Raw genomic sequence first — 67,209 nt, 5'->3', positions numbered from 1 at the left:
GACTCTGAAAACCTTGTAGTCTGCCGTAGGCTAACGGCTCCATGGAGACGCTCCCTGAGCAGAATTATCACAGTAAATACAGACGCTGAATTTTTATTGTCTCATTATGATGAGTCACCTCCTCGACTAAATAACGGACGATCCGTATAGTGTGAATGGGCAGTTTCAGGACCCGCTTTAATAATGCTACCGTCATTATGAAGCGAACGTTCTGCAGAGCATCAATTTTACTGAAAAACAGATACCCGAGGAAGTGAAATATCAGTTGCAAGGTGAGTAGCATTACACAATCTTTTTTGTTTTTAGCTCTATTGATCACACAGTATTTTTCTAGGTCATAAGCGGTGAGGGGTTCAGAAGGGCCTTGCTGGTTCTGGGATGTGTTTACCTCAAAGAAAATCAAAGGAATTGTTAATGGACACACTTGCAAACAGGACCGTTGCTGTCATCAAAGATAAGTGTTCATTTTTGCTTCAAAAAAAGGATTCTGGGTAGCAACAGAACGCCTAGGGACCCTTATTCATTTGTTAAGACAGATTTGAAGCAGCTGAATCTGTTGGCTTGTATGGGACGTGAGGAGAAAAGGTAAACACAGGTGAACAAAGAGCAGGGTCCTGTGAGGCCTCCGCAACCTTCATTTGCCGTCCATCTGGAGTAATAAAACTTTGCTGTGGTAGTTTGCAGCGAATATTGTTTAAAATGGGAAATAGAAAGCCTGCAAAGAGACTCATTGTTTGAGTTGTGTGTCATTTCTCAATAAATGTTTACCCACACCCACGCAGCATAAATATTGAGTTACTGCATGCATGTGGGGTATAAATAAACATATTTATACAAAGTTATTATAAATGGCGGCAGAAGCAGGAGGAAGAATGATGTTATATCTTAACACATGTGGTGGTTCTAAATTTGCCTCCATTTTGCCAGTTCGTTTGTTTTGTAGCATAAATATTTAACAGAAATGCATTCTAAGATAAATAAATACCTCAATTATTGCAATTAAAAGAAAAAGCTTTATTCTCACCTAAAATACTCCTGAAAATGTGAAATTTTATGCAAAAGGTGTTCATTTAAAACCAAGAGAACATTTACAGCAAGGTGTTAAACATTTAAATGGATATTCAAACTCATGGCACTTTGCAATTTAAACAGAGTGTTATACTGCAGCATGTTTGAGAACGAGAGAGAAGATGATGTGATAATAGAGAGGTTTTGAATGCTAAATCTCATCCTCTATGTTGTTCTGAGCATCATTTTTCAACTTGTGATCTTAACTCATATTGCCATGTCTAATTGTTCTGCATTAAATTGCTGATGTTCAAATGAACTGCCGATAACCAATCACTAGGACTGATGGGAAACATCCTTTTTTCCTGTCATTTCTCATTCACCCTCCTCCCAGTTATTTGACTGAGGCGATGCATGAAGGTGCACAAATACACACACGCAGACTTACAAAGCCCACCTCAGCACATTTTAGCTCCCAGTCAGATTACCTTTGATGCGGTTACAATTCTGAGATTTATACATGCTGAATTTCACTTTAGGGATCAATGAACTATGTCTCTCTCTATTTTTCTATCTGCCTGTCTATCTATCTGCATGCACTCTGCAGTCAGCCATGTGAAGAGCTTTGCTGTACAGGATACGAGTGCTAATTCATTTCCCTCAATGCTTCTGCTCTTGCCAGGTCGCACAGGGGCCACTGCCTCGTGAATGGCTGTTGTGGCACATCGATCGCCATTGCTGATCAGGGTCACTGTGGTCAGCAAATTTGTTAATTCTGCGCGAGACTAGAACGTGATGTGTGCTACATTACAATTGAGGAGAACGGCTAAAGTTTGACCCTTTAACTCTTTACTGCCAAACGTTGATCTTTGTGGGACGCTGTGACAAAATGAATCATTTTAATGGCCTTAAATAAGTCTATGACTATTAACAGTGTGTTTAATCAAGAATGACATAGTAGGTAAATCTTAATTTCAGGAAATTGAGAAGAGATTTCATGTTCTGTGGAGTTTATTCATTGCCTGAACAAGCACATGTCTACCTGGTGACATACAATCTTAATGTTCTGTTATTGGAGAGGATGTGTGTTAACACTAATTAGTATTAGATTTGATTTAAAGGGGACTATTATGCGAAATTAATTTTTACATGGTGTTTGAACACTGATGTGTGTCTACAGTGTGTGTAAACAACCAGCCTATATTGGTAAAAATCCACCCACTCCTTTTTTATACTGTAAAAATACTACGGTGAAAAACAGTTCATTGGTTTACAGAATGTTTCCATACTATATACGGTGAATAAGTGTAATGGATCTAACGGTACATTTAATGTAATTTTATAGTAAAATACTGTTAAATTTACAGTTTTTGGAAGTGAAAAATAACGTCATTGTATAATTTACAGTGAAAAATAACGTGGAAATAACTCTTGTTTCTTCTTAGTTTTTTCTAATCAGTTATGTACATTAGGGTTTTATGTTACATCTAATGTTGTTAAATGAATGTTTATTGCATTTTTAAAATTTCATGCGTGTTACCATGATGGTGTTTAGTGTTTGTGTGAATGACATTGTGTGCACCTTCTATATATTAGTATTGTCCTTCTCAGCTTTTGGAAAAGCTGCTTGTGATGAGCTTTGATTCATCATGTGACTCTCAACACCAAAGTGTTTGGTGGTTGTCGTGAAACCTAACATGTTGCTACCCTTTTACAGTGCAGATTTCCCTCTGTGATGTCGCAGTAGGGAAAAGCCCTGTCAATGACTGGTGACGATCTGCCCTATTAGCATAGATCCCGCTCTGAGAGAGCTGCACATTGTCTGCCATGTTTATATTTTCGCTATAGCACCTATTGATATAATGTCTGCACCACATAAACATTACAAATGTTCTGTTTTGGATGTACCAATGAATATAAGAGTCTCCATAGACTCCCGGCATCTGAGGACACAGTGGATGAATTTCATTTATGAAATCTTATATATTACTTATGTACTCTCATAGGCAGATTCTTATATGGACTGCTTCGCAAACGAGGGTCAGTTCAATGCTGGATTTGCATAGAAGTTGTTTCTGAAAGATTGGCCGATACCAATATCCTACTACAGTTCCCACATGAGCACCTACAACAATTTATAGATGATCATGGCGGAACATACTAATCGAAAATTTTAATAAGGTAAACTCCACAACTACATAAATTCATTAGCTGACCATTCAGAAACGTCCGGATGCATTCTAAAAGTTGTGAGTTCTTCCTGAATCTCTTCATCTGTGTCGACTCTGGTTCGAACACCGGCTGAACACAGTTACTGACAATTTATGACACGTTGGCTGCGTGAGATTCTCCAGTTTTGTTGTTGCTGGAGTATCCGAAGCACAAGCTGTAAAGGCTCCGCCCTCTTCTGGAAATGGGAAGGGGAGCAGCAGCTCATTTCCATTTGAAGGTACCAACACGAAAATGCTGTGTTTTTGCTCTCACCCAAATAGGAGCAAATTGGACATGCCATAATAAATAATCTGGGGGGTATTTTGAGCTGAAACTTCACAGACAAATTCTGCAGCCACCAGAGACTTATATTACATCTTGTAAAAAGGGGTATAAGAGGTCCCCTTTAAGGTTGACTTTTCCACCTCTTATGGTTTTAGTCTCTTGTTTTTCAATATGGCAACTGGCATCAAAGAGATATGGCTGGAAATAAGTGGCTCATTAAAGCCTAAATGTTCTCTCATTCTCTTATTTCTGGTTATTTCTACCTATATAGAGGCATATACACTATACACGGTAAAAACAGTAATATAGTGAAATATTACAACTGTTTTCTATATGATTTTTTAAAAAATGTAATTTATTCCTGTGGTGGCAAAGCTGAATTTTTTAGCAGCCATTCCTTTTCTTTTTTCTTTTTTTTGTGGAAACCTGTTTTTTAGGATTCTTTGATGAAGAGAATTTTCAAAATGATGTGATGTGTGTGTGTGTGTGTGTGTGTGTGTGTGTGTGTGTGTGTGCGCGCACATCTGTGTCTTTGAGGTTTGTTTACAATGTTTGTGTGTTGCTTGCGTATGATATGCACATATATCTTTGAGGTTTGTTTACACTGTTACACTACGTGCCTTTTTAGACTGTGGAAGACTGAGAAGCATTAGCTTGTCTCTCATTAGACTGAATAACTTTGTGGAATATCACCTGTCATCCTCCTCGACATCAAAGATTAACAGCTGTCTGCCTATAGGCTACAGTTCAGATTAATATAATGTCAGTTTTACTGACAATGAGAGACATAAACCATACCTTTTAATATCGACAGAATTGCTTTTTTATTAATATATGCATATTATATCAATAATGCCTTTCATAGAATGACCGCATTGATTTTGCTATTCAGCTAGCAGGGATCCCATAGATCTCCATGCGGTTGGTCTGCAGGGCAGCTTTCTATTTTTTAATGAACTGATAAGTAACTCAGCCAATGGTAATGACTGACTGGATGTGCATATTAATGCAATGTCAGGCATAGGAAAGTGAGGGCATCTGTAGAAATAATGCCATCTAGTGGTTAAAATGAGCCCCAGCGATATCAGACATACACCACACACACACACCTATGTCAGTCAAACATACTGGTGTCAGCACATATGCCAGCGTTTAATGGCACATACATAATGGATGACGAACAATAATGTTTGTCTCACGAGGTCTCAGGTCGTACAGCTGTGTGCTCAATTAAATGCTGATACACACATACATACATACATACATACATACATACATTATATGTGTTACTGCTTTCTAAGCACATAATCATATGGAAGAGACTTTCCTCATAGAAGTGATTTTAGGAATTGCTGCATGGTCATAGTGCTCAACATTTTTGCCTCTCACGTTGGCAAACACTATTACATTGTCAGAAAACAATTTGCTTTTATTAGTGCAACTTTGTATGATATCTACACATGAAATGTGCAAAGTAATATGTACAGAGTAGTAGTATGTACCTTAATGGTATTGGGAACCTTTTAAGGGTAAATGAGACACAAAGATGACCCTCTATTAACTAGTGACAAGCTAAAGGTAAATTTTTTGAGAGAGAAAGGGAGAGAGTGTACCTGGCAGTAATCACTACTATTACCAAATATAACTAGCTGTAATTTGTCAAAAGATAAATGAAGTTCTAATGTCCAACAATCTTGTGCACAAACTCATCATAGTGACAATTCTAATACAAGTTCTCATTAAATTAATGATCATAATGTTTATGTTCAGGAGCAGAGGTCAGAAATAAGTATGTAACCAAACAATTCATCCATCTGTTTATCTTAAAAGATCTTTAAACACATATGACCCCAAAAAGCTGGAATGGAAGACACCGCAACCTTTCTGGCTCAAGCGCTCTATATTAATATGCACACATATTAGACAAGAATTAATGAGCCAATTTAAAATGCCAAGTCTGCTCTTGTTCATTTGACAGAGAACAAAAATGGCTGTATTTAGTATAAATAAATGGATGCTCTAATGGATAAAGACTTTAACTTTCACTGTATAAAAACACCAACATTTTTTCTAAATAAATCATTTTGTGTTCCACAGAACAAAGAAAGTCCATTGATTGAGGTTGTCGTGCTTGGATATACACCTTGAAAGAGACACAAGTCAGTCACTGGCACTTCCAGACCATTAAACACACCAGCTCATGCCATTCTTGTAATTTGCCATGCTTTACTGGAAAGCTGGCTGGCTACCAAAAGTGTCATTTATACAGACAAAGCGCACAAAAGCACACATACGGCGGCACTCTGGCCAACAGCTGCACTGAAGAGCCACAGATGTTTTGGTGTTTTCATAATGCGTCATGGGAGGAAGCATTTGGTCATAAAATATGTTCCACCTGAGAGATACGAGGGGAGAATGAGAATGGTAAAATCTAGTGAAAACAAAAAGATGTCTTTGTGTAATTTTGTACTTTTCTAGGAAGCAAATAAGACTAAACCTATTTCAGTCTTTAAAAGACTCACAATCACCTACTGTTATTGCTGCTCCTAGATCACACACACAAACACACACACACACAGAGTGATAATGATAAGAGACTGTTGGCAGGCTTATCCTCAGGACTTGAAATGATGGAAGAAGGAGACAGGTGTATTTTTAGCGATAGAGACGTGAGAGATGAAGAGGAAGACATGAATTTACACTCTCAACTCCACCGCAAGCTAATCAGAAACTCACCTCAGTAATTATGTCAATTTACCAACCTGCTTGGTGACAAGAACTCTCGAGAGTGACATGACTTTGTATACGATGTGTGTGTTGTAACTTGGCACGTTTACCCAGATGCAAAAAAGGCAGAGCAAAAGATAGACGGAAAGGAGAAACAGGATGAATTATTCATTTAAAGTAATAAAAGTTTACTGTAGAATTGAATTACAATGCACAAAAGATTGCAAAATTAGGCAGATTAAGTCCGCTCAGTGTCCTTAGGGCTATTGCACACTGTTTTTTCAAACAAGTAAAGAAGTTACAGGATTATGCATGTATGTAAGAGTGACTAAAGAGAGTGAGAGTCTTTTAGAGAGAGGGAGATGGAAAGTGGCATAGTTTTTTTTTCTCTCTTTTTCTTTTTTCTTTATTTTAAGCTGAAAGTCAAGGCCAATATACGTATGTCAAAATGAGCTTTCAGAGTTGTTATTTTCTTCCTTGAACTACTTTAATAGGAGGGGAAATACTTTTTTTTTTTTTTTTTTGAGTTTGGAAATTCTTAGCTTACAAAATAACACCTCGCATTCAGTCATTTCCGTCTTTAAATGTCATTGCTATGCATTTAGTTTTGCATAATTTCAACACTTGTTAAGTTAATAGGAAAGTAAACCTGGTTATTGAGAAATTGCATGAAAAAGGTCAAGCTAAATTATGACTCCAAACTGTTTATCAGCTATTTCTTGGGTTATTGTAAGATTTAACATCTTTAAATCACTCTGAAATGTGTGCTATATATTCTGAGAAAGTATTTTTTGAAAACTTTATCATTTTTTACAATGTCTTGTGATAAATGGCTGTGTGTGTGTGTGTGTGTGTGTGTGTGTGTGTGTGTGTGTGTGTGTGTGTGTGTGTGTGTGCATTTTTGTGATTTAGGAGGACACCAATTTGTATAATGACATTGGTATTACACTGGTATTACGACATAAACATGAAATATGAGGACATTTCATATTTAAAAAGAGTCCTCATATTTAAAATAGCTTTAAAAACAATGTTTTATTAAAAATATAAAAATGCAGAATGTTTTCTGTGATGGGTAGGTTTAGGAGTAGGGGTAGTGTAGGGGGATAGAACGTACAGTTTGTACAGTATAAAAACCATTATGCCTATGGAATGTCCTCACTAAGATAGCAAAACAAACCTGTGTGTGTGTGTGTGTGTGTGTGTGTGTGTGTGTGTGCGTGTGTGTGTGTGTGTGTGTGTGTGTGTGTTAAATGGGGAAAATAATATGGTACCAGTAACAATGAATTAAATATCAACTGAACTGAATTATGACAAATTGTGACAACGTTTGATTTTGATTTTTATTATTAGGTGCAGCTGTGTTTCAGACATTTGATTTTTAAGTAACTATTTTTAGATAATACTTTATTTGAGCTATTTGTTCTCATCATTAACAACAACAACAACAACAAAAGTCATATGATACCACTGTGCCGCATTCGTGGAATATGCAGGAACACAGAGAATGCACGAGATATTGGGTGCCTGCTGTTCTGCTATCCCGCCTCTAGGGGGCTCTAGTTAGAACAATAAATATAATTTCTCCTTCAGTGATCACAAAATACTTCCTTTTGCTTAAGTTGCCTATTATTCACCTTAACTTTACATTTTTTTGTTTCTTACAATCGTAAATTGAGCACAAAAACAAGCATGTTTTTTTCTTTCACTTTTCTACCTCACATCTGTGCTCATTATTCGTACTACTTTCACCCTTTCAATCATTAATGAAATATACTGACTCTTTCGGTCAGTAGGGGGCGCTCATAACGAGTGCAGAGTAGATGAGAGTGACTAAAAATGGCCTTTTTCCCTGCAAGGCTGCTCTCCAGATCTGTCTGTGAAGAGGAGGAACACAACGGCACACTCCCATTTTACTGGATATTTTGGGGAACATAAAAACTAAATGGAGTAGCACATTATGCAGTTTACTGGAAAACTTTTTTTTATGCCCACAAATATACAAATTTGTACAAGAATACATCAATATAAACAGTGAAACTTAAAAAAAAAATAAATAAATAAATAAAAAAAAAGTCAAAACAGATATGAATGTTTGACATATCTTCATATCTCTTTATTTTGTCATTTGTTTAATGTAAAACAGAAGTTGGCACAAAGTATACACCATTATAAATACCACTCCCACCCCTAAAACATGCTTTCAGTACCTTTCCCACCCCACCAAATAACACATACTCAATAATATTCATGTACTTATATTATGCTCATATATAACAATACCACTGAAAAAAGAAAGAAAAGAAAACTTTTTTAATAAATACGAATATTTACACCAAGGCATGTTGATCTTGATTATTTTTTCAACATGCATATATAAAAATAGAAATCTGATAGCTTTTATATACATTTTTTAACTTAGGTATATACACACATATAAATATAAAGACTACAAATTGTATTTTTAAAATACAAAGATAAATACACTCACATTGTGTACACTGTGGCCAAAAACCAGAAAATACAAACATTATTTGGATAATTAGCGTTCACAAAACACATTACATCCAGAAATGCAACTTTAACGACAATTGCAGGTCTCTGTGTTTTTCTTTTTTTTTTTTCTCATATAAAAAATGTTTTATTTTATTGTAGAGAGCGAGAGACAGAGTTTAGTCTTTAGCTTTGCCTCACATCTTGAAGGAGTTTGTTGATTTCGGCAACCAGCTCGCTGGCGTCCATAATTTCGCTGCGACTATCGCAGCGCTTTCCGTGCAAATGACCGAGCACAGACTCTAACTCGTCTTCCTCATGATTCTCAGGAATTTCTTCCATTGCAGGGAGCCATTTTGAAGAGGACGCTGATGTTGCCATGGGAGCTGGCAGAGGGGCGGGGAGCGGAGCCACCAGGGCTGTCATGTGACTAGTAGGGGCGTGGCCATGTCCAGGATTTTGGAAGTGTGTATTAGCGGCCCAAACAGCCACATTCTGCTGATAAGTGGCAGGGCTTGGCTTACCAGGTAAGTGGCCCTTCCTTCTTTCCAATGATCCTACCCCTGCAGCACAGGCTGTTGCCTTTTCAGTTTCATTAGTCTCTGTATAATTATCCAACGAGGAGGGGAGGAGCCTCTGGAACACGCTGTTCATTTCAGACAGCAGAGAAGTTGTTCCGCACAGGTCTTCCCCATCACCTGCCTCCCCCTCTCCCTCCTCGCTCTCCTTGCCGAATGTGGAGAAACTCTTTTTCCTCAGTGTTGACTCACCAGATTGTGGTGCTTCAGGGGTGGCTTTCTGCTGGGGATCTTCTCCAGGGATGTAGAGGTTGCTACGGTAATCAGAGGAGGCAGGGGAAGGCAATGGAGGCATCCAGCACTGGTCAGAGTGACCGAGGACACGACACTCTTCAGTGCACAGCTTCATCGCTACAGAAAGAAAACAAAAGCATTGATAGAAGAGGTTAGTTAATGATTGCTGTTTTCTGGCACAAGAAACATGCAAAACTGCCCACACCCTTAACTAGTCAAATACATCAATTGGAAGCCAAATGACTAACCAAATCTTTCCAGTTCCATCCAAACCAGCTTTGTTTTCTAGAGACTATGCAAAACAAATCAAATGTGCCAAATTATAGCACTTATTGAACATGTTTGGCATTACTCATTCATGTTCTAGGGGCTGATTATAGCGCCATTAATTTTGAAAGGCCATTTATAATACATCTTAGAGTTAATAAATGCCCAATCTGGTGCATTTGCAAAACAGGCCCTCATTTAGCCCACTCTCTCACTCATGCAGAGAATGAATGATTAAACATGCTGATTTACAGAAATCAATGGCCCATCCCCGTGCACAACCCAAATATTTTTCTAGTCACAATAATGATTGTATTATAGATCAAGTATGCATATTTTTCCATATATATATGTATATATATGGAAAGTATACTTAACTTTTTACGCGCATGCAAACTTCGTCATCAGAAGAGTACACGCACCACCGATTTTTCTAACCGTGTACTTTGTACGCGCAGGTCACACATGCGCACTTAATTTTTTTTGCAGTAATACGTTTATCCACAAGGTGGCAACCATGCCTTGGGGGCATCGATTCACAAGGTAGTTGAAGAAAAACCGCATAAACAGTACAGACCAGAACACATTCAAGCTACAGCGTAAATGGAGGCCTACCTAGATGAGAGATTGTGCGAAGAGGTTAGAAAGTACCCTCATTTGTACAACTCAACATGAAAGAATACAAAGATGTTTACATGGGTTGTAACTCGTAGCGAGAGATTGCTCAAAACTGCGCTTGCGTCGAACGCCTGTGTACGCGTATGAGTCAAATGAAGTATACTTTGCAAGGCTGTGCGTTCGACTATACTTTGGGCTTTAGTTTCATTTTGTGACTTTTAAAGCTATGTCCAAATGTTGTGAAATCAAGGCCTGGTATCTACAGCCTCATGTGGTCTAAAAAGGACTCCTCATCAGCATCTAATCTCTTGCTTACTTGGATGCAGTCTGTGGTGTCCATCAGGAGTGAAGAGCTCACTGAAGCCTTCTCCAAGTAGAGGAGACTCCCTCCCCATCTCACAATCACTGTCTCCTGCCTCACTATCCCCTCGTCCACTGTCCTTCAGGCTGAACTTATCCATCTCATTCAAAGCATACCTAGAGACAAAGAACAAACAATTAGCTATTACAATAGCTTTGACTTAGTTGCTGTATATCCATTATCATACATATTTTGTTTTACTTTTTAACTTATTGGTTGTGTAAAAAATGAAATGAGCCTCTTAAGAAGGGAGCAGTTTATGCATAAAGGGAAAAAAGGGCAGTTGACTTGATTAGGCTGTCATGTATCATCAGCATCTGTTACTTAAGTACTCCAGGGTGTCCAGACTCTCACGGACTAGAACTTTGAACCCCCTGTAGGATGGTCTGTAAAGGTGGCAACAGGCTGAAGTGTGATTGGTTACCTGTAGCTCCGGGTGTATTTGTTGCCACGGAAACTGGGTCTGGGTTGGTACTGGCCCTGATGAAGTATGGACAGAAGCTGTGAGACTTGCTATAGCCAAAAAGAAAAAGAAACAGGGCGGGGAACAAATAAAGAAAGAAAAAAATGGAAATAAAAATGAATAATGGCAGACCAGACAGCAAACCGACACAAATACAGACAAACCATGGTAATGATGGGGGTGGGGGGTTGGTGGGGTGAATGAGGGAATGATTTGGATGGATACTTAAGCATGATGAAACAATCTATGGATATGCAAATAAACATGCTATAAATGAAACAAACATATTGGATATTGTAACAGGTTTAGGGGGAATTAAATAGTCAGGAATAAAAAGTTCACAAATACTGAACACTTTTTTTTTTTACCTCGACAGGTGGTGTGGCATGAGCAAGCTCTAGGGCGAAATTCTCTGGCACGTGATTGGAGGAGATGGTGACCAGGCTGTTGAGTGATTGGCGGCTGTGGTGGCTCTGGCGACTCTCTGGAGCAGGTGAGGCTGATGGGGAGCGAGGATGGGCCCTCACAGGCAGGGTTCCATTAACCGTGGGGACCAATGTGATATCGCCCTTGTGGATCTGCCGGGCAGGTTTTTTGGGATGGTTTTGGTAGGTGGACTCAGCCACTCTGCAGTTATAAGAGTGTCTTGGGTCCTTCTGCTCTCTCGAGCACCTGGTTGCAAACATCACCATAACAATGAGAAGTACGCCACAGATGGCACCGAGGGAGATGATGATGATCATAGACACATCTAGGGTCGATTGGTTGTTTATGTCTGAAGGGTTCAGGGAGTAGCTTTCTGGATAGTCCCGCAGGCTAATGTGCAGAACTGCCCTTGCTGAGAGTCGAATTGATGCTCCTCTGTCTTGTACCAGGATTGTGAGATCAAATCCCTCATGCCCAGAGGCCTCTACGCTTCCGTTGGTTCGTAACTCACATCTGCGTGGGTCAATAACAAAGAGTCCTTCATCATTACCACCAACTATGGAGCAAGTCAACTCGCTGTTGGCCCCTGCATCACGATCTGTGGCCTTGATGATTGTCACCAGATGACCAGGCTCGGCGTGCCGCCATAATGGCACCTCAGCTGTGTGGTTGATTAGTAGTGGAGCAACAATGATGGGTGGGTTGTCGTTTTCATCTAGTACAGTGAGCAAAACAGTGGCATTGCTGCTCAGAGAAGCTGGGCCTCCGCCATCCCGCGCCTGCACGGTGAACGAAAGCCGGCCAACTTCTTCCCGATCAAAGCTTCGGAGCGCATACACGGCCCCGTTGGATGGGTCAATGGTCACATAGGTTGAAATAGAGCTACCTTGGACCTGGCTCTCTACAATTGAATAGGTCACCTGACCATTAGAGCCCAAATCTGGGTCAGTGGCCACCACCGATGTCAGGTATGCCCCGGGCGAATTGTTCTCAGACTTGAAGATTTCATACCGGCTCTTTTCGAAGCGAGGAGGGTTGTCGTTTTCATCCTGCACCTGCACTGTGAAGTGTTTGATGGTGGACAGGCTTGGCGAGCCACGGTCTTCCGCGATCACCGTCAGGCTATATTCAGAGCGCTTCTCACGGTCCAGAGTCACATTTGTGAGAATCATGTAGTTGTTCTCGTAAGTCTTCTGCAAGCGAAAATGCCCGTGGCCATGAAGACGGCACACAACCTCACCATTTAGACCTGAGTCGCTGTCATCTACGCGCACTAATGCGATGAAGGTATCAACGGGGGAGGCCTCAGAGATGTAGGCCACCTCCTCTTTGCCCTGAGTCATAAGGTTGATGTTGATTTTTGGCTTGTTGTCGTTGACATCGACCACTTTGATGATTATCTTACAGTGGCCTGGAATGGAGTTGGGACCCATATCCTGAGCCTGCACATCTATTTCGTACGAGGAAGTAGTTTCATAGTCTACTTTCTTAATTAGAGTGATGTGGCCATTATCTGGATTCATTTTAAAGGTCTCTAGGATTTTGGGTGGCACGTGGCTGCTGAAAGAGTACACTATTTTGCCATTATTGCCTTCATCTGGGTCTGTGGCATTCAGGTCCACCAGTAGCGTCCCCAGTGATGAATTTTCCAAGAGGTTGACCACGTAAGCCTGCTCGTCAAACACCGGGCTATTATCGTTGGAATCAGATATGCTGATTTTAAGCAGGGTTGAGCCAGATTTCGGCGGCACGCCAGAGTCTGACGCTGTGAGTTGTAGTTGGTAGCTGGACTGTGTTTCCCTGTCAAGTTCTCTCATCACAACAAGGTCTGCATACTTTGCGCCATCCGTTCTCGTCCTGATATCGATTTTGAAAAAGTTATTCCGAGTGAGCGAGTAGGTGTGTAGCGCGTTTTCGCCGACATCCGGGTCCAACGCGCTATCCAAAGGGAAGCGCGTGCCCACAGACGCGCTCTCTGATATGTCTATGGGGATTATGGCGCGCGAGAACTGCGGAGCGTTGTCGTTGATGTCCAACACTTCCACTTGAATGTGAAACAACTGGAGGTATTCCGTGGGAAGCGTAATTACGTCGAACTCGATAGTGCAATTTAAGTTTTTCTCGCAGAGCTTCTCGCGGTCGATTTTGGTGGCGATGCTGATCTCTCCGTCCTCCTCGCGCACAGAGAGCAGAGGAGTGCTGCCTCTCTGCATCGCGCGGAAGCGCGGTGACACGGAGCTCGGGAGTTTGGATAATATACTGGCTACATCCTCTTTCAGTCTGGCAATCACCGTTCCAACTCTCTGCTCCTCCAAAACTTTGTATTTTAAAGTCTTCCCCGAAGCACTGTGCGCCACGACCACCAGAAGTATAAGTTTCAGAAGCATCTTGCAAAACAGTACATTCCTGTCGCTGGGATATTTAGTTGTTCCCATTTTTGAAGCCGTGCGCAAAGTACTTATTCCGCACACAGAGAAAACTGGCTGCTCGGTTGTTCGGTGTAAATTAAAGCATGATAAATCCTCAGATCAGATGCATGTGGAGTCGAGGAACCAGCACTTCCCCTCTCAGTGTGTTTTCAGCGCCTCGGAGAAAGCATCAAGACGCGGTATTGCTCCTGCACACATCCACTTTCCTCTTCGTCTGACTGTGTGTGAGTTGGTGCGCGGGTGTGTGGGAGGCGCAGCTCCTTGTGTGTGTGTGCTCTGTCTGTGACTCTGAGAACACTGACTGGCCCCTTGCAGCCCACCTCAGACTGTGGCCCCCACCCTCTCCAAACTCCAGCCTCCTCTCCTCGCCCCACGGCTGTACATCCCTGAAAAGAAAAGAAAAGAAAAGAAAAGAAAAGAAAAGAAAAGAAAAGGCAGAATGAAGGAAAGAAAGAGCAGTGATTGAGGTGGAGCTAGCAAGCAGATCTCGCCATGAGGATGACAGTTTCAGAAGTGTGCCATAACAATAGAAAAAAGGACACATTTATTCAAGATCAACGTTTCTCGGGTCACCCCGGCACACTTTGGGTTACATCCCACTGTAAAAATGTTTTCATCATCATAACATATTTATATCTATCTATTTAACTTACAATTTCTGTCATTTCTACTTGATTCCATGCGTTTTCAGAGTTTCAGTTAAGTTTGCCATTTAACTTTAATTAAACAAGTGGTCGATCCCTGCACGTTGTCATTTTGGCTTCATTTTGATTTCACTTAAAAGGGCAGAAATTAAACTTTTACAGTATTCTAATATTTAAAATCTTATTTATTGCACCAATCATTTTATAATCGTGAGTAAGAAAAAGCTATATATATTATCCATTATAATATATAGTGCATTATATATACTATAGCCTATACTACACATAGTTTCCAGAGAACTTTATAAGAAAATGTCTAAACCACAGTTAGAGTTCTGGGGATGAAGGGTAACTGGAGGATATCAGAGAGCACATCAGCGCGCTATTGTGTCTCGCTGGAGAAGTTTAAGCGCGTGGCGAATCGCGCGCTGTGAAAGGGATTCCCCCAACCTCCCTTAACCCGCAGTCAATGTGATTTCTCACAGAGGTCACACTCGGCCCCCATGCACAATGCCACTTTACGACTCACCATCTCTGATTCTGCCGCATTAGCATCATTATGCGCATTCACCCACAAACAAAAAGCAAACATGAGCTTCTTGAAGTTTCACGGCCATCTGGTTCAAACGTCCAGAAAACACAAACCAGTAATTATATCAGTCAGTCTTGCAAGAAGCACCTCTTTACGACACAAAGCGAGAATTTGTGCATTTTCACTGTATGTTTTTATCAAATAAACCCATTTGAAATTTATCCATAAGGCATCTGATCCTTTGCGCGTCACGCATTTGTAGTGCACAATTGCAACGCACATAAAAGTAGTCTATGTGTAAACACTACAACAAATTCAGTAAGAGTTGAATGATTACTAGTTAATGTTTATACTAGAGTCGTTCTGATAAACAGAGCGTGTGCAGTATGGAGATGCACCGTGAGAATGCATTGAAATTCGGTCCTGTGACCTGTGGCTGTCCATCTGTCGTGGGCCAGCTGAAGTCTGAAGCTGTGCTCTTCGAATCTGCTCAACACAGCAGTGACCCTGACTACAGCCCATCAATCACTGATTTTTGTAAGCAAATGTAATATTGTAGTTAGTGTTTTCAGTATGTCGTCAAGAATGTGTCCCTCTCAGAGAGCCAAAGCGCAGGACATTCTTCCCGTCTAAACCGCAGGCGTTTGTCACACTCATAATTAAAGTTACGTTTTACTCATGCAAGTTACTGTTTCTTATCCACTCGGGAAACTTTTAGTTTGAAAGTCATCCTCGAAATGTAATTTCATTACTTCTTGCTAATCACATTTCATGCTCAAAGAATTTCAAGTCAGTGCGTTTTTAACAAGTGGGTGGTTTTATTCACACGCCATATAAGGGGAAGACGCGCATGTGTCCGAGCAGATGCGCATAAGAAACTTCTGGTGCTAATCACATATGCTATACTAGAATTAAGTGCATGAGATAGCCTAGCTAGCTCTGAAAAAGAGTAGGCTTATAGATCTTTACATTTTTAATGTTTGTTTTTTTTTTTTTTTCTGTGCAGTTTTCTGCAGTACTGTGCACTCATAAAGTAGTCTGTATGAGAACCAAATGACACAGTCATTAAACTATCGTAAACTGTCGTTAAACTATTGATTGAGCATTTGTCTTCACGTTTTTCATTTTAAAAGTCGTCATGTATTGCTTTGTTCGTAACGTAACCAAACAGTTGACTGTAGTTAAGCTATAATAAAGTAAATAGTTTTACAGCAGCGGCCCAATTAAGCATACATGGCCTACAATATGAGCGGGTGTTGAAATCTGGCGGCGTCATATGTTCTCATCAGATGGCTTTTTTTGTGTGAACAGGGGTATTTGAGATGCATTTTCAAGCTGTGGTCGTAAAGTCACCCCGGGCTGGAAGAGAGGGAGGGGCACGGGGGGAATGAACTTTGTCATTGAAATGAAAAAGGATCACGCGCACAATGGAGCCTGGCAGGTGGGACGTCGCAATTCGCAGAGGGGCCGTGGAAACCGGCGGGGAAGCCGAACGCAAAGGGAGGAGGGAATCACGGCGGAATGCTCCGGCGCCGCGGGTCGAGAGGGCACCGTGGGTGTTTGTAAAGGCACGCGAGCATCTGCCGCCTGTGTGGCAACTTCTTTCCCCTCCTCCTTATTTCTCATACCGTTCTTTCTTTGCTCTGCAAACCGTCCCTCCCGTTTTTTACTTCCTCTGCCCGCTGTCTTTCTCTCGGCTCGTGGCAGGTCACAAGCATTCGGCATGTGCCCTTAATGAAACCTTTATTAACGCATGTCTTACATTTTGGGGGTTGCGAACGAAGAAGAGTTAGAGATTTACGCAACAGGACACACATTCTAGAGACATTAGGTACGCACACGTGCGTTTGTTTAGAAATAGTTTACTGATTTCGATCATGCAATTTCTGTTTATACTCGAGCAAGATGTATTTCTTCCACATGAGTCATGGAGAGAAATCTGCCTTCCCACAAACTCCATGTTCACTCTTAAAAAGGTTCTAATACAAACCAAAGAGGTTTTTGCTATCCCATGTCATAGAAAAGCCCTTTGTTCCAAAGAGAACTTGACATTGTCTAGTTCTTTGTACTTGTGCATGAAAGAATCATTCCATATTCCATGTTGTTCCAAATCTGTATGACTTGCTATTTTAAAGAATATTTTAACTGTATCCATGCAATGAAAGTCAATGGGGTTCAAAACAACACTGAACCACACTGATTTTCATTTTATAGACAAAACCACTGAGACCTGAGTCATACAGTTTGGGAATTTTCATGATTGTGTAAACTAACACTTTATGAAATGGTTCTTTGCTGAACTTATGAGGTGTTGGATGAAATTCCCTTACAAACTAATTGTTTGCAAATCAAGGCATTCCAAAGAGTTTGAAAGCTCTTGCTCTGCTTTCTGCACTATGATATGTGGCATTTCTGGAAATTATTATGGAAAAGTGTGCTGTCATCATCTCTTAGTCAGGGAATCCTCAATCGTGGATGGGTTTATCAACTCATCAGAGATATGTCAGGGACAATCTGCACTTACAATTAATAATCTCAACACCAAACATCAGATAATGCGCTATATATCATTATGCAGTATAAGTTCACTCTCTCCTTATTCTTGCATTTTGTTCAACACACTTTCATAGCAATTCATAAATATGTTTTTGGTGAATTGGTGGCTAACATGAACATATCATATGTTTTCGTACAATCTGTTTACGCACCACTGATGGTTAGGTTTGGGGGTGGACCTTCATGCTTTCCGTACGAATGACATTGTACAAATTCATATTAATTCATCAAATAGTTATGTCTTCTCATGAGATGGGATTTTATTTGAGTTGTGTAATGGCAGTGTAAAATACCAATAATCTTCTTTTGTTTTCCACAGGAGGTAGAAAATCACACAGATTTGGAACGTCATGGGGGTGAGTACATGATGACAGAATTTTCAGTTTTGGGTGAAAGTTTTTTGTTAATATCTCAGAATTAAAGTATAAATCAAGGAAAAGAGGAGTCCCACATTGGCACTTGACCAAAAAGACACAGAGATCCAACATTTAGAGAAGCAGCTGTTTGATATTCAGTCTGACTCGTCTCACATTCGCAAGTCACAAAGACATGAATGTTCTGTTTTCAGATTTTTGTCCTAAAAAGACAGACCAAGAGTGTGTCTGCGCAACAGAGTGTGTGTAAGAGGCCAATTCCAGTCCGTCTAGCAGCTGTTGCTTTGTCATCTGATCACTTGTTTTTGTAGCCGAATGATACCTTACTTCAGTCTGCATGCCACTAACCTGCGCCTATCTGATGTCATATTCAGAAAATGCTTTTCTGTTATTATTTCACAACACACTGCTCTTCTGTTTTTGATCATCATAGCCCAGTTAGCTTGAAATGGTTATCTGATTTCAAGAAGAAACAATTCACTCTCTTTTGCTCCTTCAGCTGATCAGAGAGCTGCATATTGACAAATGGAACCTCTTCGCTCTGTGTTTTTGTTCAACATGGAGGAATAACTTGTCTTTTTAGTTCAAAGGCTTTTCTGAGAACGACTTCACAAAACATGACAGTGCCGGAGATGAGGGAAAAACAACCTATTGTTCGTTCTTCTCGACACACTTCTTTTCTCGGAGAGCACAAAGAACGCACACTTCTGGGGGCATTGGTGACTTCGGCGCATGTGGGGGCTCAAAGGTGACATATTTCTGAAGGGGGTTCATTCAGTATGCAATAGATTTAAAGCCTCCCTCCTTCCCTCTTCCCTTCGCTCATTCTGCTTGGTTTGGCAGATGTGTGGGGGTCTTTTTTGGGGAGCCTGGGACGGCAGCGCGCCACGTGTTCACAATGTCAGCCTGATTTCTGTGGAAACTCTTATGAACGAAGGATCACCTTACACAAAGAAACAGAGCCACTTTCTCTCCCCGCTACTTTCCGACTCTCTTTTTCGTACTCTCCGGTTTCTCCAGTTTCTTCTTCACACTCCCTTTATGTTATTTTTGGATTTTTTAGCAGTTTAAGACTCTCGCCTGCAGATCTGCACCCTCAGATCACACTTTGTATCAAATGAATGTCTTCTGTGCTGCGGGTTTAAATGTGATTTACAAGGGAAGGAACATATTGTTCCACTCTAAATGGGTCTTTAGAAAATTTTTATCAAATATGAATGAGAAATATATACTTTAACGAACTAAGAAATAAACTAATGTATTCTTAAGTAACACCTTGCAAAATAAAATAAAAAAAAATAAAAAAAATCCCAGTTTACGGCTTCCTGTATAAAAGTTTTTTATGGTAAGAGCCAGAGAGTGACAGAACCCCCTCTGAGTTAAGCCAAGTAACTCTATCTCTCCTCCTAATGGGTTCAATTAAAACTCCAGACACACACACACACCTATAAAAACAGTGAATGTGTTTATCTTTCTGGTTCCAATGGAGGGTAAAGAGGATAATTTTATAGCTAGAGGAAGTGATCGTCTGCCCATTCTGTCTAATCCAAACACTTTTTGGCTTCGGGTCAGCTTAAGAGTGCATATGTGCCGACATCAGCGCTCCTTCATCGTCTGTCTGTCCATTCATAACATTCATGCATTATTCCATCTATCTGTCCAGGCATTCTGTGGATTTAGAAGGAAATCAGTGTCTGTTGCTTTAAGGCTTGAAAATCCAGGAAAATATGTGTCATTGAATACCATATAGATCCTGCTGTTGCTAGAGTCTAGAGGTTTTTTAAGGCAGCTATGAAACTGTATTAGGCCAGAACAGACGGTCTTTGTTTGATTTTTGAAACACTTTGTGTTTATGTAAGTATCATTGACAAAGCACTTAAAGGGATAGTTTACCCAAAAATGAAAACTATCCCATGATTTACTCACCCTCAAGCCATCCTTGGTGTATATGTCTTCTTTTAGACAAACACAATCAGAGATATATTTAAAAATATCCTTAGTCCTCCAAAGTTTATAATGGTTGTGAATGGGGGGGCGCGTTTTGAAGCCCAAAATAATGCATCCGTCCATATAAAAAAGTAATTCATATGACTCCAGGGGGTTAATAAAGGCCTTCTGAAGTGAAGCGATGCATTTTTGTAAGAAAAATATCCATCTTTAAAACTTTATAAATTCAAATAACTAGCTTCCGGTGGACAACCGTATGCAGAATGCGCAAGCCGATTTACAGCGGAAGAGTATCCTTTGACCTGACGCATAACGTAATGACAAATGCGGAGGCGGACAGGATAGAGCAAAACAAATCACCGGTCACAGATTATTAGTCTACACTATAATTTTTAAAGAGAAATGTCAGAGGATTTTGATATAAAAGAATAGGAGCTTAAATTTGTTGCACAGCCCTATTTGTTTGAACCACGAGAGGCGTCTAAGCTTACAATACTCCAACATCCTGTGTCATACGTCGCATCATAGGATTACTCATTTGGCGGTAACACTTTACAATAAGGTTCATTAGTTAACATTAGTTAACTACATTAGTTAACATGAACTAATAATGAACTGCACTTATACAGCATTTATTAATCTTTGTTAATGTTAATTTCAACATTTACTAATACATTATTAAAATCTGGTTAACATTAGTTAATGCACTGTAAAATAACATGAACAAACAATGAACAACTGTACTTTCATTAACTAACGTTAACGAAGATTAGTAAATACAGTAACAAATGTATTGCTCATGGTTAGTTCATGTTAGTTAATACATTAACTATTGTTTAACTAATTAACCTTATTGTAAAGTGTTACTCATTTGGCGCAAGTTGAATTGTGCATTCTGCGTACGGTCGTTTGCTAGTTATTTGAATTTGTAAAGTTGTAAATATGTATATTTTTCTTACAAAAATGTATTGCTTCACTTCAGAAGGTCTTTATTAATCCACTGGAGTCATATGGATTACATTTTTTTTTGGGTGGATGCATTATTTTTGGCTTCAAAACATGGCCCCCCCATTCACAGCCATTATAAACCTTGGAGGACTAAGTATATTTATAAATATATCTCTGATTGTGTTCATCTGAAAGAAGATAGTCATATACACCTAGGATGGCTTGAAGGTGAGTATATCATGGGATAATTTTCATTTCAGGTGAACTATCCCTTTAATATGAAGTATAACTTTTTATATATATATATATATATATATATATATATATATATATATATTGTCCATGCAGTTAAAGTCATAGGCGTTCATTTGTACTGTAAAATTATACCTAGTTTTGATTTTCTTAGTGTTAATGTGTGTGTGGCAGTGTTATTTTAGTATCATATATTATTATAGTATTTATTAATATTTATATTAGCTTTGATATTTACTGTATATTTTCAGTTTTTGATTTCTAATTTTTTTTATTCTATTTAGCTTTATTTTTTATTTCAGTGTTTTAGTAATTATAGCACTTCAACTTCAACTTATTTTTCAGTTTGTTTCCATGGCAAAAATTTCTCATTTTGATTTTCATATAATAGTTAGATTTTATTTCAGCTTTATTTAAATTAACAAAAATATTTCAATAACAATAACAGCACTGAGTATGTGGTTTTTTATGAATGTCCACAGTACTAAAGATCCAGAAGTGCTTTAGTGTAGTGTGTCAGTATAACAGCATTCACTTTCAAGACATTTCAGTGCTTATTACAGTCTTAAAACCCTAAGAGCCTTATCTCATTTATGATTGCAGTATACTTCTCATTCATAAGCCAAAATAATTGCCCAAAGAGAAAAAGAAACTGAACATCACATTAGCCTACTGTGGAATGTGGGGTCTTTACAATCCTTTTAGCGCTAGTCAGTGTTAGCATGATAGCTAATTGTTTGGCTAATGGGCAATTAGCTTGAATCAGAGTGTGGGCTTGCTAATTAAGAACAGCTCCAGAAAGGCAGCTAATGATCTCCAGTTTCTGTAGTTTTAAGGCTTTGTTGATGTTCGACTCAAACCCAAACAACCCCCGAGTCTCATCACTGTAACTAAAGAAGCTAGGGAAACACATGAGAGAATAGAGAAAGAAGTCGAGTCTCTTTGTTTGAATACCTTAAGATGTGAACAGTGGCGCTAATAAGTGGGCCGTGTAGGCTCTGGCTATCAGTCATTAAGCGAGGTCGTTAATTCTGTGCGCCAAGTTTAAGATTGATGGGCTGGGATGGCATTGTTTAAGTGCTAAATTTGTTAAGAGACTAAATGGCTTCGGGGCATTCATTCATTCTGTCCCTGGTCAGCACAGGGCCGCTATCAATACAGCTTGACTTAAGGCCACCAATGACCAGCCTAGGGAACATAGTTTTCATAGTCCGAGACATGTTTTTTTTTTTTTTTTTTTTTTTAATGGAGGAGAACAGCTAAGTAGCCTTATTTGTAACTTTGCTGGAAACGTTCCACTGGCTTCCCATCTAAGTGCCAAATTAACTGACTCGCATTCCCTGTGCTCTTGTACGTTTCGTGTTGCATTCCCCATCCCTCCCCAGTTCTTTTATGTATTTTTAAAAGAAAACAAGTGGCACACTTTGGTTTGTTCTTTGTTGCAGAGCGGCCGTCGCATTTAGCAACCCCCCAGCCCAAACACACATGATCCCTTATGCCAGCCAGTGATTTAACGCTTATCCAGCGAGCTCCCCCTGCAGCGACAGAGGGCATGCCATGAGAGAGGCCCTCTGTGGGGGGATGGAGCACCGGACCGGAGTGCTGACACTCGTGGCTGTTCACATGCTGATGGTTCTTTGTTAGGGGACCAGGCAGGAGGTCTCCTTCAGGACCCCCTCCCAATCTGACACACTTAGTAACTTTTGTATTGGCCTGGGCCCTTTGTCAGACTTCACATGACCTTTGACTTCCCACTCAGCCGCCAATCAGACACCCTGAGAGTGAGGGGACAGCAGGCTGAAAGAGTGAGGAACAAAAGCTGCTGAATCACTTTATCGCAAACACACACGAACCTCAACTCTGACGAGATAGCTTTTTGTCTGGGCGAAATTCTAGTCGTTAACATGAAGGATTTTGAAACAGCTTGTTATCCTTTGTTATTCTCCTCAGTGAGTGTAAGGGAGAAAACAAGGAGTACAGTTTAAATTGAACTGCAAGAGCTACTAGATCTCATTTCTTTGCTGCTTTTGGGGTTGAATGTTCACCACTAATGAGCTTGTGCACTTTTAAATACCAATTTTAGAGATGTTACATGTCTTTGTTCGTCAAATGGGTGAGAGTAATTAGCAGTCTCAATGCTGAAACATCATCTTTGAAAATCAATATAATTCTGCCCTCATCGTTAGTCATGTTACTCAAATAGTTTTATAGTTTTCAATAATTAATCAGTGTATTTTTAGAGGTTGACTTGTTGTAGTGGAATTACAAGGACAAAAGCTTCGCTTCATAAATATGAGAAGATGACATTTTGTAATCTCTCCATTCGTATCTGTATCAGTTTTAATGCCCTTTATTGGCATGACTAATAATCATGCATGTGTATTGCCGGATTTGAGTGGCATACAAAGAAAATACTGAAAAACCAAAAATAGTGCTGCATAATGTGCTTCGTCTCTCGCTTTCTATCTCAGAGGCAAGCTTTATTGGAAAAGCTGTGAAAATGTACAAAATTGCTAAAGCATTCAAAGTACTTACAGCTATTGCACATGAAGCATGATAAATGAGATATAACAGAAAATAGAATATGAATATTTGCAGTTATTGCTCAGCAAAATCAGAGAGTGTTGATTAAAGGAGATGAAAGGAATTCTGAAAAAGGAACAAGAAAAGAGTGGCTCAGTTTTCACTTTTCCTTCTCTGGCTTGAAAACAAGCCGATCAATGGAGCCCTTGTGGCCTACAGAAGTGCAATGATGTATCAGTTTGTCTGGAATTAAACGCTTTTTCTAGATTCTCTATTTTCAAAGCGCAGTAATGATGTGAGAGGGAGCAGTGGGAGGCTCTTTGTAACCTCCCTTGAGGTTGAAGAGATGGAAGATTACGGTAGTGTGGGCTGAGATAGAATTCACTTTCATAAACCTATGTAGCGTAAACTCGGACATGTAATGCAAACAGGACATAAAGCGTGCATCGGTGGGCTATTTAGCAATTAATTGTGGTACTATTATAATTATACTACTATAATTATTTAACTTGTGGCATGTAACTCGTTCTGCACCATTTGTGCTATGGGCATAAATGACATTTCAATTTTTTTTACTGTTTGTTTCACTGTACTTTTCCGTGTTTGCACGTTCTACAGTCTGTGCATTAGTACACTGTAAAAAATCATTTTCATGATTTGTTATCAGAACATTTTTTCTTTTGTCAAATCAACTTAGATAATTAATGTGTTTCAGATAACATAATATTTTGAGTTTCTGTTGATTAAACCAATTGCCTTCATTGCATTAACTCAAATTTTTAATTTCATTGAACTCAAAATTTTAAGGCAACCAGGTAACTAACTTTTTTTAAGTTAAACCAACAGTTCTTTTTTACAGTGTAGTGGGGTTTTTTAGTGACTCTTTCTGCTGGTTACATAGTTACACCAGTAGGTGGAGGCTACCGGTTCATTTTACCGGTTCGTTCAAAAACACTCTTTGATTCAACAACAAAACAAATCATTTATTCAGCTGATTTATAAAAAAAATCTCTGGGGAAACTCTGTATATTCGTACGGTGTGCGCATGTCAAAAGATTAATTCCGATTTGAAGCTACGTTCACACTGTCAGTCCAAATCCAATTATTTGTGTATCCAATTAGAATCTGAATTAAAATTATTGACACGTTATGTTGTTGTTGAATATAAACCTATCAGTACAAACACAAACCTATCAAAACCTTTCAGATTCAGTTTTCAATCCGATCAAGTGTTTACGGATTAGAAAAAAGTTTATCCCACCCCTCTCAAACCGATTTAAATTGACATAAATTGTTAACATGCAGCATTTTCACTCAGATTGGATTTATAAACCACCTGTACTCAGAATACAATGCTCACCTAATATGTTAGCAAATCAGCTGATTTGTTTGTGAGTCATTCAGGAAATAAACACTATTGTGTGTTTGATCCGTGTTGCAGTGGAAACTTTCAGGAATTGTAAATGCTACTCAAAATTAAATAAATAGTTCACCCAGAATTGAAAACAGAAGGCATGGAATCATTTACTTGTTTTCATTATATTCCAAACCTCCTTCTATGGAACACAAAAGAAGATATTTTGAAAAATCTATTTAAAATAAATAAAATAAAATAAAAAATGGTGAAGCGTTTTATTTATGCAATGAACGTCAATGGGGTCCACGGTTGTTTGGACCCCTTTAGGAAGAAAGTCATACATGTTTGGAATCTAGCTTAGTGAAATCTAGTATATTAGTAATGCATACTGCAGGAATAATCCTCTGAATGGAGTTGCATCATTTTAGTTGTGTGCATATCTAAAAGCTTGTTTTTCATTTTATCTCTTTCTTTCTCTAGTGTACAGCATAGTAAGTATCCTGTCAGTCTGGCACGCTGTAAGTTCAGAAAAGCCCAGTCCCTTCACACATTCACGCACACACACACCCCTCCCGTTCCAAACGGTGATAAATCAATTCCAGAACGCCCTCCTTGTCTCCAGCTCACTCAATCACTCACTCAGGCACACAATCACACACAGACACACACACTGCACAAAGTAAACTCTACCAATCTCTCTCTGTCTCCCTCTTCTTGTCTCCTGTGGCCCTTGCAATGCACCAAAGTCCCATGCTTGCCATATGGTGGAAAGAAGAGAGGGTTGCACAGTTCCAGATTTCTGTGGCTAACAAAGTAGGTCTATGAATACATGTATGTATATACACACCCACAGGCTCACGCAAACCAGCTAACAAATGCTCAACAATCTGAATCACTACAGTCTTAGAGGTGTTATTTTAAAGTTCATCACTTGTTTTTGTTGCATCTGTTACTATGCTGGGAGGCTCTTTGTTTGCATTTATTTACCACAGAATGTTGTACCAAAAAAAATTGGTAGCACTTTATTACCATGGTCCACTTTAGACATTCGACTAATTATAAGTAACTTTGCAACTACATGTCTAACTAGCAGTCATTAGAATATTAGTAGACTGTTTGCTTTATATCTGCTAACACTTTATTTTGATGGTCTCTCAACAGACATTCTACTGAGTCTGACTATAAGTAATTTTGAAACTACATGTCAACTTATTCTACTTACCCGAAACCTAACACCTAACCTAACAGTCTACTAAAACTCTAATGATTGTTAGTTGACATGTAGTTGCAAAGTTACTTATAGTAACTTATACTTAATGTCTAAAGCGGACCATTGAAATAAAGTGTAACCAATAATTTTGACTCATCCCTCATTTCCACTTACAATGGAAGTGGTTGGTCCAGTTTTTTGGAGGATTGAAGCATACAATTTTATGAAAGCACTCAGTTCCTTGGTTAAAATATGAGTATTATTTAGGCTGTAAAGTTATTCTCATCCTTTTTACATCGATTTTAGGGTTTTAGGCATTGTTGCCATGGCAGAAAGTTGTAAAAATGGATGTAACTTTTCAAAGAAAAGGTTAGTAAGCTTTTTTTTTTTTCACACTAACAACATTTTAACATGCGTATTGTTCATGCCATGTGGCTGTCTACTATTGAAACACTGAGTATTTTAGCATTTACAGATTGGCCCTATTCACTTACATTGAAAGTACCCCAATGTAACCCAGACTTTGTTGTTGTTTTTAGGGAAAAAAGAAAAGAGTGGGACAAGACAAAATTAAATGAGCTTTAAGTTTTATTGAACTCAGAATATTCCTCTAAGTTCCTTAGTTTGTCTCAAACGTCGCCATTTCTTTCTGCACTCGATTTATCATGAAAAAAGGTATGATTTTTTTGTAACAGGATTTGCACCGGTTGCAGTTATTGGAGTACAAACACATATGTCTGTGTCTGAATGTGTGCACACGTGCTTATGTGTTAACAGGGTCTCCACAGGATATTAAAGGCCCTTGAATCATCTGTCCAGCTGGCGGACCCACTGGTATACACACTTTCTCACACACACACATACACAATTGCAATTCACAGAAGGTATTCTGGCTCACAGCCTACAAGCTGTTTAGGGGGAGGCATAATTACAACTCTCTACTCTCCTCCATTCCAGTCTCAGGGCATCCATAGCGAGGTCTCTCTGAACACATATAAAGAACACCCAGAGAATCTGCTGTCTGAACGCTCAGCTGGAAACTGCAAACCCAAATGTCTTCAGACGGCATCTTGGCTCTTTTTCTTGCCTCTCACTTTCTCCAGCGGTTTACATTTCTCTGCCATTCGTTGTTTTTCTTTCTCGCTCACATCTGGATGTATAGTGGGGTAGTGATGGGTCAGAGGGGGATATTTTCATAGGAGTGTTTGAAGATGAACGTTTTCTGGAAGCTGTATCTCATCTCCCGGTATTCCTCACCATCTTTTCCTTAAACCATGAGTGGACCATTCCACTCTACTCTAAACAAATCCAAGCTCTCCTCCTTCTGATGGAGAACAATGAACTCCTTTACTCCTTTCCTCTTTTCTTCCTTGTCATCACTTAATTTGTTCCTATAAACATTCAATTCTACCAGGTGTGTTTTATTGGAAGAGTAAATGAGAAAATAATTGCTAGAACATAAATAATACCAAGGACATTTTTTTTCAAGGGAAGGAGGCAGGGTCTCTTTTGTTTCCCTTGAACTTTGTGTTCTCATTGAGATACCAAAGTGTGACATGAAATGGGGGTGTGGGATGGGGGTAATGGCAAAATGTATGCAAAATATATGTGAGAGGAGGCAGTGCCTCAATATCACTGTGATTGGCTGAATACCCATGTCAATGCAATAGTGCCTGCCTCTCATGTTCACTGGTCCGCAAAACACATGGAAGATACAATTCTTTTGATCACACCATGAAACAAAATGAGCTGAAATTTATCTTATTCTTCTGTTTATTTTTGAAGTATTTAAATCAGGCTTTGATGTGACATTTAATAAATAGGATGTTAATATAAATTATATAAAAAATATTATAGTATTTGTGTGTTTATAGTCTCTAGTGTACAAAAATGTGTTCCATATTCCTTTAACTTTTTTGAAACTGGAACTGATGAATTTATATTGGACTGAGAACACCAGAATCCAGAGATGTAATTTCTCTCTGTTTATTGTCGAATAATAGAAGCCACTCTTTCATTAAATTCATGTTCCAATGCTTACTTTTTGTCCTACATTCCTTTCTGTATGTGTTTATCTGCTCTTTGCTTTTGCTGATGTGGCTGCTGTGACTGCTGTAATGAAACAAAGCTGTTTATTTCTGTGTTTGTCACAATAAAAGAAAGAATAGCTGGTGAATGTTTTTTAAAGGGCTCTGTTAGTAATTAAGATGGCGATGACACTATGCTCAAGGCTGAGTTATTGGTGATAACTAAACAGGGTGAAAAAACTCAAACTTTATGATGTCTATAAACAAAAACAGACTCATCCATACAGGGGTGTCAGGCGTTCTTGGTGAACCAGGCCACACAAGGCATGAAAAACTCAGTAGTTTATATATATAGTTCTTTATGTGAGTGTAAAACAGTATAGCCTATAGAATAATAGACCTATATTGGCACAATTTTTGTGACTGCGTGGACGGTGCGCGTACAACAGCGCATGCGCAAGAAAGACAGAAGAGTCACAACTATAGTACTACATCTGTAGAACTCGGCCATCCACGCTCATCCGCATTTGAGTATTCTTTGAAAGCTGTGTGGACACAACTGCGCTCGAGATTTGTCCGGATGCGGAAATGGAAGTATACCCGGGCCCTGAAGTATACTTCGGCCTTCCTTTTCCACGCACCGTACACATGACATAATTTTAGTTATCAGAAGGATCCGTGGACATCCGCACACCCCGTCCGCGTGGAGCCCAATTATTGAAACTGCGCGTACAACAGAGCATGTGCGAGTTAAGCCATGGGTATACTTTGTTTTTTTTACACAGCACAGTCGAATGCACAGCCTTGCAAAGTATACTTCATTTGACTTGTACGTGTACACAGGTGTTTGACGCATGTGCAGTTTTGAGCAATCTCTCGCCACGAGTTACAACCCATGTAAATATATTTGTATTCTTTCATGCTAGAGTTGTACAAATGAGGGTACTTTCTAACCTCTTCGCACAATCTGTTGTCTATATAGGCCTCGATTGTCACAGTAGCTTGCATGCGTTCCGGTCTGTTCTGTTTATGCAGGTATTCTTCGACTACCTTGTGAATCGACGCCCCCAGGGCACGGTTGCCACCTTGTGGATAAACTAATTACTGCAAACAAAATTAAATGCGCATGTGCGACCTGAAAATTAAGGTCCGGTTACCACAATCTGGTGGTGTGCGTACAGTACGCGCATACTCTTCTGATGACGAAATTTACATTGCACGCACTATTCGCTGACCCTCGCGTATGCATAAAAAAAGTGAAGTATACTTGACAAATCCACTAGATAGTACTCACGCGCCGAATGCGTCTTTCCACGCTTGTGGCCAAAGGAGCATACTTTGAAAGGCATGCACGCTCAACTGTGTGCGAGAAAGAGTGGAACGCGGAAAATTAAGTATAAATGGGGCTTATGCAAATTATATGCAAATGATATTCATTCTTTAATTCGAAATTCGGTCCAAAAGTCTTAAATGAAATTTGACTCTTTCCACATATTTGACAAATAATTGTCAGAGGTAACGATTCAAGCCAATCAGCTTTCATCAAACCTGTTTGTGCGTGACAATAAGTGCAGAGAAACATCAAAATATAGCCAAAATATTAACGAATATAAATTGTTGAACGTTTTAAAACTAGTGACTTTCTCATCTACATATATGTGTAACGGAGGCCAGCTAGTAGTCGCTGTGCGAGTAAACCTCACTCCTCTGGTCTCAAGAGATGCTCTAGCGACTGATGCTAGAGGTTGCAGTCTTTAGCCTCCTTGTTAGAGCGTCCAGCTCCTACGCCGGAGACCCAGGTTCGAGGCCCACGCAGAGCGGGGCGAGAAGGACCTGGGTAGAGGGGTTACATATGTATCTGCCATAATCAATGAGTGAAGGATGGAGTTTCTTTACAGACAGTTGAGTAGATGTTAGATGGAATGGGGCTCTTCATTAATGTATAAATGTTTAAAATGGTTATAGTATACGACGGTGAACGTGATTTCACCAAGTACAACATGTTCCTGGATCAACATCTTTGTTGATCCTGGAACAACATTCCAATCAACCAATCAGATTTGAGGGACAAGTTTACAATTTATGTCAAGTTTAGGCTTACAACCTGGGTTAGGTGCTTCCACAACAGTTATTCAACTATCATTTCCCTCTGATTTTAGGGATAAGTTATGGGTAGGGTTAAGTTTAGGGGTTGGGAAAGGGTTAGGACTACATTTTCAGATAGGAATGTTGTTCCAGGATCAACAAAATACGTTGATCTAGGAACATGTCTTACTTGGCAAAATCACGGTGACAAGTATACGACGCTGCATGATTACTAGGCCTATATTGACAAGCTTTGTGTTGGTGATCAGAGACATTATAAAGCATTTCTAATGTACTGTTATAGGTAATTTTCATAATTAGTCAACAAACATATAAAATCAAACCTGCTGTTCTGATTGGAACAATCTTAATGTATATCAGTTTTCCTGAAATATTCCCTCATGGACCATGACTGAAGACTAGAGTTTAAAAAAATATACAGAATCTGTAGTGCAAAACCGATTACAGAATGAATGACTCATATGAGCCGATTCTTTTTATTGAATCAATTTTTTATATAAAATTTTCTTATTGAAATAGAATAGTATTTCTCACTTTTTTAAAATTTCTTTTAACAATATCTATCCCTAGAAGAATTGGTTGGGTAACTATGTACCAACAATATTTTTTGCAGCTTTTTCCAAAAGATGATGATGATGATGATGATGATGATTTTGAAGTTGCAATAAAAAAATTCACTTGACTCAACAATCAGAGTGTACGTGCAACTTGAATAAGCATGAAGCTTATTATGCCCTCGTTTTTTCTCTCTTACTTTCTGCCTCTGGTTTTCAATGCCTTGTGTCAGGGGCCCACAAGGATATTGTGGTTTTTCTGCTGAACTCAACAAAAAAAGGTTTACTTTCTGCGGGCCAGTGTGTGCGTGAGGTCATGTGCTTGTGCGTATATACAATGAAAGATAGAGGGAAAGAAATAGCAAACAAAAGTAATTGATGGCACATCTGTGGATTCTGAATGGTGATACCATCCGTCTACACTTCTGGGAGACACAGCTCTGACAACAAGCTACCAGCCACTACATTACTATTTTTCCAGAGCGACCATCGCTTGCTCTTATAGAGCACCCAGGAGCATATGTCCAAACAAAGCCAGCTGTTGTGCTTTAGTGCAGTTATATATTTGTACTGACATGGTACCACAGCTTATCTTCTTTAAATAATGTTCGCAGGGGTTTTAGGATGATTTTTGTGGTCTCATTGCACCACTTGGTTTCTGTTTTGGTTCAGCAACGGAATGCATTCCTCGGGCCTCAATAAAATTTGATTAGTTCTACTTGAGGACCGAGTAGTTAATGATGTTTGGGTTAAATTTAATATAAGCATGACTATTTAACGGTATAAGGCCATAACATAAGACTTGCATTGGCATCAAAGATAGCTCAGTGGAAAATTCCTTGTTTCTCGACAAGAACTTTGCTGAATGGCCATAGAATGAATCAAGGAATACAAACAGTTTTCTAATCTTTACACATCTTGTAAAAGTGCAGTAGGAGGGCACAGTAAAACTTTACTGCCAATGACAAAAATGCAAAGCATGTGAGAGGTGGACCATTGGCTGCATGGTAGAAGGGATGTACTCCCTTAATCTTTTAATTTGGGATTTTTTCCCCTGCCTCCTCTCTGTCAGGGGCAAGATGGGTCAGGCATCCTGAGCACATGATGGTTGGAGTGGGAGGGGGTACTGGCCAAATGGACGCCAAGAGGGAAGTTATTCCACTTCAGGAGATCACAGGATCTGCGGGGCGACTGAGGGATCACAAATCACTGATCTGGTAGTGGAGGGGAGTTCAGGAAGCATTTATCATCAATCTGAATCTTACTGATTTGTGTTTCGAGTCCACTGGAGGCCATTGGCTGCATTTAATGTGGTTGTCTCATGACTAAAATAAAAGGCTGGAATATTAAAGGGCATGTGTACATATGAGAGAGCAATAGCGAAAAATAAAGGACCATTCATGTCCGGTGTGTATTTGTTGCAAATGTTTGTTGTGACAGTGAATATAAAAAATGGATTATTATTGATTTTCTTTTTAAAATTAAATTTGATAGACTAAAAGAGTTTCAGGTTAATGTATACATAATGGTTTCTTTTGAAAGTCAGCTAATGATATTTATTGATATATAATAATTGTGCATTACTAGATAGTCATGAGGCGTATTCCTTTTACTTTCTTTCATACTCAAAAAAAAAAAAAAAACCAGATAAAAACTCAAAAATCCCACACACTGTCAGACTTGCAAAAGAATCAAAAACTTTATTAACAACATTTCGGTCCTGAGACCTTTAAAGGTATACGTATGGTCTCAGGACCAGAACGTTGTTAATAAAGGTTTTGATTCTTTTGCAAGTCTGAGAGTGTGCAGGATTTCTGAGTTCTTCTTCTGGTTTTGGACTTACTTTGTTCTGGTTTTTCCTATTCATCTATCCGTTCCTTGCAGGTGTACGAGGGTAATTGTTAATTGATTATGCTCAAAAAGCAAAATTATTTCTCATCATTCACATGGGAAATGAACTCGATACAAAACCTGCTTTAATTAAATAATACAGCAACTTTCCTTAGCACTTAATGGAGTTAATCTTATATAATTACCAAAGATATTTTGCTGCTAGCCTTCATTTATTAAATTGGGTTAAATTAGTTTCATTTCAAAAACAAAATTGTCTTTGGAGTTTCTTCACAAAAGAGTGTTATTGCTCTATTTTTGCTATTATGGGGCAGTTTTCAAATATTAGATTCATGATAGGTTTTTATTTTTATTGCTGACAGGAGTTTTGAGATTGCATATTGCAGGAGTGCAATTGCTGCCTATGTAGAGTGTTCCGAATTGATCACTTATAAGATTCCTTTTATTCATTTATTTATTTATTTATTTATTTTTTACTTACATACTTACATTTTTAGTTAGATACTCCTTACAAGGCAGCTGTGTGTGTGTGGCGTTTTTGTAATTTATGAGGACACAAATTTGTATAATGACATGGGTATTACACTGGTATTACGACATAAACGTGAAATATTAGGACGTTTCATGAGTCTTCATATTTAAAATAGCTTTAAAAACATACTAAACAATGTTTTATTAAAAATGTAAAAATGCAAAATGTTTTCTGTGATTGGTAGGAGTAGTGTAGGGGGATAGAATGTGCAGTTTGTACAGTGTAAAAACCATTACGCCTATGGAATATCCTCACTTTGATAGCAAAACAAACCTGTGTGTGTGTGTGTGTGTGTGTGTGTGTGTGTGTGTGTGTGTGTGTGTGTGCGCGTGTGTGTGTGTGTGTGTGTGTGTGTGTGTGTGTGTGTGTGTGTGTGTGTGTGTGTGTGTGTGTGTGTGTGTGTGTGTGTGTGTGGAACACTCTGTACCATGGCAGTGGAGTGGTCAGGAAATGTCATTTTTACCAGTAGTGGCTATTATAACATGCCATCTAAAAATACCTCTCTGCCATTGCCTTTGCCTGTCTGAGCAGAAATACACATCTGCTGCTCTACTGTGGATGCAATAACAATAATCATGAATCTGTGAGACTGTATGTTTCTTCGTCACACAGATATTAAATTGCATGCGAAAGACCTGGTGACTGGAATATCACGCTCTTAGATCTGTTACAGTGGAATTGTTTTGACTAAAAAGAGCTCTCTCTGTTTATATGTTGTTCAGATGTTGTCCGCTGGAGCATTAGTCTCTTATTAACATAACTTGACTCTTAACCACAGCGCTAACCTTCCAACCACAATCTAAACATACAGAAGAGTAAGTTCTTGTCTGAAGTCAGCTACTTTTGTGGGCGTTTCTTTAATGTTTTTTGTGTCAGAGGTTGATTTTAATGAAACCAAACTGATTTATCTCTCTTCCTTTTTTCTCTCTCTCTATGTGAAGGTCACAATAAAACTGTACGGAACTTTTTAACCATGCCTTCATCCTTTATTATTACTTTTCAAATGCCCATTATTATTTACCCTTGTATTAGACCCAGAAAATCTTTTAATCTGAACTATTGAAAATCCATCATGAAGAAGCACAAGGTTATAGGTTATATAAAGCAATCATGTCTCTTCAGAAGACTTGGATTAAACGGCTTTATTCATATAAATTTATTTTACGATCTCTGAACATTTTGAACCGTCAGAGTTTTTGGGTGAACATATTTCAATGGAGGGACAGAAATCTCTCAGATTTCATTAAAAATATCTTCATTTGTGTTTCAAAGATGAACTAAAATCTTATTTAATTGGATCAACATGAGAGTGAGTAATGATGATAGAATTTTCATTATTGGGTGAACTATCCTTACTTTTTAACCAACTAAACTTTTTAACCATGCCTTCATCCATTTTTTTTTTTTTTTTTTACTCAGATTGCCAATGTTCCTTTAGTTGTTTTGCATCATTTACACAATGACCACGTTTTTCCTCTAATAAAGTTTTATCAAAAGTGGTTACCACGGAGACAACAGTGCCATTGTAGAGCATGCTTCAAATTAAATATGAAACACTGAATGTGTAAGAAAGCAAAGTAAAATCAAGGTAAACATCACTTGTAAACAGAATATTTTTTTATTTTGTGTAATTTCCAATCAATATATATTTTATCAATGCAGAAAGTGTGGAAATATTATCTAACTGTGTGTATTTAGGATATATAAAATACTAACTATGAGCCTATTATTACTAAGACTGTTAGCTTTAACAAGAGTTTTTATTCTAAAAATTTCATTGTCATTTCCACCACAGAGTGAATTGTGATTTTTAATGAGGTGGAAATGACGCTGCTGGAAATGTTCGTGAATCTCAAAAAAAAAGACAGTTGACATCACAATTTTCCAGTGATACATAAATATTCTTGTTGGACATTAGTAGTGTATAAATTAAATAAATTATTTAAAGTGCTGAAACACTAAAAGTGTTTTAAATGAGTTTATATTCTAAAGGTCCACAAAGCCAAAATTGCCCATAGCAGAAAAACATCTCTCTCTCTCTCTCTCTCTCTGTGTGTGTGTGTGTGTGTGTGTGTGTGTGTGTGTGTGTGTGTGTGTGTGTGTGTGTGTGTGTGTGTGTGTGTGGTGCGTGTTTTTGTGATTTATGAGGACACAAATTTGTATAATGACATGGGTATTACACTGGTGTTATGACGTAAACATGAAATATGAGGACATTTCATAAGTCCTCATACTTAAAATAGCTTCAAAAACATACTAAACAATGTTTTATTAAAAATGTATAAATGCAGAATGTTTTCTGTGATGGGTAGGTTTAGGGGTAGGGGTAGTTTAGGGGTAGTGTAGGGGGATAGAATGTACAGTTTGTACAGTATAAAAACCATTACGCCTATGGAATATCCTCACTTTGATAGCAAAACAAACCTGTGTGTGTGTGTGTGTGTGTGTGTGTGTGTGTGTGTGTGTGTGTGTGTGTGTGTGTGTGTGTGTGTGTGTGAGTGAGTGAGTGTGAGTGAGTGTATGTGCGCACACATTGTAGAGTCTGTGGTTAAAAGTTCCAGTTCTGTCAATGAGTCATTTCTGTCTCTTTCTGCCTCTCAGCCTGTCTCTCTTTTGCTGTGCAGAATGAAATGAGAGAAAAAGACTGAGAAAACCTGCTGCTGTCAAATGTACCTGTGCTCTCCACTGAGTGGAGTCTTGCAGTGTGTCACTTTCCCCAGCAACATCTCACCCGGGTTTATGAAGCTTTGTTCAAAGAGTGTCACACTACAGGACATCTGCAAGACACATGAAAGGGAGGAACAAAAAAGGAGAAAGAATGAGGTACAAGACAACAAATGAAAGAAACAGGAATAAACGACCAACTGATACAGAAAGCCGTATGCCTATACATAGAGTAAACTATGCATATTGCTGCTTACTGCATACTGTGAAGTTTACATTTAATTTAAGTCTTCTGAAGAGACACGATCGCTGTATATGATGAACAGATTTGATTTAGGCTTATATTCACATAAAACATTAATCAGCGAACGTAAGTAGAGCAGTCAAATTTGGTAAACGTACACTCAAGAATTTCTTGACGCACAAGAACCAGTGAGGTTCATTCTCACATCACACCAACACTGTTGAGCTTCCTGAGTTAGAAACAGAAAAGCAAATGGAGAATAATTAGTGTAGCTGCTGTTCATAACATTTCAAGCAAAAGATAATCATGTGCATTTGATTTGATATAACTGGAGTACAAGGTTATATAAAGCAATTGTGTCTCTTCAGAAGAATCTGATTAAACCGCTTGATTCATATACATTTATTTTACAATCTCTGAACATTTTGGATCATCAGAGATTTGGATGAACAGACTTTCAATGGAGGGACAGAAATCTCTCAGATTTCATTAAAAATATCTTAATTTGTGTTTCAAAGACTAAAGGGTTAGTTCACCCAAAAATGAAAATAATGTCATTTATTACTCACCCTCATGCCGTTTCACACCCGTAAGACCTTCGTTCATCTTCGGAACACAAATTAAGATATTTTTGTTGAAATCCGATGGCTCAGTGAAGCCTGCATAGCCTGCAATGACATTTCCTCTCTCAAGATCCATAAATGTACTAAAAACATATTTAAATCAGTTTATGTGAGTACAGTGGCTCAATATTAATATTATAAAGCGACGAGAATATTTTTGGTCCACCAAAAAAAACCAAAATAACGACTTATATAGTGATGGCCGATTTCAAAACACTGCTTCATGAAGCTTCAGAGTGTTATGAATCAGCGTGTCGAATCATGATTTGGATCGCGTGTCAAACCGCCAAACTGCTGAAATCACGTGACTTTGGCGCTCCGAACCGCTGATTCGACACGCTGATTCATAACGCTCCGAAGCTTCCTGAAGCAGTGTTTTGAAATCGGCCATCACTATATAAGTCGTTATTTTGTTTGTTTTTTGCCACACCAAAAATATTCTCGTCGCTTTATAATGTTAATATTGAACCACTGTACTCACATAAACTGATTTAAAAATGTTTTTAGTACATAAATGGATCTTGAGAGAGGAAATGTCATTGCTGGCTATGCAGGCTTCACTGAGCCATCGGATTTCAACAAAAATATCTTAATTTGCGTTCCAAAGATTAACAAAGGTCTTAGGGGTGTGGAACGGCATGAGGGTGAGTAATAAATGACATTATTTTCATTTTTGGGTGAACTAACCCTTTAACTAAAATCTGCATTTGGAACAACAAGAGTGAGTATGATAGAATTTTCTTTTTTTGTGTGTGTGAACTATCCTTATCTGCTTACTATTTATCAAAAATAAAATGTGAAAGTATGCATTATGCAGTGATAAACATTTCACATTTGATAATCAAAAAGGTCACATTTCAAAGATGAAGGCCTATGTTTTCTAGATGCTTCAAAACACAAAATATCCTTTATTTTCAAGTAGTTTTTCAAAAGATAAGATGTTTATTGAACAGACTCCACAAAATAGAGATGAAAGGAAAAATCTACTAATTCAATTAAGATCACATTAAATGCCGCGATAAACTATTTCAGGCACACTGCTATCATCTGTTCTTGTATTTCTGCGTGACCTATCTTTTTGTTTGTGTGCAATGATATACAGAGCTCAGATGTCACAGATGGCAATTAAACTTTTGTACAAGATTGTTCCACAGCAACAAGACTCGCTAATTAATAATTAAGAATTTTTGCACATAGCTTGTTTGTTCACACTTTAGAGGTCTCAAGTACAATGAGCTAGAACATATAGAAAAAGAATATAATGATCTTGGAATAGATGTGAATAGCACTTTTCTAATTTTGCCTCTTTGAAATTAAGTAAGCTGTTTTGCTAACTTCAACAACTCACCCTTTCTTCAAAACCCTGCTGGTAGATGCTGTAAGTAACCATCTGGGTCCAAAAATCAGAATAGCTTGAATCTGATAAAATAACTTTTTTTTTTTCTTTTTTTTTTGCAAGCAAATTATAAACTAAAAGCAGATCAAACACTCTGTCTGTTTTGTTATTTAAGTTCACACACTGCCCAGATGCAGTGGGTAAAGAAATGGTTGCATACTTGCATCACTCTTAACACCACTGTGCTCGCAGGGACACCAGCTCACCAATTTAATTAGTCCGCCTGGCTAACATCATGTTCAAGTAACACAGCCCAAGCGTAATTGGCTTGAGGGTAGCAAACAAACAAGCAAAACACAACTCAGCATTAGCCATCTGATTCAATTGTTTAATTAGGACATGCGTTCCAGCAAACACAAATTTCTCAGAGGAACAGCCATAACTCGTAGCTCATGCTAATCTACCAGTGCAGTCTAACAGGCTACTGCATTCTACTCAACTATTGATAATCTAAATTCTTTTGGGCTTTAAGATAAGTTACTTTAAAGGGTTAGTTCACCCAAAAATGAGAATTCAGTCATTGATTACTCACCCTTATGTCGTTCCACACCCATAAGACCCGTAAGAACACAAATTAAGATATTTTTGATGAAATCCAAGAGCTCTCTGACTCCTCAAAAGACAGCAATTTAACCACCACTGTGAAGGTCTAGAAAGGTACTAAAGATATTGTTAAAATCCATGTGACTGCAGTGGTTTTCTCGTCACTTGAACTCGCTTCATAAAATTAAAGTTGAACCACTGTAGTCACTGGACTATTTTAACAATGCCTTTAGTATCTTTCTGGACCTTGACAGTGGTGTTAATTTGCTGTCTATTGAGGAGTCAGAGAGCTCTCAGATTTCATCAAAAATATCTTAATTTGTGTTCCAAAGATGAACACGAGGGTGAGTAATTAATGACAGAATTTTCATTTTTGGGTGAACTAACCCTTTAAGCTTAATTCAGTATAACAATACTTGGTGGGCATACAGTAACAGTTCTCCAGCCGACAAGTTTAAGTAAGCATAGATATTTTTTCATGACTATTGTTAGGAATTTATCAGACTCATGATGGTGGTTGTGTCATTGTGCAGGTTATGTTTGGTAAATGTGATTGTGTGTGTGGATGAACCTCACACAAATATAATGCATAATGAAGTTTTTTTTTATGAATATTTGACATTTTTTAAAAAGAAAAGTGCATTCCCCTCCCAATTCTCATTAATGTTATACATTTTCATGTTAGTTTCTTCCTCAATGATGATTCTGAATCATTAGATTTATCAAAACAATACATTTTGTTGCATAAATTGAGGGCAAAACAACAAATACTACCATGATAAGCTGTTGCCTATAAGTTTATTTATTTATTTATTATGTTGTGTGTGAATAAAAGATAGAATGAACATAAAAAGAATGAAGGAAGGGATGAATAATTGCTGATTGACTGATTTATTTACATACATTAGTGATCCTAAAGGAAAAGTTCAGTGTAAATGTGCTGTATCAAATCATTCACTTATACAGAGAGCAATTCAGCTGGGCCTATTTACACGTCTGTTTCTCATTCAACCACCACAGGAAGCCAAGCTGAGGAACATGTGTTACTGCTTTCCCGTGTCTCTCTTACAACAACACGTGCACATTGACTGCCTCTCCATACCTTTGTCTCCTCTCTTTTCTCAAGAGATCAACACAGGAGTAGCTTAACATGCAAATAATAGCAAAGTATTTGTAACCAATCAATATAAGATAGCGATAAACTTACTGAAATGACAAGAATTAGTTCTCGTCTTTTAATTTAACTCAGAGTTTGTGTCGGACAAAACCGATTGTTAGATTAAAAGCAAAGTTAAACAAAGCATTGCTTTGTGCTGTGTTCCTCTCTTTTGATTAATGAATTCAACCATATGAGATGCAGCTTTTGCTCAAATGGTCTTGGAAAGATGAGAAAAACTGCTTCCAGCATGAATGAGAGAGGCAGAGAGAGATAGATGGAAAGATGGAATATTAATACCACTAGCATAGATAATGTGGCTAATTACCGTGGCAGAGACTGGAGCCAAGTATTATATTAGAAACGGCACTAAATTCAGAGACTACACACACAGGATTGTGCACGTCCATGCTCGGAAAGCACTACCTAGGGGCCGATCACATCTAACTAAGGGCATGTGATGCTTCCAAGCACATCTGTACACAGTTACAGCACATTTCCACACCAGTGTGATTAAGAACCGTCAGTGTGCACATTTTTACAGTTGAAAAAAAAAAGACTTGTGCAAGGTCAGCTTAAATTCTCCCCAAGTTTTGGACCAAAACGTTCTCTTTTTCAAAATGGAAACTAGATTTAGTTTCACCTGGTAGTTGATTTTTTTTCCTTCCTTTTTTCCCTCCACACTTTGTCTTGAAAGGGTGAGCGTGTGGATTATTCCTCTTCAAGAATCAATTCTACATTCACTGTCATCATGTTGACTCACTATACACCATCTTCACAAAAATGAGAGAAATAATGAGGTATATTTGCTAGAGAAAAACATATTTGCACTTGGAGAGTTTAAACCCATATTTTGCCTGCAGAAATCTTAGAAGTTATGTGGCATTACAAGAGAAAAGCTTGCATGAGCTCCCGCTAAGTTTCCTCACAGAGATACCTTTTTGAGCTCAAGCTAAAATATAGATATTAAAAACTCCTTGGCACTGAAATATTCAAATGCCTTTAGCTAGCCAAAAGAACATCCTGCTAATATGTTTGATATTTTTTTCATGTTTAAGAGGCAGGATCTGAATAATTGATAGCTGCTTTTTAATGACCTGAAGATAATGTGCAACTGGAGCGAAAAGAGGCAGAATGTAGGCGGTAGAGGAATGTGGAGAGGAAAGGTGGTCAGAGAAACCGAGGGGGATTGTGGGAGGGGGATTTAGGCCTGTGCATCAAAATCTCTTTGTAGATGGAAGACGACCCCCAGAGCACCATGTATCTTCTCAGAACTTGATGAAAACCAAAAGTAGAAGCGTGTGGATTGCAGAAAGTTATGCTTTCATGTAGAGCACTGTACCAAAGTGCTACAAAAAGACTTTGTTAGGTCATAAGATCTGTTTGATGAAAAAGGAACAACACTGTAAAAAGTTGACAAGCCATGTGAGCCCTTTTTTATGAGGGTTGGGTGATATTTTGGCTGAAAGAAAATCAACAAAATGCAAGTAAAGTATTCCCTGATTAACTAGCATTGGTAATATTTCTATATAGTGACCTATCAAAGTAAATTTGTATGAGTTTGAATTATGTGCATTTGTCTGGAGTTGCTTATTCATTAGACATGGTGTATACCCTTAAAGGGATAGTTCACCCAAAAATGAAAATTTGATGTTTATCTGCTTACCCCCAGAGCATCCAAGATGTAGGTGACTTTGTTTCTTCAGTAGAACACAAATGATTTTTAACTCCAACTGTTGCAGTCTGTCAGTCTTATAATGCTTGTCAATGGTAACTCCATCTATAAGAGTCAAAAAAAAACATGCACAGACAAATCCAAATTAAACCCTGCGGCTCGTGACGACACATTGATGTCCTAAGACACAAAACGATCGGTTTGTGCGAGAAACCGAACAGTATTTATATAATTTTTTACCTCTAATACACCACTATGTACAACTGTCTTGAGCATCCAGTGTGTGAGGTCTGAATGCACTCTGACACCGGAAGTGATCTCTCGCACTCATTGACGTATACGCGCGAGAGATCACTTCCAGCATCAGAGCGCGTTTTCAGACCTCACACACCGGGTGCTCAAGGCGATTGGACATAGTGGTGTATTAGAGGTAAAAGCAGATAAACATCAAATTTTCATTTTTGGGTGAACTATCCCTTTAAGTCAAAATCAGCAAACCAAATTAAAGGCCTAAAGATAAATAACTAGCATCCACAATAATGAACAATAATATTCTGTTTGTTCTAAGCGATTGCTGCAGGTCTGTCATCTGCCACTTTACATGTTCAAGCTCTTAAAAGCAGATTGGATTCTGATTGGCTGTCAGTGTTTTCATCTTTCATCAGCTAAAAAAAACTAGTTCAGAATGTGCATCCAACAATATAGTTTCTCTTTGCCATTATTATTATAGTTGTGGTGTGAACTCTGCTATTCTTTAAAGCTCTTTTTTTGTTGTAAACTGCCGGTAGGAGTTTGGAGATACACATATATAATAGGTCTTGATTTTTGTCCTTGGACTGCTATGCATTTTCACCTCTACTGCACAATCACTGATGACCTTCACAATGTTGAATTATTGAGAGACTGTCTTGTATCTTTTCATCTGCCAAACCTCTGTGGTTTACCAGGTTTCCAGACCATCGAGAAAGTATTCCATTGTGTAAATCACGCTATCGGAGCAACCAAACTTTATTATTCTGCAGGTTAATAATTTAACACTACACATAGATGCTTGACGTATTTGGTTGATGGAGATATTTAATGAAATCTCAAAACTGAAACTGCATGGGTAACCAGACCCAGAGGGAATCTCTGCTGATCTTGAATGGAAATCTGTGGAATTATATGGTATGTGTTCAGTGTTATAAACCAAAATATTCAATAAACAAATATGCATGTATAAAGGATGGTTGGCTGTTTCAAATCTGCAGAGCTTTCACAATAATTTCTTCTTGGGGCTGATAATAGCCAGTTTAACTTGTATTCACTGACAGAACATTAGAATTACAATATTAACAGGAAAGACATGCCAACACCATGAGATAAAATAGGAAAGACATGCTTCGGTGCTTTAATGGTCTAAATTAGGAAAGTAAGGAGAAGGTCATTGGGCTAATTCACTTTTGATTCCACATCCCAGCTGGTGATCTCTACAAACAACTGGAGCACAAAAGCTTGCAGAAAACGAGAGGAAGAGAGGGTTAAATGAACAACAGGATTTACGCGAGTGACAACCAAATAGTATAATCAAATCTTTAACCAAACTCACACCTGTAAATTTTCAGGACTCACAACTGCATTCTCTGAAAATTTGTGCTGTGTGAACAGAACCGGACTGGACAACTAGTTGTCTGTCTCATTATACAGTGCAAGAGAGCTGCTATGCTAAGGGATTTTGTGTGTGGTTTCCCTTTCAGTAACTTACAGCGAGGGAGATATGAGCTGTGTGTCACCTGATGTGAAGGTTTTAGAGTTTTTTTTTTTTTTTTTGATAAGTGCAACAGTTAAAGCTGTCCAGCTAGCGCATGTTTACATTGAAGCTGCTGTCGGTTAGTGAAGATTTGATGGATGAACTCTCGGCTCAGTTGGACTCTGTCGTGTCAAAAGTGATAAGACTTTTCAGTGTTATTGATGTCGCCATCTTTGATATTACTTTGGTCACTGTTGCAATGGTTACTGGTCAGAGAATACAGGTTTGACTCTCGTTTTACGTTCATACAGACAGTATTCGAGATGCTGCTGTAAGTTGCTGTGTGATCAGGAAATTTGGAGACTCACACCTGTAAGGAAATGCGGTTGTCAATCCCAAAAACTGACAGTGTGAACGTAGCCTTTGTCAGTCATTTAGTTTCTATTTCTATGGCATTGCACTGAACCGTTATTCCGAACCAGTTCCATTAAGTCTAATGATGGTCAGTTTCGTTAATGGCTCTTGCATGTGCATTCTTATTTGATGCGCATATTTTAGTACGAAATCCTGTAGTAAAATACTCAGAGTTCCCGGTACTATTTATTCAGTGGCACCCAATGCAACATGCATACAGTTCAACCAAACTATCCTGACTCCTGAATGAATGACTCTTATGATCCGGTTGTCTAATAATCATTGTAGTAGCCTCTTTTTTTTAATATAGATAGACCAATTATTGTCTCAGAAAATATTGTGAAAAAGTAATTGAAATGTCTGTGTAAACACAAAATAATTGAGTAACACTTTACAATAAGGTTAATTTGTTAATATTAGTTAATGTATTAAAGACCCCCTGTGGTGAAAATTAAGTTTTTAATGTTGTTTATATGACTATGTGGTGTTTTTAATATGCTTTAAGACAAACCATGTGTACATTCATAAGTCAACACCATTGTTGAGTATTTTCTGTTTAAAACTGCAGTGATCTAAAGACAGTTTCAAAAACGTGTTTTGAAATTGCTGGTGTTTGTGACGTCACATACTACCTTGTAACCAATCACGTCAACATGCTGGGGGGCTTTAGCATATCATTAACTATGACTGCTCTGAAGCAGGGGAGTCTCAAGAGAATATATCCCGGTATATTTTTATGTTGATATGAAAAATCTTCATCATTGATCTCATCATTGTCATTTAGAGATGGAATTTTTGCAATTATTTTTTAGATCCATTAAAGAACCAAAACTGTTAAGAGGAATAGGAACTGTTAAATTATTTACAATTCCATTTAGCTTTGAGTCAGATCAGAGAGAATATGTAGTAGTTGACATGGAGGATACAGAAGATGAGCTGTATTGTCCAGCAGTGATTAGATTAGCTGTGAGTGTGAGAGTGAGGGCTGAACGTGGGAGAGAGGAGAGCCGGTCAGGGCTGCCGGATCAGGGGAAAGAAAATTAATTGAAAGCAGATGTTAGACAGTGTTTCTAATGCCTGGACTGGACAGATTCAGCATGGCCAGCCACCCAAGAGAGAAAGAGAAACAGACAAAGAGACAGGTATAGAGATAAACAAGACAGTCAGTCATACAGATCCAGGGCCAAGTGTGTTAACAGACTCTGACATGGGCTGTACAGAGACTTATATGCCAAAAGGAATTTTCTGTTCATCTTCAAATATGTCAAAAGAATACATTTGGATGGAAATATAGAATTGTAGAAGGAATGCAGGAAAGGAACATGAAGACGAAAGAGAGAAACGGAGAACATGGAAGAGATAAAGCGCAGAAGCCAGTTCATGAATGTACATCTGCTCTTGTCATGTTTATCCCTAGAAGCAATGTCAGGGACTGACAAGCTTCTGAGAATCCTCTGTCTGTAAAAGCTTCAATCTGTCAACATGCACAGAAAAGCAAATGAATCACACTGGGGAGGATTCATTAAACAGTTGTGGCACTTTTGAGTGTGGTATTTCAGCACAAAAATCAGTGTCTTATTTGCTCAACCACTATCAGGTGCTAAATGCACAGAGAATATTTAAATTTTGTCATTGTAATTCTTTTCAGTGAAAAAACACTAATTGTGCCTTTTTCACAAAATTCAGCACTATTTACTTGGTGCAACTGATGTTTTTTTTTTTAATTAAGTTTGTGCATTAGAGTTGTAGATTTTTTTCTTTTTGCAGGTTACATTGTTATGCCAGTGGTCTCAATGAGTGAATAACTGAACCATTCAACCAATTCTCTCAAAAATGCTGATTGATTCATAAACAAATCAAGTGTCTGTTTATGAGTAAGTCAGTGAAACATTTATTCAACTGATTCTTTTAAAAACACTAATTCATTCAGGACATTACATGAATATTACATGCTCTCTGAGTAGGTACTTCTTTTGATAGTTGATAGTATATTGTGCCTGTGTTCTATATAGTATAAATGTGTGTACTGTAGAACAAATGTAGTGCTGTACATATGTCTAGTGCATGTTGTCATTATCATGTGACCTACCAGGATAGTAAAATGTCAAATGCTTCACTTCAGTATTGTTCCAGAAGTCGTAAGTCATCCATGCCGTACTTTTCGCCAACTGTGCATTTAGACATACTACTCTTTTCCCACACTGTTTTTTGCCTATGTAGTATGGAAATATGCAATTTCGGATAGAGCCACTCTCTTTATGAGTGAGTCAATGAATCATTTATTTAAACAATTCATTCAAAAACAGATTCAATCAGGAATGAATCAAGTGACTATCTTGATTGACTGAATCATACATTCAACATTTCTTTATGTTTCATTAGCAAAATTAGAAAAAGTAAGTTAGGCCTACTCAAAACAATTAACTTATTTCCTTATTGTACTGTTTATAACAGCAAATACATTCTTAGTGGATCCCCTATAGAATAGTTTGCAAAGGAAAAAGAAAAAAATACATTTGCTATATTTTGCACTCTCTCTCTCTCTTTCTCTCTCTCTCTTTCTCTCTCTCTCTCTCTCTCTCTCTCTCTCTCTCTCTCTCTCTCTCACACACACACACACACGATCAAACCATGGGCAGCACATCTAGAGCCAAAGCCAGTCTTTAAGCCAGAGCGGGTGGATTGGTAAAGGGAAAAAGAAAAACAGAAGGAAAAATATATAAAGAATGCCTATCCAAGTTTTCTGAAAAGCATGACTTAAAAGAAAAACACATTCTCTTTTAACCTCTGGCTTTCCTCTATTGCCCCACCTCTTGCTTTCCATGTTTCCATCTTTCTTTGGAGGCACACCAAGGCTGTGCGTTTGTGTGTGTATGTGAGGTTAGGCGAGCGTGTGTGTGGTTTCGAATGTGATGAGGCAGCTCTTTGTTTGAAGTGAGGATGGAGATGAAGGAGTGTGTGTGTGTGTGTGTGTGTGTGTGTGTGTGTGTGTGTGTGTGTGTGTGTGTGTGTGTGTGTGCGCGTGTTTGAGGGTGCGGAGAGCTCTGTGTTGAATAAGAAAGACTTGAAGATCCTTCAACTGGCCTCTGGACTAAATTCAATCCGGCCATCCAAGGAACCGAGAGACAGAACAGAGCCAAAGAAACATGTGTCCAAGAAAGTTTGAGGCAGTACAGTCATTCGTAAATTTCTGCAAAAAGGATATAAAGAAACTCCAACAAAACAAGGCTAACAGTATGAGTGCTTAACAAACACAGGCTATGCATGAGTGTAGTATAAGCTCAGGCTCAGAGCTGTGAGTCCTGGCAGCTGTCTGATCAGAAAGGAGGGGGGAAACTTTGGTGAGTCGGTCTGAAGGTCAGTAAAACACAGGGGAGAGAAGAAATAATGGCTTGGCATGAGGAAACTGTAGAATGACTTGCTGCAACAGCAGAAGAGAGAGGACCATTTGAAAACAAAGCACGATCATGTTGCTGCATCTTTAACAAACACTCTCACTAGTAGTTTGTGTGCTTGGATGCATTAAATAAGAGAGAGAGAGAGAGAGAGAGAGAAGTACAGAAAGAGAAGGCTGTTAAAGGAATAAATCATCCAAAAATGAGAATTCTGTCATCAATTACTCCCCTCATGTTGTTCCAAACCAGTAAGACTTTCTTCCATGGAACATAAATGGAGATATTTTTGAAGAACTGTAGTAGTTGGTATTTTTCCATGCAGCTACAATGAATTAGCGCTGAGGCTTTTAAACCTCAAAAAAGACATAAAAGCACCATGAAAGTACCTTTAAAGTATACAAGATATATCATATTTAAGAGATCCGCTATGCACTATACCTGCAAGGAAAAGACCATCAAGCACATTATCAATAATTTCTTCTTTTGTGTTTTGCGAAAGAAAGAAAGAAAGAAAGAAAGAAGAAAGAAAGAAAGAAAGAAAGAAAGAAACTCTTGAGGAGAAATGAAAATTAAATTTTCATGAAAATTAAATTTTCATTTCTAGGTGAACTATTCCTATTCAAATGCCCTTACTAGTAGCTTGTGTAGGCTGCATGGTGTGCATACTTGTGAGTGTGAGAGAGAAAGGGCTGTTAACAGCCAGAGATCTGCAGGCTATCAACAACTCTGCATAGCCTCTGGGGAGTCCCTTTGAAAATGTAGTGCTTTGGGAAATGCACTCACACAATTTATTTGGACTCAATAAAGCCGGTGAGGAATTTTCCCAGTGTACATCACATACTCGCTTCCATCTCTTCGCCGGCAAAGCTGAGGGAATGAAAGCGTCAAATAAATATCCATAAAATTCGAACACAAGCCCTTTTGGTGATTTGTAAATCTGGTGAATCTGCGATACCCAAAAGACTGAGAGGGAAAACAGAAAAAGAGTGTGTGTGTGTGTGTGTGTGTGTGTGTGTGTATGAGAGAGAGAGAGGGGGGTCCTTCCTGGATATTTATATACCACTGACTCACGCTAGAGGAATCACATTAGCTATGGCTGCCATGTTTTTATTGGAGCTCCAGCCGGGCCATTCTAACCATCTCGGCCTCCCTCTCTATATCTCTCTTTCTCTCTCTCCTACTCTATTTCTTACAACTTTCAGCTCAGGCACTCGGTTAATGATGTGTCATTTCCTGTCATTGCTTGTGCTGTGTGTTAGAGTCTTGTTAAACTCAGATATATGTGCAATTCAGCTGAACATATGCGCCTTGGAAAATACTGTGAAGGTTACCATGAAGTTTTATGACACTGTAGAAAGTTTAGAAAGTTTACATGATTACACCAGTAGGTGGCGACAAGTGAACCATTAAATCATTCGTTCATTCACTCAACTGATTCATTCAGGAACAAATCAAGTTGACTCTTTATGAATGAGTCATTGAATAATTTACTCAACCGATTTTTTTCAAAAACACCTGAATCAGTCATGAACAAAACACCATTACTGTGTGTTGCTCAGATAAGCAAAGGTTCTTCTTTGACATCATTTGGAAGTTGGAAGTATTTGTGTTGGTGGAGTATGACAACGTAACTGGCAATAACAACGTAACTGGACAATTCTTATAAAAATTGGTATAGATAATCTTTGGACTGAGACAAACAGAAATGACTGAACAGAATTTTATGACCTATTGGTGAAAAAAAAAGTTGTGATGTCGCAAACTTAACGAAGTGGAACCAGTATTGGTTCAGAGGCTGTATCTTGGCCAAACTTTGAGCAATCGGTCATGAGATCTGAAAAATGGCTATTTTTTGCAAAATAACTTTTGAACAGTTTGTCAGAAAATAATCTTGATGTCTATGGATTGCTTGTGTCATGCCGAATCCGAGGATAACTGGCAATATTGTGTCAAAAATGTGAGTTACTCAGTATTAACTTCTTGTTTATTAAACAGTTGCATAAAAGTTACATCATTCAATAATGCTGCCTTTGTTGCTAGTTCTAACCTTTTCGAATTTATGTTTGGACACATGTATACAATCTAGCAACAGATCAAGAATCTGTGGTGTTTAAGGCTGGAATACAATACACAACTTGTAAAATCTGAAAAGTTGGCATCATACAATTGCCAACTTTGTTAATGGTAATAGAGAAAAATTGGACATCATATATTAAATTACACGTTATTTTGAACACAACACACTCATGCAGAAACATGCGCTTGTTGCTAGACACGCAACAAATGAAAACTCAAAAATCAGCTCGAAAATGTTCAAAAATCGGTTCAATGTCTGACATTCTGATATATCCGGCTGGATGGAATCATAGTCTGGAGCTGAAAAAAAAAGAAGAGAAGAAAAAAAAAGTCTGTGACTACCATACTGTCTGTGACTACTGTAAAATCTGTCACTGTGACTTCCCAAAGACTGACTTTTGCCAGTTAGCGTTGATTAAAATAAAATCTGGGCAACATTCGTGCAGTGTATTCCAGCCTTAAGAAGTATTTTCACACAGAGAATCTTTGGGACATTTTCCTTAATTTTTTACATACTTGTCATTTAAACTGTTGTTGTATTACAGTCTTCACACAGCAGTTTTGCTGGTGTGATAATGCTTTAATAAACATGGATGACTTTTTTTTTTTTTTTTTTTGTCCCGTCCCATATGGCTTGCCCTCCAGTGTTGGAAGACATAGAAACAGACAGCTGGTTGGGCTGGTTAGGGCTGAACAAGTGTGTGTCCGTATGTGTGTGTTCTCTCAGCCCTTTAAACAAGTTTTTCTCTCTAATTATCTGCCTGTTGGATTACTGTAAAGGAAGCAATGCCTCGGGCAGGGGTCACAATTCTCTTTGTATATCTCCATTCCTCCATCCAATTCTTTATTGACTACTTATATTGCTCACTTTCTCTCTCTCTCCCCATTGTTAATGAACCACAATGACATTATAGACACCATGCATTCAGACTCCCAGTTTGAATGCAACAGCACTGCCTCATGCATATGTATGATCTGAATAATTATGTATATCTTAATCCAAGAAGTGTGTGGGCTGATTAAACATGCCTACAGTCTTTGAACATAGGCAATTCCTCAACAGAGCAAAATAAACAAACAGAATTTTATCATGCGTTCCGAAAAAAGGGAGAAGGAGAGAGAAGCTAAATGAAGCAAGTGAGAATATGAATGTCACTTATTTAAATGCTTTATTTGGGGCTGCGAGAACAATAAACTATAAGTCTTTGAAATCTTTCGGTCCATGAATAATAGAGGTCTGTTTTAAACTGTTTCAAAGGGAATTCTGCCTAACGACCACAGTCTAATGTCCCATCATCCTTCTCACCCTTGTCGTGCTTGCTGATTGGTCAGACATTGCACACAGGGGACAAGAAAAAAAAAGAAGATGCTTTCTTGTAATTGCATCAGCATTCCTTACATTAAGGAAATTAAGAAATCGAACAAAAGCTTCATGCAAGCAGAGAATGTTGGAATCACCAGCTCACGGAAGATAAACTTCAGGAGTTTTTGGCCTTGTTTCTTAAGACTACAGCACAAAAAATGGCAAGAGACACTAGTCAAGCAAACAAGGTTGTGCGAAGGGCCTTTTTTTTTTTTTTTTTTAGCTCAGAGGATGCCCTATCATCGCTCTGGAGACTTAATGGAGTTCTCAGTTAGGACTTATTCAAGTATCAACTTTTTTCTCATATATTTCTTCTACAGTTTCTCGGGAGAAATAAATTTGAGACCATTTTTGGCATGCAGTAAGAGAATATTGAAATAAATGTGAATTTAACTGAACAGAAATATCTTGAGTCCTTACTGAAATCTTTGATGACATTGGTGTCCCCTAAGCAGTTTGTGACATTTCTTTCAAAACTGTACAGGACACATGCGAGTTTCCTTGGGAAGCACTGCTGTCTAAAAACGTTTGAGACATTGAAGAGATCTTATTTGAGATTTTTCTTTGCTGTGGGTGTAACTGAGTTTTGTTTTAAATTTTCTGATGTCTGCCTATGGCATTAAAACACATGCTCTGATTTGAAATCACTGCAAATATATTATTCATAATCTGTATTTTTGTCTTTTAAAGTTGAGTGTTGTTACTCCATATGGACATGAACTTGTAAAAAGGTTCTTAAGAGGAGGTAAATTAATCAGAGAGGCAAAACTGTATAAGATATATGCAGATGTTTTTAGTAAATATGTTGATATATGCATTGTGCAGAACACAACTTGTTTTAATGCCATGTTTTCACTAGTTTTATGTAATATATTTATAACAGTTTAGGCTGAAAACAAGTTCTCTGGTAAATTTATCTTGTTTTAAGTATGCTAATATACATTAAGTTGAAAACGTGTTTTTGAAGTGATAATATAGTACATTTTGTGCTTTGTCTTTTTTGTCTCTGCTTTGTATCTTACAAAAAATATCACAATGAGAGGGTAAACTTGTGAAGGACTATAAATGACCAGGCAATGGCATACCATGTACAGTATGTAATGCAAAATTGCTCTTATTTTACTGCATAACTATGAAGAGCTACTTTAGACTTTATGATATGGCTGTTATGTTGACCTGCACTTTACCCATTCAGGTACCTTTCCTAGCCAGACGTTCCATTTAAATGGCAAATATAATATTTGCTCAGATACCCAGCTCACATTTAACTCTCTAGAGTTATTCATTACAAACTGACAACTGTGAAATGTGGTTTAAATGTATTACTTTTGCATTTAAGGCTTTTAGCAGACACTCTTATCCAGACTTATCCAAAAAGTGCTTTAATACATTATGGATTTTCCAAGAATTTCCAGAATATAATTTTAATCATATCAAATACATTTATTTCAACAGTAAATGTTTGTTCATATGTAGTTCATATATCATACAATAGTTTTTATTTAGTTTTGAGACTGAGGTAAACTTGTGTTACCCCCACAGTGTGTGTGTGAGATTAAATTGTGTTATGTTTGGCTTTCAGAGCATGTAGATGTGTTTTCTGAGGTGAGCTCATAGTGCACGTGTGGGTTTTGGGTTTTGGGGTCAGTCTGGAGCTGAATTTGTTGTGCTTGGCCAGCTGAGTTCCAAATCCAGCTTAGGTATGGATGTTTGTGACCTAGTGTACAGTGCATGTAAGGTAAGCACGGTGTGAAGCGATCAGTGTGTGTGGGTCAGTCCTGGTCTCTGTTGACTTTGGCCAGATCAGTGAAGTTGGAAAACTGCCTAGCATGACACACTAATCAATCTCCCTGAGTTATGGACCTCAAGAAGTTTGTATTTACTTTCCTTTTATTTTCTACTACACTATTTTTAGATTTATTTATACTACATGTCACTCACCGTAGAGCTCGGAGTATTGATGCCATTGGCATGGCTGTTTTAATATGTGTTGATAATGCATATAGTCAGGCAAATGTGTAAATCACTCTGGTGAGTGTTATTATGCTTTAGGGAAGACTCTCACTGATTTACAGCTTTCTCGGACATGGTGAATATATTAAGAATTGACAATGTCTGGCCGATGTCCTTGTGGAATGTCAGGTAAAATTACAAGCAACTATTAAAAGACTTTTCCTGAAGGGTTTATGAAGTTTTGGATGCCTTATAAATATATGAAGCATTTAGACTTACTATCATCAGAACATATATAGCAGTCTTGTGTGTACAGTATATGCGTGTGTGTATGTATATATATATATACTACCGCTCAAAAGTTGGGGTCAGTACAATTTTTTTTACCCTTTTTTTTTCTTTTATTCAGCAAGGATGCGCTAAAATGATCAAACGTGACATTTACATTGTTACAAAAATTATATTTCAAATAAATGCTGTTGTTTTGACCTTTCTATTCATCAAAGAATCCCAAAAAAAAAAAAAGTATCCACAAAAATATTAGCCAGCACAACTTTATTCAACATTGATGATAATGATGATAATAAGAAATGTTTCTCGAGCAGCAAATTAGCATATTAGAATGATTTCTGAAGGATCATGTGACACTGAAGGCTGGCTGCTGAAAATTCAGCTTTGCCATCACAGGAATAAATTACATTTTAAAATTTAAAATGTTTAAAAGTAGTTTCAAATTGTCATAAGATTTAACAATATTACTGTTTTCACTGTATTTTTGATCAAATAAATGCAGCCTTGACTTATTATATTATAAGTAATACAATTTCATACTTTTTATACTTTAAAAGTGCATACAAAACACTGTTTAGTATGTTTTTTAATCCATTTGGTTTATGAGGACACACACACATTTATACTAGAGTATACATATAATATCGAGTTAACGTTACATGAAAAAAGACTGTATGCTAAAATTTTACATATATTTGCATTGCAAAGGATTTGTGTATTGTCTCCTAAATAAGGAATTTCCAAACTACATTATAAAAAGAAAAAAAGTCAAGCACAGAGTTTCATCTTAATGAAAGCGTGTAGAGGTTAGTCATTTCCTTAAAGGAGGGAAGGACAGACGGGCCTCGTTGAAATGCTAATGTATGCATAGGGCTAAAGGGTTGATTGGACTGTGTAACATTTGCTTGCGGTAAGGAGCCTCAGAGTCCAGGGTCAGACGCGGCGTGGTGTGGCTCGACTGAGGGCTGCCCTACATTTCCGTTCCCGCTTTTGTTTTCCCTTGTAGCGCAAGCTTCGGTTTGCACTCGGCGTCTTCGTCGGCCCATATCTGCGTTAAGATTCAGTACCTCATTAGAATACAAACAAAAAAAAAAGACAATGAATTGAACAGAGATGCTATGTTTCCCTCCTGGCCACATGATGCTTATCTCGCCACAAGACTCGATGAAGGAGGGGTTATCACATGTTGGATGTATTAACATGTCTGAAGGGTGAAAAGGGTTAGAAAACCACAAACAATACCAGAGGCCAGATATTTGTTTGTTCTTGATAAATTAAAGTTGATATCCTAAGTTTGGTCGCTAATGGTTGTGGCGCCGCTGAAGATGATAATGATGGTGGGGGTGTCAGGGTTATAAGAATGGTGATTAGCGAGAAACTCCAGGCAAATTTTTCATTTCTTCTCATAAGTATATACATCTGCACCAACCCACACTCCACACTGGCACACACAATCACTTCCTAAAGCCTTCAGCGGGCGCATTTTTCTGAGAAATGCTGCCTAACAGCCACACAAGTGGAGAAAAACAAGGGTTGAAATGAAAGAAGGAGAGAAAAAATGAAAAGATGAAATGACATGCTGTTCTTTGCTCTTCTAGCGTTGCTGAGAGCAGCTTTGCCACCCTCTCTTCTGTTACTTGACAACTCTGTCACACTCAGCCTCGCAGGCCTGACACTCACACACACACACAAACACAAGCGAGTACACTTGCTTGAGTGCCTGCGCTCATGAATTCACACCAAGACAAGCACAAAGAGTAAGTACTATAAATGACCAGGCAATGCCGACCCTGATTTCATGACATGAATTTAATGCAAAGGGCAGGCACTTGACTGAAACTGTTCTTATTTTACAACAGCACTGTGAAGAGCTCCTTTAGACCTCATGATATGGCTGTTATGTTGTCCAGTGCTACATTCCACCCATTTAGGTACCTTTACTAGCCAGACGTGTCATTATATGCCATGTATTCGCTGGCATGCCCATTACAAACTGACAGCTGTGAAATGTGGTTTAAATTTATTATATTTGCATTTAAAGGGATAGTTCACCCCAAAATGAAAAATCTGTCATCATTTACTCACCCTCAAGTTGTTCCAAACCTGTATGAATTCCTTTCTTCTGCTGAACACAAAAGAACAGTCAATAGGGCCCATCAACTGTTTTGGATACCGATATTCTTTTGTGTTTTGTGTTCAGCAGAAGAAAGAAATTCATACAGGTTTGGAACAACTTGAGGGTGAGTAAATGATGACAAAATTTTCATTTTTGAGTAAACTATCATTTTAAGGCCTTTAGCAGACACTCTTATACAGAGAAACTTAACAAAAGTGCTTTGAGACACTGTGAATTTGTTGGAAGTTTACAGAATACAACATGTTTTGTGTGATAGATAGATAGATAGATAGATAGATAGATAGATAGATAGATAGATAGATAGATAGATAGATAGATAGATAGATAGATAGATAGATAGATAGATAGATAGATAGATAGATAGATAGATAGATAGATAGATAGATAGATAGGGTAGAAACATGAATTTTGTGTGAAGCACTATACAAATAAATGTGAATTCTTCTTTAAGTCATCCGTGAATAAGTATGTGTTTGTGTGAAGGAGGGGTACAGCCCACTCTAAGCTTCTTTTGTCTCTGTGTCTCTCTCCAGCTGAATGTCAAAGCGCAACAAAAGGCAGTTTGTCCCTGTTGCAGTTCGCCTGGACAGTGCTGAAGACAAAAGCCTGATCTGCTCTTGTGTCAAAACTTTCACAAAGACAAAGCAAGGCTTAATTGCACACAAATGTGCCCACATTATGTTTGTGTGTGTGTGAAAGTTCCTAATTTTGAGCTCTCCAGAAAAGGGAAAACAGGAGGAAAGGCGAACAAAAACAAAACAGGTTGCAGTGCATAAAACTTCTGTTAGCATACTGAAGTTACAGGCTAAACAATGAGCTTGTAAAGCAGCTTTGTTCGGGTAATATCTGCAACAAAAACATTCACACAATAATGGCAGCTTGTTTTTAACTAGAAAGGAATCTTGAGGTAATTTAAGATTAGTGCTGTTTTGTTTACAAATACAAATTATAAAGTATTAAAAATAAACAGTTAAAGTCTGAGCGACATTAAATATATCATGACATTTGCTCCCATTTTTGTGTAGAGGTTAGTTTATTAAAGGGATAGTTTACCCAAAAAATAAAAATATGCCATTATTTACTTAACCACAACCTGCCTGAATTTCATTGTGACTTTTCATATTAACCAGTTATATTTTATGGTGTTGTTTTGTAGCTTGACATCCCAAATCCTCATTCACTTTCATTATATGTGAAAAAACAGTGTCCATTACATTATCCATTCATGCCTTTGGTGTTTCACAGAATTCAAAACTGATGAAAGAATTTTCATTTCATAAGTGAACTCTTCTTAAAGGTCATGTTAAGTGTTTCTTTTTATATAATATGGTGCTTTTACACTGAATCAGGTAGACAAGGTAAGTGAAGGAAAAAGAGAGAGAGAGAGAGCAGGAGGGAAAGTGGGACAACAATAAGCCAAGGGAAAGACGTATTATATGCTTGAGGGAGATGTAAAAGCAGAGTGGAATGGTTGTTTTTGTCACTGTCACTAAAAGTGAGATACCATCCATAATTCAAAATGGTCACTGTAGTCCAGACAGACAATAGCCGCATGAGAAAGGAAAGCTGAGCATGTGCAATATGCTGGAATACTCCATGTGTAAGTTCTGTATGAACTTACGAGTCGCATTAGAGGAAAATGCACATGCGAGGCTATGTGCTAAGTGTGTCAAAGTGCACGTTTGTGTGATGTCTGCATGGAGGAATTTCGCTCATGACAACCGTTCATCTGTTTTCCATTTCCTTGGCCTGTTTGGCTTGTCTCGCTCACATTAAATGATCTCCTAATGCGTTTCCATAGTTACAGCAGCCCTAATGCCTCAACACTACAGTGACAAACCTTCACCTTCAGTATATATATATATATATGTTCTTGTATACATTGAGGACACAAATGTGTATAGTGACATGGGTATTACAACATAAACATGGTTTAGGAGGACACTTCCTGTGTCCTTGTAAACCAAATGGCTTAAAAAAAAAAAAACATACTAAATGGTGTTTTTTTGAAATTCAAAAAATACAGAGTTTTCTATAGAATATAGGCTACAGTTTGTTCAGTATAAAAACCATTAAGTCTATTGAAAGTCCCCATAAACCACATATACAAGTGTGTGTGTGTGTGTGTGTGTGTAGCCTGGTCTCATTGTTAATACGTAGGTATAAATACGTGACTTTCAAAGACACAAACCGTACATTATTGTACGTTTAGAAAGGTGCTGAAATGTACAATATTGACGTATTTATAGCACTAAAACATAAAAATACTTACGTTTTTTTCAGTGAAAAACATATTTAAATCAGTTCATGTGAGTTCAGTGGTTCTATCTTAATATTATAAAGCGACGAGAATATTTTTGTGCGCCAAAAACCCCCAAAAACGACTTTTTAACAATATCTAGTGATGGCTGATTTCAAAACACTGCTTCAGAGTGTTATGAATCTTTTGAGTCGAATCAGTGATTTGGATCGCGTATCAAACCGCCAAACTGCTGAAATCACGTGACGTTGGCGCTCTGATTCACTGATTCGATTCGTAAAGCTCCGAAGCTTCAAGATGCAGTGTTGTAAAATCGGCCATCACTAGATATTGTTAAAAAGTCGTTATTTAGTTTTTTTGGCGCACAAACAATATTCTCATCACTTTATAATATTAAGGTAGAACCACTGTACTCACATGAACCGTTTTAAATATGCCTTTAGTACCTTTATGGATCTTGAGAGAGGAAGTACCATTGCTGTCTATGTAGGGCCTCACTGAGCCATCGGATTTAATCAAAAATATCTTAATTTGTGTTCCGATGAATGAAGGTCTTAGGGGTGTAGAACGACATGAGGGTGAGTAATAAATGACATTATTTTCATTTTCAACCCTTTAAAAGAATAAAAGATAATGGACAGAAATGTGTAGGAAAATGACTTTAAATAACAATAAAAATGATTTTAATAACAATTTAGCATTAAAACGATATTTTGAGCCATTAATCCTACGCCTACCCATAACAATTTCTTAAAACTATACTGTTATGAATAAAAGAATAACAGACAAACAAGCGTAATCACAATAATTTATTTATTGCGAAAATGTCAAAAGTGGTACTAAAAGTAGTTCAAATGATGAGTTGCAGTCGCAGTCCTCTCCAGTAATAGTTTTTTTTATAGGGTACAGAGCAGAATTAAGTTACTAATCCATGAAAATATGATGAATCCGTTTTCTCTCTGTGAAGGCATTTCAAATGTCAATCCACTGAAACACGGCATGTCGCAATCTGTGACGAAGCAGGTGAGAACCAATGAGCGTTTGATATCACTGCCGTAAACCATGTCGTAAAGCTTCTCGAGGGTGGCACTACTTTCAAATTTGAATCATAATGAGCGCGGGTTTTGACTGTAACGGTCGCTGCTGAGAATGAAAATAAAGATCGCCGGATAAAGGGCTGAATTTGGATCTGTTCCTTGCAAACATATGGATTCTAAAGATATGGAGTACAGCGAACAAATAAAATTGAAGTGATTTGTGAATATATGTTGTGCTTTGGTGTATCTTATGGTTGTATTGTCAGTCGCTGCATAGGAGAAAACGCCTTTTGTGTCTCACGGCAAACAAACTAAACATTACAAAATGGTTAAACAGTTACAGAAATTGTATTCATTTTTATGTTTCAAAGTGTGGTCTTGTTTAATGGGAATTCATACACATTTCACACTTGGATACGTAAATATTGTACGTTTTTGTATGTATGAAAACGTAAATGTATGTGTGGTAGAATCACATTTTACGTAAAAATGCACACGTATTCTGATGAGATCACGTTGGTGTGTGTGTGTGTGTGTGTGTGTGTGTGTGTGTGTGTGTGTGTGTGTGTGTGTGAGTGTGAGTGTGTGGTCCTGGTATGCCCTACATTATGGGGACAAACTGTCCAAAGATGGCAATATCCAAAATTCTTGCCCTTCGTGACAATTTTTGGTCCCCATGAAGAAAACAGCTTATAAATGATTATTATTATTTTATTATTATTATTATTGAAACTAAAAATGCAGAAAGTTTTCTATGATGGTAGGTTTAGGGGTAGTTTTGAACCCAGCTCTCTGGCCCGTCTCCAGAGGATTGTAGTCTGCTTTTTCCGTTGCTGCACCGAAACTTTGGAACAGCCTACCTGTTTTGGCTTTTAATTGTAGCTGATCTGTGCTGTGTCTGGTCTGGTCTGCTCTGTTCTGTGTTGAAATTTACGTTGTACATGGTGCTAAATGTTGATAATACTTGATATAATGTACAGCACCTTGGTCAACAATTGTTGTTTTTAATGGTGCTATATAAATAAAGTTGAGTCTGAGCTGGCTACATACTGTATGTAGTACTAAACTCACAGACTTGAACAGATTGTGCATGCCCTCTAAAATGTCTTATGTGAAGACAGAGCCATAGCTGGGGTATCCAGGGCCCCGGTGCAGGTTGTTGCTGTGGGCCCTCCTCAGTTGAAATCGTGTTCCAGGAGTGGCTGTGTACTTTTTAAATCAATCATGAGAGCAGTTATTCATTAAATGTTTGTAAAGAAGAGCATTATAACTGAAGAGCATATATCCAGAGAAGACTTTCTGCATTTTAAAGAGCTGATTCTGTACAGTCCTTGTAAAATAAGCATCACATCCAGCCCATATTTTGTCGGCAGATTTGAGCGTGATTTGATTTGCATAATTCCTTTAGTGTACCTGGCGGTAAGAAAGAGCGTGCAAGTACAGTAAATGGTTCTACCCATTCTTAGTGAATTCCCTCCAGAATGTTCATATAGAAACTTGCTGGTGATTTTAGTAGTGTCTAGAGTGCGCATTCTGGTTCATCCATTAAAGGCTAGACATTAGAGAAGTGCTATTTTTCTGTTTGATCTTTACCGCTCTGTGTCTATTTCTCACTCATTCTCGCTGTTCTCAGGGGGATGCGTATGTGTATACAATGATAAGTTGAAAGATCGCTTGGAGGAAGAACTCTTTTATCATTACCAAAATGATCACAAGGGTTACATGAAAGGGCCGTTCTTAGTGCTAGGACCTCTCTCTTTCACCTTGAGTGCTCACGTACAGGGTTAAAGGATGAATTGAAGGCTTTATAAAGAGATCACATGGGCGCCCACAGGTCTATCATTGTTCATTCTCTCTCTGGGTGAGTGAAAGTCTCTGAGAGAGGTCAGATTTCAAAATGTATGCCGTCCCATCGAAACAACATTATGCTAAAGGAAGGGGGGAGTTCTGCGCAAACGCTCGGAGCCCGAGGCCTTGTCCATTTTCAAGGTTTCTGTTCAAGGACTGCGTTTTACCATCCATTATACTCCAAGCATCTAGACTTACAGCCATCAGACTTCATTGTTTTAGAGATCCTCATGTGAATCTGTTTGTGTGTGTGTGTGTTTGTATTATCAGTGTCTCTTGCTGTTGCTGTAAACCTGAGGCGTATTTCCTGTACTGTTGAATAATGCAAAGCCCGCCGTCTCCAGGCTATTGTAATGCTCATCTTATGCTGGTATACTCTGAGCGGGCTGCTCCTGGCTGCTTTTAAACTACAGTGATGCCACCTCATCATTTGCGAGTACATTGTGCTGTTTGCCTTCAATGAACAGAGGGGCTGCTTCAAAGACCTCCAAACGTTCAGTTTTTGCACCTCGAATAATTGGGGTCACTGGTAGAGAAATGAAGACGCTGAGTGAAAAGAAAGTGAAGGAAAGAAGTGAACCATGGAATTATACTGGCTCCACATACAAATGTGTGAATGGTATTGTGTTACATAAAAAGTGACATTTATTAGAAGTACACTTTTCAAATTAAGTATTTCACAACAAATAGTTTAGTAATAAATATATTGTTAAAAAAAAAAAGACAAAATTCTATTTGCTAACAAAAATGTCCCAAAGAAGCACAGTTGGTTCTAAGAAAAAGTTCTTGCATCATTTATTTGCACTTGGTTTGATATTTTATGTAATACACTGAAAAACCTACAGTGAGACTTAAGTATACAATGGTGTAAAAGTAGTGTGACGGTAGTTAAGATGTTTTTAAAATAACGTAGCTTGTTCAGTACCAAGCTATTTCCAACAAGCGCCTTTGTTGTGTGACCAAAACATTGCTGTTTTAATGCCACAGTGTATTGCACACTCAGTCTGAGTGAGCTGAGGCAATCATCTAACACTCTTCTGAACGCCCTCGCACTTTCTCATATGCAGAAAGTCTGCATGGCATTTAAGGTCTTCATTGATATATCAAGATGAGTTAAGTTCTGTTAAGTTATTCGACACAGATGTATAAAAAAGGCTTTATTATAGTTTGTTTTAAGCTTTTAATTAAAACATTAATTTTCTAAAGGATGTTTCTACAAATACAAAAAAAATGTGTCTCTAATTAAAGTGTTAGTTCACCCAAAAATGAAAATTCTGTCATTAATTACTCACCCTCATGTCATTCCACACCCGTTCATCTTCAGAACACAAATTAAGATATTTTTGATGAAATCCGAGAGGTATATGACTCGTCCATATACAGCAACCATATATATTAACCAACACTTTCAAGGTCCAGAAAGGTACTAAAGACATCGTTAAAACAGTTGACGTGACTGCAGTGTTTCAACCTTAATTTTATAAAGCGACGAGAATACTTTTGTGCGCAAAAACAAAACAAAAATAACGACTTTATTCAACAATATCTTCTGTGTAATTCTCATACGTTGTTTACGTCCAGCGCGTCCAGGTTCTACATCAGAATGCCGACTCATTATTGGCTGGCTTTTGCGTCAGCATCACACGCATGTGTCGTGCTGCTCACGTGATCAGCTTTAGCCAATACTGAGCCGGCATTCGGACATAAACACTGAAGCCTTCACTGTGCTTACTGAGGCAACTACGTAAGGATAATGACAGGGAAGAGAAGAAATTGTTGAATAAAGTCGTTGCGCTTTATAAAATTAGGGTTGAACCACTGCAGTCACATCGACTGCTTTAACGATGTCTTTAGTACCTTTCTGGACCTTGAAAGTGTCGGTTAAATTGCTGTCTATGGACGAGTCATATACCTCTCAGATTTCACCAAAAATATCTTAATTTGTGTTCCAAAGATGAACGAAGGTCTTACAAGTGTGGAACGACATGAGGGTGAGTAATTATTGACATAATTTTTATTTTTGGGTGAACTAACCCTTTAAATTATAAATCATATAATAGTTAAACAGAATATTTAAAAAGATTTCGCCCCTTAAGTAGCTTTTTAATGTAGTTGCATGTACGTTAGTAAGTGCTGCAAGCTAGCTACTCTTCAAAATAATTAAAAAAAATTTTAACATTACATAGAAAATGTTTTTCATTTATCTTTTTCATTTATCTTTTTAAATTTAACTTTAATTAAAAAAAAAAAAAAATATATATATATATATATATATATATATATTTGGTGTTGTATAAGTATGAGAAATGCAAATGTATTTATTTAATGGAGTTGCCTTACTGTAGTTTAACTACTTTAGTTACTAGTTGCTTGTAGCTTGGCGAGGTAAAGTTTCAAAGTAGCTTCCCCAATACTATTATCCATATACTACAGATAGAAGCGAGCGAGAGAGAGAAAAGGATGACAGAAGAGCATAGCCTTTCAAATTGTGATATTTTATGGTGCACTTGTTAAGTTCCCAACCCTCCTTACTTTAAGAACACAGGGAGAACACCTAGGGGACTGCTGTTACACACACCTGCATTCAAATGCCCATCCCACTCTGTATTGCTACTGGGAACATACACAGCACTGCAGGGCTCACACGCATACACTTAGTCACACTGCTTTTTAAAAGCTCTCTGTGGACATGCTTAGTTTCTGGCCCAGGGGCCCGACAGACACAGATACATGTATAGTATCTTCTTTCTTCACGCTCAAGAAGAATGCAAAGGGAGAGAGGGAGTCATGTAATTTTCAATTACTCTTCTTTGATGTTCATGTGAGCAGCAGATTTCTGATGTTCTGCCTCTAATGTTCCACATCTATGGAATCTGCTCTCATTATCTTCAGCTCATCTCACCCATCCTACACACTTACCTTCTGTGTATATGTGTGCTGAAGTCTTCACACTGCATTAGGAAAAGCAGCTTGTCTGGCCTTTTGATTAAACATGCTAAAAAACCACTGATCTGATACAGCGTGACCCTCATGTGGAACAGCACCGGTTACGAAGCTCTGTCTACACCAAACGGCATCATCAAACACATAATCATATGCACAGGCATCTTCAAATGATTAATGATGAAAGCTGAGTGTAAGGGGAGAGACTCCCCTGTCTCTAAACATTCCGGAAAGGTATGAACAAATCTCTGTCTTGATTTGATTTGAGAGGCAATCATTTTAGAGAGGAGCAGTCGCCTGATGCGAATATGAGTGCAGGGTTATTAAAGCTATGTCATGATGAGCTTTACCGCCAATTTAAAACAGGTCAAATCAATGCTAACAGTGTTGGAGCAATATTCTAGTGCACTAACGGATGTCAGAGAGGCAGGGCTTTCTTTAAGTCTATGATTTATTATCCAGTCAGATTTATTCAATCAATTAAAGGCACATTAGACAGCTCAGAGAGAGGCAAAAAGAGTACCGACAGGTGTATGTGCGCACAAGAGCGCCTGCATGTGTAAATGTTAATGTATCAGGATATATCAGGGCATCTCTAAGAGCCTATTAGTGGTATTCCGATCGATTTTCAGTGAGGTCGATCTGGTTAGCGAAGATCAAGGAGACTTGGGTTAAAATTTGCAACATTTTAATTTCCTCTCCTCATTTTCCCTGTCTTTCTGGAGGCTGCATGAATGCTGAGCACCCAAGCATCTTCTAGTAATGATGTTTCTCTGTAGCCTAAAATATGGCAGCAGATGTTGCCAAGAGATGGAACACAAATACATTAGTTTAATGCACTTACTTGGCTTGGAGTTCTGTTCAGAACTTATAAACTTTGGATGATAAAATGTTCACAAAAGCATACAAAGTGCTCAAACCAGGATGAATGGATGGACAAAACACATTTCCTAAAATATTAGCTTTTGTGCTCCACAGAAATAAAGTCATACAGTTTTGAAACAACATGAGGATGAGTAAAGGATATATTTACTTATATGTGTAAGTTTGGAGTCAGTAAGATTTTTTTATTTAAAGTAATTAAAGGGATAGTTCACCCAAAAATTAAAATTCTGTCATCATTTACTCGCCCTTCGAGTTGTTCCAAACCTGTATGAATTTCTTTGTTCGGCTCAACACAAAGAAAGATATTTGTAAGAAAATCAGTAACCAAGCAGATATCGCCCCACATTTACTACCATAGTAGGAAAAATAAATACTATGGTAGTCAAAGGGGGGGCGAAATCTGACATTCTTCCAAATATCTTCCTTTGTTTGCAGCAGAACAAATTCATTTATACAGGTTTGGAACTACTTGAGGGTGAGTAAATGATGACAGAATTTTCATTTTTGGGTGAACTATCCCTTTAAATACTTATATTGAGCAAGGACACATTACATAGGTCAAAAGTGACAATAAAGACTTATTTTAAATTAAGGATGTTTTTTTGAACTTTCAATTACTTTAAAGAATCCTGGAAAAATTTATCACGTTTTCCACAAAAATATTAAGCATCACACCGTTTTGATGAAAATAAATGTTTCTTGAGCAGCCAATCAATATGTTAGAATGATTTCTGGTGGATTATTTGACACTGAAGACTGGAGTAATGATGCTGAAAATACAGCTTTGCCATCACATGACTAAATTACATTTTAAGATATATTAAAATATGACACTTTTTTTCATTTAATAATATTTCACAAAATGACAACAAAAAAACAAAAAAAAACTATCAAATTTGATCAAATAAATGCAGTCTTGGTTTTGGTGAGCATAAGATACATCTTTCAAAATCATTAAAAAAATTGTATTGACCTTCTATATACTTAAATATATTTATATACTGTAAGTCTTGTTTATGTCTGTCACAGTCACGGATTGTCTTAGTGTTTATGGCCTTTATTTTCCTTTATTCTCATGTGTTCCTTTGTTTGACTTTCCCGCCACTCCTTTGTTACTATGGTCACCGTCATTATGAGTTCATGTGTATCGTGTATCAGCTGTGTATTGTTTATTACCTCGTTTGCATGCACTACTTAAGTTCCTGCTTTCTTATGTTCATTGTCCAGTCTCATTCACGTTAAGGTGTGTTTGCCTGCCTGTTGTGGATTATCATTAAACTTTGCCTTGTGGAACTTTATTCATCTGCATTTGTCTGTATTCCTGCTAGCTACTGTGACAATGTGATGCAAAATCTGGGTAATAATGGAACAACAGTTTTAAAAAGTAATTTTTCATTATTATTTACAACAGAATTTGCATTTTCATGGGTTTAGAATAAAATGTTTTTGTTATAAGAGACAATAAAAAAATAAAAACTGCTTTCCTGCCTAAAAATGAACTTGATTTTCAAAAGTCAACAAATTTACGATAGCTGAAGGTAACTTTTTTGACAAGCCAAACATGTCAGTCTCTGAATAACATGTCATTTATTTAAGCCACGAAATAAACGTCATTCCGTAAAATAAGTATAATAAACTACGCAAAAAGCACTTCAAATGTCTCCAGTACATTTTTATAATTTACCAAAATCAAACATAGCTCACCCCTTATGCAAATAAGGGGTTAACATAACACACTCATTGGTATAAATTACTTCACTGAATACTTGCCAGCTAAGAAATAAATAATTATGATCCATCTTTATCAAATCCACATCAATGTCTGTCAAAAAATAATGCGCACAATGCACGGTATAGTAATTACGACATACAGAGGTTCAGCAAGTACACACATTTCTTTGAAAACACTAGCGGATGTTTTAAATGTGTCATTGCTTTCTGAGAAGAAGGAGAAAATGGCAGCCTGAGCAGCTTCAACATGTTGTCTGTCAGAGATGATAACGTGCATAATACATAACGCGCGTGCGTATAAATTTGTTTTTCACTCACTGAAATTAAATCAGGATAATCAAGGAACTGAGTGAAATGCTTCACATTGCATGCTAAAGAGAATAAATGCCAATCCAATTGAAAAACTTTGCCGGGTTAGTGAACATCGTTCAGTGAATTAGTTTGACAGACATGTTTTATGCATGAACTACACATTCTGATTCTGATATTCCTGATTTAAATATTTTTAATAATTTTCTATTCTTGACTGATCAGTTTTTCATAATTTTGGCAGTACATGAACTGTTAAAGGAGTGATCTTGATATGTGTCCCTAGTCGTCCAATTTGACTCTCATATGCCGATGTAATATATATTATAAATTTGACAGATGATTTTTATAAATACTATCTTCTCAGTTGTTTAAAAGATTAAAGCAAATAATCAAAGTTTGATAAAATGTTGCTTAATTTTCCTATAAAAGATGATCAATTTTACATGATTTGTTACATTTAATTACCCCTTAGCAGATTTTGACTCACATAGCTCCAGAGCACATGATCTTCAGTAATGCTTACCAGTGTTGGGTAAGTTACTTAAAAAAAGTAATTAATTACTAATTACATCATCAATGTTGTATTTAAAATACTTGTCTAATTACTCTGTCTGAAAAGTAATTTAATTACTCAATAAGGAACTTACTAATTACTTCTTAAAATCCCTTTAAACCTTGACAAGATAGACAATAGAAAGGAAACTCTTTTAATAATTTAATCAAACATGGAATAGTTTAGCCTTTTATAGCTTTTTAAAACTTTATTAAAACATATAAGCTACTATAATACTTTTATTTACTTTTTAGTAACAAATAGGGATATCACTATACAAAAAATCTAGTAGTCGGTACCGATACCACCAAAAGTGCACAATACTCGATACCACAGTAAAAATATATAAAAATACAAATAAAACAATGCATATATTTTTTTTCCAGGTAGGTCTAATAGTAGTAAGTAAAAATACCACAGAAATTGAATAATCAAATATAAAATAACTCATAGTCTGCATAACTGCAT

At 37.8% G+C, this 67,209-nt stretch overlaps 1 protein-coding gene across 2 annotated transcripts; it reads right to left on the bottom strand.

Annotated features, from left to right (window-relative positions):
- Positions 1-8,321: 8,321 nt before the first annotated feature.
- pcdh18b (protocadherin 18b) lies at positions 8,322-14,697 on the bottom strand. 2 transcript variants are annotated; one of them, XM_051860895.1, is made up of 4 exons: positions 11,614-14,697; positions 11,207-11,262; positions 10,738-10,898; positions 8,322-9,653 (listed from the first exon to the last, which is right to left on the bottom strand). In XM_051860895.1, the coding sequence occupies exons 1-4, from the start codon at positions 14,104-14,106 to the stop codon at positions 8,911-8,913; spliced, it is 3,453 nt and encodes a 1,150-aa protein (XP_051716855.1). In that variant the 5' UTR covers positions 14,107-14,697; the 3' UTR covers positions 8,322-8,910. The 2 variants fall into 2 exon arrangements, with proteins under 2 accessions (XP_051716855.1, XP_051716854.1); XM_051860894.1 differs by having other exon boundaries at positions 11,207-11,295; positions 11,614-14,695.
- Between the last annotated feature and the right edge of the window lie 52,512 nt (positions 14,698-67,209).

The sequence above is a fragment of the Ctenopharyngodon idella genome, chromosome 14, assembly GCF_019924925.1.
Source record: "Ctenopharyngodon idella isolate HZGC_01 chromosome 14, HZGC01, whole genome shotgun sequence".
Lineage (NCBI taxonomy): Eukaryota > Metazoa > Chordata > Actinopteri > Cypriniformes > Xenocyprididae > Ctenopharyngodon > Ctenopharyngodon idella.
The sequence above is the reverse complement of the archived record's forward strand: the minus strand, read 5'-3'. Positions and strand labels throughout refer to the sequence as shown.

Excerpts from the sequence above, each read along its gene's own strand:
- pcdh18b (XM_051860894.1), bottom strand. The coding sequence starts at position 14,106 with ATGGGAACAACTAAATATCCCAGCGACAGGAATGTACTGTTTTGCAAG. Across the intron at positions 11,296-11,613 it reads ATGCCACACCACCTGTCGAG|CAAGTCTCACAGCTTCTGTC; the intron begins GTAAAAAAAAAA and ends TTTTGGCTATAG. Across the intron at positions 9,654-10,737 it reads ACACCACAGACTGCATCCAA|CGATGAAGCTGTGCACTGAA; the intron begins GTAAGCAAGAGA and ends TTCTTTCTGTAG.